The sequence below is a fragment of the Dipodomys spectabilis genome, unplaced genomic scaffold, assembly GCF_019054845.1.
Source record: "Dipodomys spectabilis isolate Male_0828 unplaced genomic scaffold, ASM1905484v1 ptg000053l, whole genome shotgun sequence".
In the NCBI taxonomy this organism is placed as follows: domain Eukaryota; kingdom Metazoa; phylum Chordata; class Mammalia; order Rodentia; family Heteromyidae; genus Dipodomys; species Dipodomys spectabilis.
Window position 1 is genome coordinate 3,723,892 of NW_024870730.1, and position 72,089 is coordinate 3,795,980.

At 38.5% G+C, this 72,089-nt stretch overlaps 2 protein-coding genes across 2 annotated transcripts; both read left to right on the forward strand.

The window, feature by feature from the left end:
• Positions 1-16,961: 16,961 nt before the first annotated feature.
• Mchr2 (melanin concentrating hormone receptor 2) lies at positions 16,962-34,175 on the forward strand. Its single transcript, XM_042679536.1, is given in 6 exon segments — positions 16,962-17,119; positions 23,657-23,866; positions 28,317-28,511; positions 31,066-31,185; positions 33,864-34,129; positions 34,132-34,175. Coding segments are annotated over 6 exon segments (993 nt in total).
• An 8,908-nt stretch (positions 34,176-43,083) lies between these two features.
• LOC122107782 (non-histone chromosomal protein HMG-17) lies at positions 43,084-44,264 on the forward strand. The gene has a single exon (XM_042679605.1). It carries the CDS (start codon positions 43,174-43,176, stop codon positions 43,444-43,446), a length of 273 nt encoding a protein of 90 aa, XP_042535539.1. The 5' UTR covers positions 43,084-43,173; the 3' UTR covers positions 43,447-44,264.
• Positions 44,265-72,089: the final 27,825 nt, after the last annotated feature.

Here is a 72,089-nt window from a genome sequence, read left to right on the forward strand (position 1 = left end):
TTTTTTTTTTTGCCTATTCTGGGGCTTGAACCCAAGGACTACTCACTGTCCCTGAGCTTTTTTGCTCAAGGCTAGCACTCTACTACTTGAGCCTCAGCTCCACTTCTGGCCCTTTTTGATGCTTAATTGGAGATAGGAGTCTCATGGACTTTCTTGCCTGGCTAGTTTATTTTTTAAATACATGCAAGTGAATGTGTATGTTTTGGAGCAGTACAATGTAAAAAAATTATGAAACTGTGTGAAATTGGCTTAAATCTTAGCTCTAAAATGTTTGTGAAATGTTTAGCAAATGGCAGTACAGATGAAAGGAATGTAATTGTAGAATTAATCCTAAAGCACATCTACATTAGGGTGACAAGGTATATGTTTTGAAATTTTTAATTCCACACATCAAAAATTGGAAGTAAAAAAGTGGGAGATGGGCTGGGAAGGTGGCTCAGTGGTAGAGCGCTTGCCTTGCATGCATGAGGCCCTGAGTTTGATTCCTCAGCACCACATAAGCAAGAAGAAAAAAGCCGGAAGTGGTGCTGTGGCTCAAGTGGTAGAGTGCTAGCCTTGAGCTGAAGAGCTGAGGGACAGCGCCCAGGCCCAGAGTTCTGGCCCCACGACCAAAAAAACAAAAAATGGGAGATAAATTCATTTATTTTCTTTTATGTAATCAATGTGAGCCAGAGAATATACTATTCAAGTTGACAGAACAAATACTTGAAAGATGAATATTAGGGATTGACATGCTAGTGCACACTGTAGTTCCTGCTACTCATGAGACAGTGATGTGGGATCTCTGTTCAAAGATAGTTCTGGCCAAAGCATTTCATTTTAATGCTGGACAAGAAAGAAGTACAAAATGTTCTAAAAACTAAAGGGCTGAGACATGGTTCAAGTAGTAAAGCTCTTGGCAAGCATGAGGCCCTGAGTTCAAACTATAAATATAGTTATGCATGCACACATGCATACATACACATACAGATGATAGATAGAATTATAAGGACATTAAAATATATATAGGTTATATTACTTTTTTAAAATGCTTATCCTGAGAGCAGGTAGAGAAAGATGAATTGATGTAAACCATTAGGCTTTAGTTAGGAGGTAATTTTGAAATAACTGTGAAAGATTGAGAAGGAATTTTTTTTTTGGTCAGTTGTAGGGCCTGAACTCTAGGCCTGGGCGCTGTCCCTGAACTCTTAAGCTCAAGGCTAGCACTCTACCGTTTGAGCCATAAGACCATTTCTGGCTTTTTTTGTTTATGTGGTGCTGAGGAATCAAACCCAGGGCCTCATGCATACAAGGCAAGCACTCTACCACTGAGTCACCTTCCCAGCCCAAGAAGGAAATTTTTTAAGGTAGGTGAGGAGGCTGCCATGGTTGTGGGAAGGGAGAAACTCTGAGCAGGAGAACCCCTCAGAGGGTTATCTAAAAAGAGCACAGAGACAAGTGGAGGCATGGAGATCAGAAGTCATGACATCAGCCACAGATTCGAGAGCTGGAAAAGAAAAATCTATTATCTCAGTCAACGAGTGTGTGGTAAAACTATGCCATGTGTTTGCAGTAGGTTCCAAAAAAAAACCCAATAGTCATGAAACATATACAGAAAAAAAGCAAACAGGAAGGAGATACTCCACACTGGAAATTACTGGCGGGTATTTCTGAAGTGACACATTTGTAAAAAGAAGACAAGTTCTGCATCCAAGGATTGAGAGAGACTTTTATCCTAAGAGAAAATGAGCTGAGGCATAGATGCAAAATGTTGGCAATAGTAATAACACTTATTTCCTGGTTATCAGGCACCAGGTAATTTTCTGCACCATCTCATTTCCTTGCAACCATCTTCTGTAATAGGTTACAGTTTTCCTATATACAGCTAGGAAAAGAAGATAGATTCAAGAAGTTGATGCATTTGTTCACATTCTACCTCATTCCCAAATCTAACCTACAGAGCACCAACCAGATCTGCACAGAGGATTTTCCCACATGTCAGGCTTCACTTGTAGAGAAACAGCCCTGTCACAGCAACTGCCCTGCAATGGGACATTTTTTTCCCATACATTCATCCTCTTCTTTGATCAGAAACCCTTACCCTAGCTTACTTAGCTTAACATAATTGTTTCCAAGTCTTTCCATTGCCTTACAAGTGGGCAATATCATTCTTTCTGATGGAAGCATAGAATTCCATTGTGTGTGTGTGTGTGTGTGTGTGTGTGTGTGTGTGTGTGTGTGTATTTTCTTAAGCCATTTGTACACTGAGAGGCATCTGGGTTGATTTCATATCTGGCTATCGAAAAAAATACTGCAGTGAACATAGTTGTACTGGTAGCTTTAGTGTGGGCTCGTTTGTGGTCAATTCAATAAACGCCCAGAAGTATAATTGCTGGGTGATAGGGGAGCTCTATATTTAGCCTTTTGAGGAACCTCCATACTGCTTTCCCCAGTGGTTGAACAAGTTACACTCTTACTAACGTGTAGTAACATTCCCTATGGGCCACATCCCTGCCAGCATGTATATATTGTTAGTTTTCTTGATAAAGGCCATTCAAACTGGAATGAGGTAGAATTTCAATACTGTTTTGATTTGCATTTCTTTTATGACCAAAGATGTTGAACATCTCTTTGTGTATCTATTAGCATTCTTACTTGTTCTGAGAAGTCTCTCTTTAAGTCTTTAGCCCATTTATTAATTAGATTGCTGTTTCTTTGAGGATTTGTTTTGAGGAGATTGAATTTTTTGTGCTCTTAAGTATATTTTAGATATGAGGCCCTTGTCTGATACACAGCTAGTCTTCGCCCATTCTTTGGGCTTTCTATATATCTTGCTAGCTATGTCATTTGCCATGCAGAAGCTCTTCAGTTTGTTGCAATCCCATTTATTCAGCAAAGTAAGCTAGACTCAAAGAACATAGGTTGTATGGTTTCCCTCATTTGAGTAATTGGCATGCGCCTATAAATCTATAAGTAAACACAATAGATGATAAAAGATTTAAAAAACTACAGTTGAACATGATAAATTAGAAAGGACTTTAAACATACACAGTGAGACCAAAGGAGGATATTCTTAGGAAAGGATCACAAAAGCTCAATAGCTATGTGCATATGATCATATACAGTAAAATGATGTGTATCAAAATGAACTACAAGAAATGAAGCAGGAGATTTTTTACTTTATTTTTATGGGGGCTTTCTTTTGTGCATTTTTTTTTTGTTTTTCCGCTTTTGTCAGTGTTCTTTATTTCTTTTTGTCTTGTGTGTGTTTATCTGATTTGGGGAGATGAAGGGGAAGCACAGAAATAGGACAAAGGGTGAACTAACTGAGCAATGATAATATGTTAAAAATGAACTATATAACTTGCAGGGCAGAGGGTTGGAAGGGGAAAAAAACTGGGAGAAAATGCAGGAAGAAGTAGCACTGTTCAAAAGGAAATGTACCCATTATCTGACCCGTGTAACTATAATTGCCCTGTACTTCATCTTTACCATAAAAATAAAGTATTTTTTAAAAAAGAAACTCTTAACCTATAGAGTTTTTGTGCTTGTCATGGGGCTTTAAGTCAGGGCCTGGGTACTATCCCTAAGCTTTTATGCTCAAGGCTAGCATCCTACCACTTTTTTGGTGTGTAATTGGAGAGATAAGAGTCTCATGGCCTTTCCTGACTGAGTTAGCTCTGAATAATTATCCTCAGATCTCAGCTTCCTGAATACCTACAGGTGTGAGCCACCAGTGCCAGGCACTAAAGGGAAATTTTTAATAGAAAAGCACTGGCCAATTTATCTCAAGTCTGTCAGATCATCTTTATCTTCAAAATAAAATGTTATGTGATGGTGTAATATGAATTGCTAAATTTTGGTTTGGACTACCACTGTAGTATTTTTTCAATTAAAAATAAAATTAAGTAGAAATAGTAAGTTAAAATAGCCAAGTTAAGAATTAATAGCTTAGAAAATCCCCACATACTTACTTTTTTTAAACTGTAGTAGATTTCTGATTGTCAAACTACAATATCTCATTTTATAAGCATTTGACCTATTTGAAGAAGTGCAAATTATCTAAGAGTTTTGCTGTCGTTAAATTCACAACCCTATTTTGACAGCCACTCAAATATGTAATCACTTTTTATCATGAGACCTGCACTGGAAATGAATACTAAAATTTCTGAGCAACCTGTCTAGGTTCATCCTGTCAGAATGGATGTATCTTTCTTTTGAAATTAGTTTTATGTAATCAGTTCCTGTCAGTGGGACACTGAATATTGACAGAATAAAGAACTCTTCCACATCCTCATTACTATTAAATACCTCAGCTTCAATTTCAAGGATGTCTAAGATTTGATTCAGCCCAAAAACTTGCAACATAAATGGCATTTTATATTAGAGACAGTGTTGACTCCTTAGAAAGGTTATATACAGAAAATACTCTCTCCCTCCCCTTCCCCATACTATTTAGAGTTTCAAGCCCATCCCTGTAAAGCTCTGGACAGCTTTTTCCTGCCTCCCTGGGAAGGTCAATGATGACCTGAATGCTATCGAGTTCCTTATCTTCCTAGGGCCCTGCTAAAGTGTTTGAAACTGGACCTGACCTGGGTATGAAGTAGCTCTAGTATTAGCCTTCCCTGCCCTGCCCTGCCTTGCCCATTAGATGCCCCAGGAAAAGATCATCCTGCGTAGTGAGTGGTTCCAGTTCAGTAGTGTTGACCTTCCTTTAGCCTCTTTCATGTTTCCCCACTGGAAAGTGTGGTGCTGAGAGAATTCCTGTACCTGGAATAAGCATAGTTTCAGTTAAATTAATCCCAACAAAGCAGCAGGGTTGGTTGAGTGAAACCTGTTAGTAGCCTTGTAGAATATTTCTCCTTTCATTAATATATAAGCTACAAAACAGAGTAATTAGGATATGGGTTGAAATGATCACATTAAGCCAAAAAATCTATAACAAACATGAACTATCATTTTATATGAGATTACTTAAATAATGCTAATAAAATTTCAGCAAGAAACAATGCTCTTCTCCAAATAAAAGCTTGTAGGTTAGCTGAACAAAATGCCATCGCAAAAAGATATATGGACATTCCTTTTAACTCTCTAGGCCAAGAAGGAACAAACATCTTCCAGATGTCTTCTTCTCTAACTCTATACTTCATGTAATTCGTAAAGTGTATGAGGCTGGGCGCTGGTGGCTCATGCCTGTTATCCTCACTACTGGGGAGGCAGAGATTTGAGGATCGTGGTTCAAACCCAATTCAGGCAGGAAAGTCCATGAGAAACCTATCTGCAGTTAACCACCAGAAAAAATGGAAGTGGAGCTGTGGCACAAAGTGGTAGAGTGCTTACCTTGAGCAAAAGAGTCCAGGGACAGCTCCCGGGCCCTGAGTTCAAGCCCCACAACCGAAAAAAGGGAGGGAGGGGTAGAGGGGGTGAGATCCATCAGGATTATATCGTATTAAAGATTATCACATAAGCAAACATGTAAATTATTGTATAAATTATCAAGGATATTTTGTCTTCTTTTTGTTTTTTGTTGTTGTTGTTTTTTTGGTGAGGCCAGTACTGGGGTTTGAACTTAGAACTTATTGCTTGCTAAGGAGGCATCCTACCATGTGAGCCATTCTACCAGCATTGTTTGGAGTTTAGTTTTTGGTTTTGGTTTTTTTGGTTGGTCATGGGCTTGAACTCTGGGCCTGAGCACTGGCCCTCAGTTCTTCAGCTCAAGGCTAGTGCTCTGCCACTTGAGCTACAGAGCCACTTCCAGTTTTCTGGTGGTTTATTGGAGATAAGAGTTTCATGGACTTTGCTGCCTGGGCTGGCTTTGAACCGCAATCCTCAGATCTCAGCCTCCTGAGTAGCTAGGCTTACAGATGTGAGCCACTGGCTAATTTTAGCATTTTAAAATACTGTCTTGCTTTGTGCCCAGGCCAACCTGCAATACAATCCTATTATTTGTGATTCCCTGTGGGCTATCGGAGGTGCACCACTGTGCCTTGCCCTTGTGTTTCCTCTGTACTGGTATGACAGGTGTGTGCCACTGTGTACAACCATTAGCTGAGATGAAGTCTCAAGAACTTTTGTGCCCAGGATGACCTCAAACTTTGATTCCCCTCATCTTCACCTCCAATGTTTCTTAGATATGAGCTTCAGAATGAAGTAGCTAGCAAGGACTTTTATCTATAAACAGTTTTCCAAGGCAGTTTGGTCCAAACAAAAATATGAGTCACACATGTAATATTAAATTTCCTAATATCTGCATTTTTAAAAAGCAAGTGAAATTAAACTTTAGAGTTTCAATATACCTTATAAATATAACTTTAAACAAAGGTATATTATATTAAAATGTTATTTCTCTAAGTAATCAATACAAATTATTTAGGATTTATTTTGTGTTTTGTTTTGCCAGTACAGGGGTCTGAATTCAGAGCCTATACATGCTCAGCTTTCTTGCTATAGCTGGTGCTCCATTTCTTGAACCATGCCTCCAGTCCAGCATTTTGCTGGCTATTTTCAGAATCTTCTTCCGGGGCTTATTTCAAACCATAATATCCTGGATCTCAGCCTCCTGAGTAGCTAGGATTATAGGCATGAGCCATTAGCATCCAGCTTGCTTTACAACTAGTCTTTAAAAAATTGGATATATTATATTAAGATAGTGTAGAAGAAATGAATTCATAAAAATTCATACTGCACTTGAGACTATACAAGCCAGATTTCAAGTAGTCAAAAATCACATGTAGCACTGCTGTGTTTGTAGGAAAATCTAGTACCACATGCAAATTGTGCTCTTTTTTGCCAGCTCTGGGGCTTAAACTCAGGGCCTGAGCTTCTTTTGCTCAAAGCTAGCACTCTACCACATGAGCCACAGAGCCACTTCCAACTTGTTTATGTGGTACTGTGGAGTAGTACCCAGGGCTTCATGCATGCTGGGCAAGCACTCTACCACCAAGCCACATTTCCAGCCCCAAATTGTGCTCTTTTATGAAGTGGCAGGATACAAAGATGCATAAAGTGTGGCCTCCACCTTTAATGAAGTCTTCTTCCAAGCTGGAGATCTTTGGGTGTCCAGGCTCCATACATCTTTCTACCAATCAGAGGTATTCTCAGTTCCCAGGCAACCTGGCTCTCCATCTGTCAGAAAATGGGTACAATGTGCTTAACTTTTAAAGGCAAGACACTTTACTACCAGAAAAATGGATTAATAAATATACAAATCTGTACCTGTCGAGTAAATGCCCCACATACACACTTAGAATATGTGACTTTGACAGTGGAACTCTGCTGCTTTTACTAGCTGAGACCTGGCTGCAGCATTTTCTTTCTCTTGTTTCCAATTCCAGGCCTCCACATCCCAATGGAAAGTACTTTCATGTTGTCTAAAACAAAGAAGGAAACCTGGATCCTATTTGTCTTTATACCAATACAGTTGTAAAATGCACGTCTTTTTAATACTTCACTGAGAAAAGGACTCAGGATAGCAAACATGTTGATAGGCTGTGGACGTAATGTGGAAGTAACCCCTACCTGAGACAGAATCACAACCCCCAGGAACAATGCTATCATGAAGTGCACATCCTAGCTGAGTGTGGGAGTTCACTCTTGTAATCCCAGCCCTCAGGAGGTAAAGCAGGAGGATCTGTAGCCGGAAGGCAACTGAGCTATGTGGTTAGACCCTGTCTCAAACAAAAACTGCAATTTCCTTTGAAATTTTTCTCCAGATACTTGCAAAAACTTCGGTAGAAATTGGATGAATTTTCCTAAGAATCTGAGGAGTCTTAGAAAAAAGAAGGCATAGAATATGAGTTGGAACTAGGAACCTGTTTTTAAATCTGCAAAGAACATCCCCTACCAGGGAATACAGTTCAAGATCAAAGGAGACTGAATGTGCTAAGTAAAATGCACCTATTGCTTAAGTAGAGTAAAATTAATTTTTATTCACAGGTTTGGACAGGGATTCACAAATGCATGGGATAACATCAAAATTTATTTTGGACTCGAATTGCTTACCAGATGTTAAGCATTTACTCACATCAAATCAAATTCACCAAAATATAACTTCGTTATAAAAGTGAAGTCGACATTAATAGGAAATCAACAGATCAAGTAAGTATTAACATTTTCATGCTGAGGAATGTGAATCACTGACAAAGAAAAGTCTGAGGCAAGGACCAACCACCAACAAGAATCCTAAGGATGCAAAACTCTTAAACGTAAGGCAAAAGAGGAATTTGAATAGTAGCAAGCCAGCAGCCCTAACTGTAAGACTTAGATCGCCCATGTGCAGGACATGAACAGAAGTGAGACACGGGGATTTAAAACACCTGAGTTCCACACGGTGCCCTGGCAGCCATGAAGTAGCGGGGGAATACTGTCAAAAGCCACAGCTGATGTTTCAGGAAAGTTGGCAGGCTTAGCTAGCTTGCAGCAGCAGCACCTGGGGTCACTTTTTTTGAACAAGAATGTAGGTAAGCCATGGTTTGAGGAACTGAGCTATGGGAACAGCTGTGGATATACAAAGAGCTGCAGTGGCCCTGCTGCCTCAAGCCATGAGTCATCACCTGTGACTTCATCTCCTTGGGCATGAATGCCATCTGGAAGTATCCCAAAGAAGTTCATCGCCAATGTCCACCAGATTATAGTTTTGTTTCGTTTTGTTTTGTTTTTTGTTGGTCATGGGGCTTGAACTCTGGGCCTCAGCTCTTCAGCTCAAGGCTAGCACTCTACCCCTTGAGCTACAGCTCCACTTCCAGTTTTCTGGTGGTTTTTATTGGAGATAAGAGTTTCACCAACTTTCCTACCCAGTCTGGCTTTGAGCAGTGATCCTCAGATCTCAGCCTCCTGAGTAGCTAGGATTACAAATGTGAGCCACCAGTGCCCGGCTTTATAGTTGGTTTTATATAAACTGAAAATATTCAGAAATTTTTTTGGGGGGGGGAGGGTCCGGTCGTGGGGCCTGAACTCTGGGCCTGGGCACTGTCCCTCAGCTCTTCAGCTCAAGGCTAGTGCTCTACCACTTGAGCCACAGCGCCACTTCCGGCTATTTTTTTCTTTTTGCTTATGTGGTGCTGAGGAATCGAACCCAGGGCCTTATGCATGCAAGGCAAGCGCACTACCACTGAGCTACCTTCCCAGCCCCCAGAAAAATTTTTTTAAAGATAAAAAAGATGTGTACAAAAATCCCAGTTTCCAACAACTTCAGAATCTGTGCTGTGGCATTATATAATCCTTGTCATTTGAAGTAACAGGCACAAATTATGCATCCAAAATGTAGGAGACAAGTGTGACTGCTGTTTGTTAGGCAATTAATCCAAAAATTATGCTATTTTGTGTTTTGAATATTCTTAGCTTTTTAAAGAAATTCATGATATATAGTCACGTCTTTTTTATTACCAAAAAAATTCCACTATTAAAATCTTACTGGTAACTTTATACTTTGCTTAAAGATCACCCATTCATCAGCCTAAGCTAGTAGTCTCCCAAACCCTATATCTGTAGTCACCTGTATGCATGCTATCCCCATCTGTGAGATCCAGTTCCTCTATCATTCCAGTAGAGAGAGACTTCATTGTAGTTATGTAGATGAAGAGTCCAAAGGAAGGAGGACACAGTGAACTGAACGTGACATTCATTTGTTTAGCATATATTAATTACAGTGTTTGGCCACTCATGGAACTAAGAGATGGATGAGCGGTGGAAATGAAGTGTGTGTGTGGCGGGGGGTGGCATGTTAAATGTACATGCTCAGACAACTGGGCCATCTTTGTGTATCATCATCATTGTTTCACAGTGCACCCACCATTAGGGTAGACTTCATTATTCTCTTTGATGAGTTTCTGTCACTTGGAGATAATTGGCATTAATTCTGGAAAGTTTCTCTTTCTAACAAAGAGGTGACCAGGCCCAGTGTTCCTGTATCTAGATATGGACCATTGTAGTCGCTGTTTAGATAATATCAGTAGGTGAAAGCATGATCTCTTTCTATTGGTTTCCTTGAAGGTGTGAAGCTCTTAGAACTACAAGTTGATCCTATGTGTCTGCTATAGGTTAGAGACTAGAAACTGGCAGTCTTAACCTCAGTTCTAGCTTGGTTCATAACTTTTATTCATACAACTCTTGCCTCTCCATTCCATCCCAGAACTTCAAACCAGTAAGCGGATTCCACTGCACAATGGTGATCATGATGGCAATTGTGACAGCAGACACTTAGGGGAACACATTAGTCTCAGTCCTTCCTCACTATCTTACCAAGTCATTGTAACTGCACTATGAAATAGGTTGTACTGTTGGGCGCCGGTGGCTCATGCCTGTAATCCTAGCTACTCAGGAGGCTGAGATCTGAGGATCGCGGTTCAAAGCCAGCCTGGCAAGAAAGTCCGTGAGATTCTTATCTCCAATAAACCACTAAAAAACCAGAAGTGGCGCTGTAGCTGAAGAGCGCAGGGACAGTGCCCAAGCCCAGAGTTCAAGCCCACGACCGACAAAAAAAAAGAAAGAAATAGGTAGTACTGCGATTATTACTGTTTTTCCATTAGATAAAATTGAGACTTGAAGAGACTACATAAGCAAAGTTCCAGATTACAAAGTTACAGATCACAATACATTTATATGAACCATTCACCTTTCTATGTCAGGATGTAACTCCTAGAGTTCTTCATAAGAATCTTGTTGATCTTATCCTTTTCTATAAACGTGATAATATTTGTTAAGTGAACGAATAACATGAGATCACTGAGATTTCCCAAATAGGAGCTCATAGAATGAAATAAGATAGATGAATCAGGGGAAAATAAAATCCTTCCATCAGGACATAATTCAGACAGCAGATCCTTACAATTCGAAGCCCTAGGTATGCTGGGAAGCAGGGGTGTTGACTGGGATGAGTGGTTGTTCTGTTTTAGACTTCGTGGCTGCCGAAATCTCTCCAATGACTTCTCTTTTCAGTTCATTAGTAGGAGTCTCCCTCTCAGTGATTTTTTTCCCCCTCTGATATATAGTTTGAAAATAGCAAAAATAAAAAATAAAAAAGGCTATCAGCCCAGTAACTTCATCTCGTCATGACAATGTTTACTTAGAGGGGAAAAAAGTTGAGAACAATTATTTTAGGCTTTTATTTTTAAATAACTAAAACTGTGAAAGTATTACTGCAATACAAGTAAAGGCATCATCTGTTAGTTCTTCTGATTTATTCTCCACATCACGCTCTGCTTTGTCATATTCATTTTCTTATCACTTTTCAGACTTCTCAACACATATTTCTCTTAAAAACTACTCTCATTTCCTTTAAACACATTCCTCCTTTTGCCGGTCCTAGACATCATGAATAAATTGTGTATGTATGAAGATGTCACTGTGTATAGAGGAACGATGTGAATCAGAATACATTAAACTGACACTGTCAGTCTTCTTTCAACACCAGCCTCACAAGCATAAATTTCCTTGTTTTGTTTCTTGAGGAAAAAAAAATGTTGTTACCCATAAAGCATTCTCAACTGTTTATGACCAGTTTTCTGAGGTCATAGTCCAAATAAGTGTCAGATTTAAGAAATGAGAAAGTTTCATACTTAGAAGAGTTTCAAGAGGGAACTCTTTCCTAAAGTAACCAGAGGGAGATGGGCTTAACCCCAGAGACACCACGTGAGCAGAGACTCAGAGGGAGCACAGGGCTTCTCTGCAAAGAATTCTTATGAAGTTAATCTTTTATATACTTGGGGTCAATTTTCCTAGATTGAATATCACCCTTCAATTTAATGAAAACTTACTGAATGGATGTCATGTAAAACTTCTTCAAAAATCATTTTCAAACTAAGCATTAATGATATCTAAATAGAATAATAATTTAAATATACTTTTAAAATAAGATTTTTTAAATGTTTTTTAAAGATTAATACTTAGAGCTAGGCACTGGTGGCTCATGCCTGTAATCTGAGCTACTTAGGAGGCTGAGATCTGAGGATCACAGTTTAAAGCCAACCAGAACTGGAAAATATATAAGACTCCTGTCTCTGGTTGAGCATACACACATACACGCACACACACACACACACACACACACACACACACACACACACACACACTAATATTTAACAACCACCCATGAACTAATATTTTGTTTCTTTATATTTAACTAATAAGTAGTTGCTTAAGAAAAAAAATCAGAAGCCAGTGGTTCTTGCCTTTTAGCTATTTAGAAAGCTGAGATCCAGAAAACTAAGGTTCAAAGCCAACCAGGGCATAGAAGTCCTCAAAAATCCATCTTCAAAATAACCAGCCAAACGATAGGTTGGAGTTATGGCCTAAGTGGCAAAAACACAAGTTTAGCAAACAGTAAAGTCCTAAATTCAAACCTCAGTACTGCTAAAAAGAAAAGACAAAGAGTGTTTGTTGAGCTTTATGTGTTGGTAGCCTTTGCTCTTGACAGCGATCATATGCCTGGAGGGAAGGCAGGCTACTTTCTGCCAACATTTATGGCATGAGATAAAGGATGGGAGGTTATTTTTTTTTGACATGGATTCACATTGATTGATGATTTGAAATCATCTAAGTGAACTGATAAAGCAAGAAACTTCTTATAAATATGACATGTCAAAAGGATTCACAAAACTTGTGAATCTATATACTTGTATATAGAATTACTGCCTATATGCCAATGTGCCTTAGCTTCAAATTCCAATACTTACAGGAAATATTAAAGATGAAGTAGGAAATATTAAAGATGAAGTATTTAGCCTCCAGGAAATACTATACAGGTGATTTAGTATTAAGTTTAGTTTGGGGATTTTTTTTTTAAGACAGAGAATTTCTGTGTCACTCGGGGTGATCTTGAACTTCCGAGCTAAAACCACCCTCCTGACTCAGTTTCTCAAATAGTTGGGACTGCAGGTGCATGACATGCCACTCACTGTGCTTGCCTTACTAAACACAGAGTTTTAACTACCACAAAGAAAAGCAGTGGGCCGGGTTCACACCTGTATTCCTAGCTACTCAGAAGGCTGAGAAACCAGAATCGCACTTCAAAGCCAACCTGAGCAGGAACATCCTTGAGACTCTTATCTCCAATTAACCACCAGAAAACCAGAAGTGGTACTGTGGCTCAAGTGGTAGCAGTACTGGCCTTGAGCTAAAGAGCTCAGGGATAGTGCCCAGGCCCAGAGTTGAAGCCCCACGACTGACAAAAAGAAAAAGAAAAATGAAAAACAGTGATTACTTAGAGTAATTAAGTTCTTCATCAAAGAGACATGAACCAAGGCTGTAGATTTACTTTCAGAGATTTTTCTGCACACAGAGCTTTTAATGGGCTTCCTTCTTTCCCATTTCTCCTTTCCCATTTCCTTCTTTCCCTTTCTCCTAGATGTTTCAGAGGATTGAGGCCTGGGAGACAAAGGAAGTAAGCAAAAGATATGCAGAGGTGGATGGGCTAAAGAAATTTGGGTTGACAGATTTCAGTAGTCCAGGTATTGCCTTCAAGAAGGGAGTCCCCTGACTTTTCAGTCTTATCTTTTATTAAACATTAAAAGGAATTCATGCACAGCCAAAGATGATAATCACAAGATTATACTTACAAATATTAGATAGGAAGCCATTAGTGTTGGAAGTGTACCTATTTAGTGTGCCTGTTGACTAAAATATTGAAAGCTATATTTCTAGAGAGTATATTTGGAGAAGAGATATTGAAATTCATAAATTATCTGGGTGACAATGGAAATCACTATGCATAATTCATTGGAGAAACATTTGCCTTTGTCTTAATTTAAATCATCATTTCCAAAAATGCATGTCATCGCAGGTTCCACAGAGTTATTCATTTGAATGTATAATTTTCTTTACAGACCTGTACAAATGAGTTAAAAGCAGCTATCATGGAAGTTAATCTTTGTCATGTATCTTAAGTTATTAAATTATTATGCTAGGTTTTCATATCCCCAAAAATTTCTCTTAAAATTGGTTTTTTACAATCTAAATAGCAAAATGAAAATTGAAATAATTAATATCATTGATTTCTATGAATAGCTGTGCTGATGCTTTTAAAGCAAAATGAGCTGGCACTGGTAGCTCATACCTGTAATTCTGGCTTCTTAGGAAACGGAGATCTGAGGGTCACAATTTGAAACCAGCCTGGGCAAAAAAGTCTGTGAGACTTTTATCTCCAAATAACCACTAAAAAGCCAGAAGTAAGGTGTGGTTCACGGGGTAGGACACCAGCCTTGAATGAAAAAGCTAAGTGAGAGCATAAGGCTCTGAGTTCAAGCTCCAGTACCAGAACACACACAAAACAAACAACAGCAGCAAAAATATGCACTGACAGGCTATAGCTGTATGTGAAATCCTTTGATAAGTTCAGCCACTCACTCATTTATCATTATTTTGCCTGAAAATGGCTCTATAGCTATGTTAGTAAATACTTTGGCATTAAATTTCAGCATAAAGACAAGACAAGTTAATGTTTATGTTGGCTGAATTTTTGTTTCAAATAATGGAATAGAAAAATAAAAGAGAACAGAGGCAGAGTAGAAAAATAAAGACTAACGTGTTAATAAAGAAAAGAGAGCAGGTTACTGGTAGCTCATGCCCATAAACCTAGCTGAGATTATAGAATCATGGTTCAAAGCTAGCCTGAGCAGGAAAGTCTATAAGACTCCTATTTCCAATTAGTTACCAGACAACCAGAAATGGTGCCGTGGCTCAAACGGTAGAGCACTAGCCTTAAGCAAAAGAACTCTGGGACAGTGATCAGGCCCTGGATTCAAGCTCCACGACTAACAAAAAAAGAAAGAGAAAAAGAAAAGAAAGAAAGGAAAATATAACAGAGAGTTGGTTATTGCCTTGAAAGCACATGTCTGATATGTTACACTGATTTTTTTTCTCCCAGTACTTTCACTGTTAACATTACATGCAAAGCCTTGCATAAAGCCTTTAGCCGTTGAACACCCCTAGAACATGGTTGTCTTACCAGGACCCCCTTGGAATCTTGTGACAATCACAGCTCACACTGTCTTGAGAAGTGGACAAAACTCTGTGACTATTATTATTGCTTCTTCTTTTTTGTTTTAATCATCTTTCTATGTATCCTTAAAATATATATTAGCCTTGTCTATACTTTTAACTTCTAAATAAATGAAATCATAGTATGTTACTTTTTGCTTTGTCCAATTATTAGCTTTTAAATCTCTCCATGTGTTGTGTTTACCTAGAATGGGGTTTTAAGGTATTTCATTCTGTGATTATGTCAGTCATCTACTGGTCCATTCCAATGTCATTGAATATTTTGACTCATTCTAGGCTTATCTAGAGCATCAATCATAGCATTTAGAGTAGTGTCTCATCCCATTCTGCACTGTATATATTCCAATATCCCTTGCTTAGGATTCCAAGATCTCAGAATATGATCTTTTATCTTTATTAAGAAAATATATTATTGGGATGGGAAGGTGGCTCAGTGGTAGAGTGCTTGCCTTGCATGCATGAGGCCCTGGGTTCGATTCCTCAGCACCACATAAGCAAAAAGAAAAAAAGCCGGAAGTGACGCTGTGGCTCAAGTGGTAGAGTGCTAGCCTTGAGCTGAAGAGCTGAGGGACAGCGCCCAGGCCCAGAGTTCAGGCCCCACGACCGGACCCAAAAAAAAAAAAAAAAAGATATTATTAAGTCAATCACTTTTTGCTTTTCACTTTTAAGTTGCTGTATATACACACTAAAACATCCTACATCTTTCTTTGTGTCTGTCTCTCCTGACACATACACATACACATCATCATCATCATCATCATTATCATCCAGTGGGAAGGTTAATCTATGTAACCCAATTTATGTACCCAAAGCCTGAGCATTCTAAGATGTCTTTTCTTTGGCTATACAAATACTGAAGTTCTGTTTGGTTTTGTTTATTAACTTAGGTTGATTGATAGGAAATTCTTCCTGCATACTTTTTTTAAAAAATAAATATATTTAAAAGGGCATTTTACCCAAAACTCTTTCATTGTAATCATTTCATTATCTACAAGTAATTGTACAAAAGAGTTTCAATTCCACATGTCAGTTTGTGGGCACAGTGTTTCTTGACCCATGTCCACCCTTTCATAATTTTCTCTCCAACCTCCACCAATTCCCTCAATTTCCCTCCCATCTCCTAGAGAATATGTCCACTTGTCATCCATTTTCATGATCACGACAAGCTCCTCAGAGGACCCCTCACCGGAATACAACCATGCACAAAGAGACTTTCTGGGCTCAATAAGCAAAAAAAAAAAAAAAAAATAGCAGATAATTCCTGCTGATTAAATAATACTTCCTGTTCTCTGGGCATTCAACCCATCTATCATTTTCCTCATAATATCTGCATACTTCTTTATACATGTTGCCTCCAAGGATCCCAGTATGCTTCACTTCCCACAGCTATCCTTTGCTGAGCTGACTCTCCTCCTTTAGACAACCTAAGAAATTATCCCCAGAAGTCTTATCCATTCCATTCCTAAACAATCACAGTTGGGCAGACCCCATGAACTTTAAAGCAAAAACTATGTTTACCAATATACATGTTGCTGATATGTTAGCCAGTACAAACAGACCTACAGGTCAATAACAACAAATGTAAGCTGTAAACCATGGGTAGCAATATGTGCTGGGTGAGTATTAGCTCTGCTCAAAAAGTATGAACTACAATATGTAAAGTATTTATTACAGTATGTATCAAGTGTGTAGAAAGTATATAGTATCGTATGTGAACTACTGTAAGGTGTGGTAAGATAGAAAGCCTATCATGGTATTTCTCATGCTGTTCCATATTTGCTGTTTGCCCTTTTCTTTTGCAATTTGTAGAATCATTACAAACAGGGACCAAACATACCTTTACTGCCATCCTGCGTGAAATCTTGGTGCAAAGGAGGCTCCAATGAATACAGTTTTAATTATGTGAAGAGAATCAATATTGAGGAGACTTGTGAAGCAAATCAAGTTCCTATTACTTCCCAGCTTTTAACGCTGGAAGTTCATGAACAATGAATACCTCTATCGAACTTTTCAACAAATCCTGGGATAATGACTTTGCTTATCAAACCCCCAGTATTGTGGACACAGTCATCCTTCCTTCCTTGATTGGGATTATCTGCTTCACCGGGCTGGTTGGCAACATCCTCATTGTATTCACTATAATAAGGTAAGAGTTTTCTTTTTCTTTTTTGTTTGATAATTGAAGAATAAGTTCTAAAGTCTCTAGGAGAATCAAACGAGGCCCCAGGATTTTGCTTCATAAATTCTGGCTTGTAAAATATTTGCTAAAAATAATCAAAAGAGGATTCTACAGATATTTTCATTATTATTGGGTGGGGTTGGAGTAGATTTTGTGTAGGGAAGAATGATGGAAGGGGTGACCCAGGTGGAGATGTGTTATACTCAAATTTTAGAATTGAAAGCCCTTTGTACAAGTAGTTGCAGATAATAAAAATAAAATAAAATAATACCTGAGTTGTAAATCTCAGAATGGTAAATGTAGACCAAAGTTTATTGCTGCTCAGTGAGTTTTTAAAGCAGTGATCCTCAATCTTAGCCACACTCTTTTAAGAATCATCTGAAGGGATGATATATGGTTTCATCTGAAAACCATTACCTCCATCTCTCAATATAAGATTCTCACTGGGGCTAAAACTTCAATGTAGTTGTTTTATTTCCCATTCAGTAAGAGTTATTCTAAGCTGACCTCTTTGGGCTGACGAAGGAAATCCTTTAGTCACTCACTTGGGTGAAATTCTAGCTGATCAGGTTGAAGATGCAGGAAGCACAGATATTGAACTGTTCCCCTCCAAGTAGCCTGTAACCATACAGACCACATCTACTCCCCAGGGCCTCTGCCTTTGTTCCATGTCCCCCTCCTAATTCAGAGCACTACCCCCTTTCTCCCAAAGACTGCAAAAATTAATTAATTAATGTGATACATAAGGAAAGAGTACCTTCTAGGAACTTGACAAAACAGACTTAGAATTTATATACCCACTCTCCATTGCTACGTAATACTATTTCTATCCTAGGTTGCTTTCTTTTTCATACTTTCTTAAATGTCACATGACTGACTGGCAGGGGGAAGGGTTGCTATTTTTTTATTTTATTGTCAAGGTGATGTACAAAGGGGTTACAGATACATTTCAGTATGTGTGCTGCCAAAGTAAACCAAGGTTACAGCTACATAAGTAAGGTAGTGAGTACGTTTCTTGTTGAACTTGTTACCCATCCCTCAGTTTTCTCCCACTTTCCCTCCCCCTACCCTATCCTCTGTTGTACAGATCATGTCCAGCATATTGTCTTGTGAGATCTCTGTTGCATTGGTTCACCCTTTGTCCTTGGTCCCACCATTTTGTTGGGGATGGTTACTTAGCAGATCCATTTATCTGTCCAGTACTTCTAGATCAGAGTCACCTCTTTCATTGCTCACCCCAAACCCATTTACCCCTTGCCCCCAAATGCATTTCATGCTTCTCACTTCCTTTATCACATATGTACATTGAGAATTCTGACCATATTCTTCCCCAGTTCCATCTTTCTCCTCATCTGCTTCCCCTACCAAGTATCTACCTATTCAAACTTGTTTTCGCTTCCTGATAATTATGTTGTTAAACTGTCTGGTAACAGTTCTAAAAGTTTACTCCTGGAGTTTCTTCACTCCTGCCTATGCTATGCATGAATGAAATTAATCATGTGTATATGCATATGAGCCTGTATGCGCTTGCAGAGGACATTCTGATTGTTTTCAGATTTAAGTTCTACTGGTTTTAATAAATGCCAGATGTTTGTTATGGTCTCTGATCGTACTTATCACTGTCCTTTTAAAGATGTTTACATATATTTATATGTCATGAAAGATGTACTGCCTAGTATTTGTTTTCCATATTATCTTAATACATAGCCGCAATAAACCTTTTTTGAAACATATTATACTAAAACACACCCTTGTGGATGCATTTAAAACATCCCAGAGTCAAGACGTGGCAGACCTGGCAAACAGACATAAATCCTGTGATTCTGAATTCGATGCTGTTCTGATGATAAACAAACAATTGAAATTATAAAGATGGCTGTCTTGGCTTTACTTTGTGGATAGAAGAATTTTCTCAAGACCCATTAAGAGCCCCAGCAGCCCTCAAAATAATGACATAGATTTACCACCACAGAGAAGGCTCCTCACTGGCTGCTTTGCCCAGGTAGCTTCTTACCAGACAGCTCTCTTTCAAAGTATTACTGTTGGTGTCTTTGCAGTTAGCTAGAATGGATCAATGGTATGAACATCAAGCACTTTAATTTTTTAAAGGACTAGAAGCAGTTCAACTCAGTAGATATTATTCAAATACATATTGCATGCCCAGCACTGTCCAAGGGGTTATGAAAGTGCCAAAGAAGAAATCACAACAACATCTGACTCCAAAAACCTTATAATCTAGGAGAAAGGGTCAGACTTACAAATATAGAATTAAAACAATAAGTAAGGCCTAGGGATGTATTTTAGTGGAAGAGCATTTGCCTTGCAAGGCCCTGGGTTTGATTCCCAATACCACACAAAAAAACGTGCAAAAATACTTTGGATGAGCAAGGTAGTACAACTTTATAATCTCAGTACTTGAGAGGCTGAGTTCAAGACACAGCTGGGCTGCTTAGGGAGACCCTATCTCAAACTTTAAAACTAGGCTAAAAAAAGATACTGCTTAAAGTATAACTTCCAAGAAAGAAAATCAAAGTAATCAAATACTCCCAGGAAGTGTCGAGAAGGCAATACTGCTGAGTGAACACAGAAATGTTTGTAGTTTACCTCTACTTGCCTGCTGCACTTGTCCACTTCTTCCATCTTTCTTTCCCTCTTGTAGCTGAAGGAAAAGCAGAGTATTGTATAGAGTTCAAGTTTCTTGACTATCTTGTGGATCTAATTGAAGCCACACTTGATGGTATCTGAGACTATGAGCTTGCAGGAAAGGATTGGAACTGTGGAAAGGATGCAGCCACTGCCTGGGATGTGAACAGCAGAGCAGAGAAATACCCATCCTGCTTTCTCCCTCCTGCTCTCAAGTTTCCCACCAGTGCTCCTATTGGCCAAACTAGTCAGCAGCCAATTGACAAAGGGACCTAGGAATAAAGATCTTAAAATGGGTGGAATGCATTTAGTTGATAGCCTGAATGTGAGATTGTATATTTGTCATATTTAATCCAAATACATATATATTTCTGACTATACAAGGTAATCAGAATAGAATAGAGTTGAATAGAAATTCTAGAAAGTGGTAAAAAAAAGATAAGATTTCTAAAATTCAGTCATATCAAGTATATCATCATGTGTTCACTTGACATACTAGTCTGTCATACTTTTTAAACAAATGCTTAAATAATTTTGGAGTCAGGCTAAATACAAATTCAATATTCTTTCTTAAAGAAACAGTATAAGCATTTTCATATGTGACTGTTCTTCCAAACTATGCTATTTAACAGCTGCATCATATAATGTTAGAACGCCATAATTTATTTTATCATTGCTCAGATTAGTGAACATTAACTATGGCTATTAACAATATGAAAAACATATTATTCAGTGTTTTCTTTCTAGTGTTTGGGTTATATGAGATAGAGATCTAATGAAGTTAGGCAATAGAAATCAGAAGATAGATTAAATCTGAAAATCAATAGAGGTTGGATGATTAGAAATTTTATCATTTCTACTTTATTATTTTTAATTTCTGGACTGTCACGTTCAATAAAGCAACAGTAAATGTAACATATTATATTGCTTCAGATTTTTCTTTGTGCTTTGAAAAACGATGTCTAGAACATTTTAACTCTTCTTGTGAAAAAATAGAATCTAGGCTGGGAATGTGGCTTAGTGGTAGACCACTTGTCTAACATCATGAAGCCCTGGGTTTGATTCCTCAGTACCACCTAAACAGAAAAGGCCAGAAGTGGTGCTATGGCTCAAGTGGTAGAGTGCTAGCCTTGAGCAATAGAGGCTCAGGGACAGTGCTCAGGCCCTGAATTCAAGACCCAGGACTGTTCAAAAATAACAACAACAACAATAATGATGATGATAATGATAATAATAATAGTATGTCACTATACAGCCTAACTGGCTTAAAACTGAGGACTCTTCTGCCTCAACCTCCCAAGTGCTGAGACTTCAGGCTGAATCATCATAACAGCTCTTTAATTCTTTTTGATTGCCAGTTAATGATCTGCACTGTCCTCAACCATAAAATTGCTATAACTTTGTCTAGAGGAAGAAAAGGCCCTGAGGAGTCCAATTCTTGCATTTAGGGCATAAGCAAACACAAGATTATACCCAACTTTATGTGCAAATGACATATTCATAGGCCAACGTTGATGAGTTTTATTAACATGAAGTCTACATGATTCCTTGTATCTCTCACTGTCCCTCCCCATTTCCATCGCCCTCCCCCAATGGCCTAGAGCAGGCAAAGAATTAAAGACCAAGTACAGTCTCTTGACTGCTCTTTGGTTGACATTATCCTTTCCTCAAGTCTCCTCTCCCTCTTTCCCATTATGATGAGAGTCCAACCTTCTCAGACAGAGAACCAGCCTGAGATACTGATGGCACCAACAATGAACAGAGTGCAGCTCCTGAGTAAAAACTCCATGGCAGTAATTCCCCATACAGTACATGTTGCCTAGACCTGGGCAAAGAAACCATGGCCTCTCACAGTCTGCGTTACATAATAACTTGACGACTTACATGTGAAGTCTAGAGGCAGTTCACAAATTTCAGCCAATGAATGATGGAGACATAGAATAGCTTCTAAGCACAGAATAATAGCTCTAAACTAAGCCAGAAATTGTGACATAATCTTAGACTTATTCTTCCATGTTTTCCAAATTCTTATTTGTTCTCAGTTCACATGCCTCCTCTACCAAGAAGCCTGCCTTGTGCATGTCTCTAGCTTTGTCTCATCAAATTGGAATGTAGTTGTTCACTTAAGTATGTCTAGACTACAAGTGTTTTCATGGCAGAGTTTGTAGATTCATTAGCTTTGCAACCCCAGAGCACGCTATTATACCTGATACATAACTGGACCTCAATGATGTCTTTTTCTAATTCGTGAACAGCATCTTCCAGATAGAGATACCAAATATTATTGAATGTGTTAGCTTCTTAAATGCTGGTTTTTAGCTTTAAATTTCTGCTTAAAAAAAAACAGTTTAGTAAAATGTTGTAATCCTAGCTATTCAGGAGGCTTAGATCTGAAGGTTGTAGTTCAAAGCCAGCCAGATCAGAAAAATCTGTAACACTTCCAATTAACCACCAAAAGCCAGACATGGAACTGTGGCTCCAGCAGTAGAGTAACAAACTTGAGTGAAAAAGCCAAGCAGAGCACAGGGCCCTCCGTACTGGAACACGTGTGTGCACGCGCGCACACACACACACACACACACACACACACAAAATCTTACAGCAGCAAAAAAACTTGGTAAGCCTGGGCTGTGTGGCATTCATTTCTCTGCCTTACCAGCAGGGGGCGTAAGGTGATTGTCAGTGCCATCAGTTCATTGCTTTCACATTCTTCTCCAGACCTCCTGGATTTCAAACTTTTTACTAGGGGTCTTGGCTATTGAATTAGATTTTGTTGGAATATTTATATTTATAATGAATTATAACAATGGCCTCAGCTCTGATGGGAAAAATGTATTGCACAATGGAAAGCATTTATTTTTTATTGTTTGGTTGTTTTGAGTGCTACAGATGAGTAGACTAAACTTTTTGCTGACGTGTTTTTACAGTTGGTATAATTCATGCCCAAATTTAATGGCTTGAAGCAATAAAAAACGTATTGTCACATACTTTGCAAGGGTCAGATTCCAGGAACAGCTTCAGTGGCTGGTCCTGTCTCAGGGTCTATCTCATAAAGCTGCAGTGGAGTTTTCCTGCAGGGTTACATCATCTAAAGTCTTGTGTGGAGTTTGAGAATCTAACCTCTCATTCCTGGAAAAGCAGGGCTGGTTGGTTGTTGTCAGGGACTTCAATTCCCTGTGGAATTCTTCAGAGTACTTGAGTATCTGGCACAACATGGTGGTCTCCATTAACAAGACCAGTATTCAAGGCTTCACTGTGCTTTTGTGTCCTAATTTCAAATGCTTCCCACTGTTGTTTCTACCATATTTTAATTTCTAGGAGCCATTTATTAAGTTCAACACTCAGAGTGAATTTGATTCTATTGAAAGAAATATCAAATAATTTATGTAAGCCCATAAATTTTTCAAACCACCACAGTTAGTTCTCATATAAATAATTCAACATGTTTAAGTAGGCAAGCCTAGAGCATCTGTGTCTGTTTTCCTTTTAACATAAATTCATTAAGGCAATTAAAATTTTGGAAAGATGTTTGGGGAAATATGTCAGTGGCGTATGCCTTTGATCTTAACTACTCAGTAGATTGAGAGGTGAAGATGGCTGTTCAAAGCCAGCCTGGGCAGGAAAGTCTCTGAGATTTGTAACTCCAAGAAACCAACAAAAAGCCAGAAGTGGGAATGGAGTCCAAGTGGTAGGGCTCAACCTTTGGCCAAAAACAAAAAACAAAAACAAAGGGTTAGAGCACAGGCCCTGAGTTCAGGCCCTAAGACCAACACACAAAATAATTTGTCAAGATGGCATATGTTGAAGAAGGTGTGTACTTCCAATGCTAATCTTTAATCTGGCTTCCTTCCTTTCTTGCAGGTCCAAGAGAAAAACAATCCCTGACATTTATATCTGCAACCTGGCTGTGGCTGATTTGGTCCACATCATCGGGATGCCTTTTCTTATTCACCAGTGGGCTCGAGGAGGAGAGTGGGTGTTCGGGAGCCCCCTCTGCACCATCATCACATCCCTGGATACCTGCAACCAGTTTGCCTGCAGCGCCATCATGACTGTGATGAGTGTGGATAGGTAAGTGAAAACACTAATGCAAGGCAGAGCCACCAAGGTCATTCCAATTAAGCCCTGATCGTGTTGGTATATAAGGGCAAAGTTCTTTTGTTTAACTAGAGGCCTGCTTCTTTAGGAGCATTTTTTTTTTGGCATTCACAGAGGCCCCTTTTTTAAATGTGAAATGTAAAACACTAAACTCTCTACTTTCTCAAACTTTCTTTTTGGTCTGAGTTATATTTACAGTTCACTGCAAGATAAAAGTTCACAAAATCATAAAGTATTAGAAACCAAAATGAATGAATGTTGTGAATGAATGAACAAATGACTGTCTTGAAGGAGGTGCTGAATTCCCCTTGGCTCATCAGGACTTCTTCCCAAGCGGACTCTTGGATGTAAGAAAGTAACAAAAGTGGGCTGGGAAGGTGGCTCAGTGGTAGAGCGCTTGCCTTGCATGCATGAGGCCCTGGGTTCGATTCCTCAGCACCACATAAGCAAAAAGAAAAAAGCTGGAAGTGGCGCTGTGGCTCAAGTGGTAGAGCACTAGCCTTGAGCTGAAGAGCTGAGGGACAGTGCCCAGGCCCAGAGTTCAGGCCCCACGACCGGACCCAAAAAAAGTAACAAAAGTTCTTCAGATGGATTAAACAAAGGAATGACAAAGTCATATAGATCATTCACTCTGACAAAATGACCAGTGATGGGGAAATTTCACACATTTTTCTCCCCTTCTGCTAATCTGTAAAAGAATTCTCAAAATATGAACTGTGCCATATTTTTTAATTAATGTACTGTGTAGGTATGGTTAGCTCAGTGAATGCCAGCCACTGCTGACTGTGTATTGAGGAAAAACTAAACAACAACAACAAGAAGAAATTTCTCAATACAAAAGAAAGAGCCCTGCAAAGATGAGATCCAACATAGACTTAACAATAGTAATCTCATTCTTGAAGATAATTCAAACCTATTGATAGCATGTACCATGAGGCAGCAATACTGATCTTATAAAAAGGTGGGGAGTGGGGGTATTTATCTTGCTGTAAACTTTTCACTAAAAATAAAATGAGTGACATATTCTTCCTTAGAACAGGCTAATTCCATAACTCCTACTGTTGGTGGGTAGGGATGTGTGTGTGTGTGTGTGTGTGTGTGTGTGTGTGTGTGTGTGTGTTTGTGTGTGTGTGTGCACGTGTGCATACTCTGTCCTATATACCGGATAGCATATTTTATATTCTTTTTTTGTTGCTGGGTTGTGCAGAGTATATATATAGCTAAAATTTCACTTTTCTGCTAAGACGGTCAAGACTTTTCCTTCTCTTGGCCCTTAATCTACAGGATCAGGCAGCAAGAGATAGTATTCCTGTCATTTCTTTTTTTTTTTTTTTTTTTGGGGGGGGGTCCAGTCATGGGGCCTGAACTCTGGGCCTGGGCGCTGTCCCTCAGCTCTTCAGCTCAAGGATAGCGCTCTACCACTTGAGCCACAGCGCCACTTCTGGCTTTTTTCTTTTTGCTTATGTGGTGCTGAGGAATCGAACCCAGGGCCTCGGGCATGCAAGGCAAGCGCTCTACCACTGAGCCACCTTCCCAGCCCTCCTGTCATTTCTTATCATTCTAACTCTAACAAATGTATAAGGTTCAACTAAATTGATCTTTTTGTGAGACAAATAGAGTTGTTTCTTTGTAAGACCATAACCCCATGGCAATGCCATCATTAGGCCTTATTATTTATGGATCATGCCTTTCAAGTCTTTCTGATGTCTTTTATGTACGTTTCTCTGATTAGTAATAACTACAAATATGTAAGAAAATATAATTGTGGATCTCTACCTTGATAGTAATATGAAATAATTGTAAACATCCAAAATATTTGCTTCCAGATAAAAACTACTCAGGGGCTACTTTTGTAAATAAATTCTCTTACACAGCAAAAGTCAATAAATAGAAGCCAGAATCCCCTATTCCTTCCTTTCTTCATGCATTCATCAAGCGAAGGGACTACATATTAGGAGGAAGAAGATGTGGCCTGAAAATGCAATCAATGACTTATTCTTCTTCCCTTCCACAGTGGTGTACACAAGCATTAATTGAGGTAACGTGTGAGAATCAGATTCATTTTCACACAGTGAGACACTGCAGGAAGGAAAAGCAGAGTTTTCCTGATTTGCATTGACAGTCATGGATCCTCTTGTGTGGGAGTATGTGGCTGAAGAAGGCTTCTTTGAGAGAGAAACAGTTATATAGGCACTTGAAGGAAGGGTAAGCGGAAGTGAATAGAGGAAGTTCTACCTGAGAGGCAGGTAGAACAGTGTGTTCTTGCCCCTGAAAGGGGGAATAACTTGAAGAACGTGAACGTCCTCCAAAGGCCTTGATGTTAAAGGCCTGGTTCCAAGGATGGTGTTATTGGAGGACAGTGGAACCTGGAACTTATAGCAGGTAGAAGCTAGTGGGATGCTTTTAAGTCACTGAGGACATGCCCTTGAAGGTGGTGTAGAACTTGGGTCCCTTCCTCTCCCCTCTCCCTTCAGGTCACAAGGTAAGCAGTTTTGCCTTGCCATGTGCTCCTGGCCATGCCCGGCAACAGCCCCGCCCCCCTCCAAGAAAAATGGGACCAATCAGCAGTCATGGAGCAAACCTTCAGAAACCATACGCCAAAACAAATGTCTTCTCATTCTACGTTGATTATTTTGTGGGTTTTTTTTTCTTTTTTCCAGTCCTGGGGCTTGAATTCAAGTCATAGGTGCTATCCCTGACATTTTAGGGTTTGTTGTTATTGGGGGGGGAGGGGTTTGTTTTGTTTTCTTGCTCTAGGATAGCACTCTACCACTTGAGCCCCGGGTCCATTCAGCTCTTTTACTGGTGAGAAGAATTTTTTTCCTGCTAGAGCTGATTTCAAACCATAATCCTCTTAGCCCCCTGATTACAAGCGTGAGCCACCGGCATCCAGCTTGGATAATTTTTATAGTAATAGAAAATTAACTGAATTCAAGAGAGAGTCTGACACAAGTTCTAGCCTGTGTGGCATGCAGGACCAGGTAGAGAAAGCCCTTATGAATCATGGTAAGGATTCTAAATTTTAACTGAAAAGCATGCAAAGCCATTGAAGGTTTTGGTTTGGGGTTTGTTTGTTCTTATAACCTTGAGAGATAGGTGATCAGGGACGATTCATTCACTAATAGCATGACTCCATCATTCTTTAATTCCAGTCAGAAGGGTGACTGAGCCACAGGGAAATCACTGTCTCTTCTATTTCCCCGGCAGAGAAGGGGCTCTGTCCATAGCTTAGGTGATGCACGCATGCACTCAAGCATGCGCTGTGCATAGAAGGAGGGGCTGAAACTCTCCCTGCATGCCACAGGATTCATTCAATGCGTGGGAAATTTCCTGACCATTGCACACAAAAAAAGACCAAGAAAACAGAGATTTTTTTTCTTTCGTTTTTTAAACAAGCCTTCATTAGTAGCTCTTCAAAAACTTTAGGAAAACAAGTGACCAACCAAACCAAACCACTTTTTTTACGTTTGTGCAATTCCTACTAATACTACCTTCAACTACTACACACCCTCATCCACACCCCAGCAAAATTACTCTCTCAGACAGCCTTCTTTCTGAATTGCAGCTCTCCTCTGCATTCTTCAGCTTTCAGTTAGCTATTTTATGATTTGCTGAAGGGCCAAATATATTTGAGATGTCACCATTTCAACTTTGAATAATGGATATTCTCTTTTTTTTCCTTCTGGCTCCATAAAGGGAAGAAAAAGCAAGAATGCTCCCCCTCCCCCATTGAAATTATCCCATTTCCTCTCTCCAGTCCCTCATCTCTAGGCCAAACTCCCTGAGGAATCTGTGTTGGCTATACCAGTCACACTGTTCATCTGCCCTGAGAGTTCTGTGACCTAAACTTCCAAGAGCCTGGGGACCATAATGTAAAACCAGAGTCCTGCTGAGGGACTCTCCTAGCAGCCCCTATCCCTTCCTCCTTCCTGCCTCTATGTCACTAAAAACTACTCAGAATTATACTCACTAGACGCTATGTAGAAAATGAACTATACAACTTGTGAGGGACAGGGCTCAGGAGGGAAAAAACTGGGAGAAAACCAGGGAAGAGATGACAGTTTAAAAGGAAATGTACTCAATTCCTGACTTATATAACCGTAACCCCTGTGTACATCATGTTTACAATTAAAATTAAAAAGAAAAATGAAGACGTTGGCAATGCAGAATTGTACCATGCTCAAGGTGCTTGGGAATCGGCAGCTGTTTCCATGAGTGGTTTACTCATCTTTGCAAGGTTAAGAGTTGTTTTCTCTGTGGGTATCAGCAAGCTCTTAAAAAATATAACTTTCTTTTGCCATGATAGAGGTGTGCTTCGGGGAGGATAATAATACTAATAATTTACTCTTGTCATGAACCTTTCATCCTTGGAGCTCAGTGCTTTTATTGATTGTTCGCAAACCCTTCTTAACTGGCTTTGCAGGTACTTGGCTCTCGTCCAGCCATTTCGACTGACAAGTTGGAGAACAAGGTACAAGACTATCCGCATCAATTTGGGCCTTTGGGCAGCTTCCTTTCTGCTAGCATTGCCTGTCTGGATCTACTCAAAAGTCATCAAATTTAAAGACGGCGTCGAGAGTTGTGCTTTTGATTTAACATCCCCTGATGATGTACTCTGGTAAGTTGTGAAAAAAACAAGAAAAATAGAGTTGAATTAAGTTGTGAAGTACTTCATCCTTCCTGTCAACACATGAGCAGCATGGAGAGGGTCCTTGGGGATCCTCTTCTCGCCAGTCTTCCTGCTTAGATTTTTATTTAACACAACCCAGGTGATGGTATGATTTGAAGGATAGAGCCACCTTGTGAAAAGATCTCAAATTTAATCATGCAACCTCAGTGTGCACAAAGATTTAACTATGGATGGAGAGACCCATGGCAGCCAGATTCGGCAGGGCTGCAGAGAGCAAGGAAGGAGAATAATTCCCAAGAAGAGGCGCAGTGATAACCAGACTTAAACTAGATCACTATGTAATTGTAGTTGCCTGAATTGTGATTTCCCCATAAAGTCCTAACCTACCAGCATACCTGTGAATGTGACCTTATTTGCAAAGAAGGTCCTTACAGACATAATCAAACTAGGTTGCAGACATACTAGATTAAGGTGGGCCCTGAGTCCTGCTGTCCTGAAGATGTATTTATGAGCCAAATAACACTAAAGATTGACAAGAATGACAAGAAATAGGGGTTGGGGGGAGCTATGAGTCTCCTTCAACTCCAAAAGGAACAGACTTCTGGCATCCAGAATAAATTTCTGGGTATTTTAAGCCATTCGATTTTGTGGTCATTTGTTATAAAATCTTTAGGAAATTAATGATACAGAAACTAGCACAGTAAGCCAGTCGTTGGTGGCTCATGCTTGTAATCCTAACTACTCAAGAGGCTGATATATGAGGATTGCAGTTCAAAGCCAGCCCAGGCAGGAAAGACTGTGAGACTCTTATCTTCAATAAACCACCAGAAAACCAGAAGCAGCTCTGTGGCTTAAAGTAGTAGAGCATTAGCCTTAAGCAAAAAGAGCCCAGGGATAGTACCCTGGCCCTGAGGTTCAAGCCCCATGATGAAAGAAAGGAAAGGAAAGGAAAGGAGAGAGAAGGAGGGAGAGAGGGAAGGAGGGAACTAGCACAATAATTCTTATATTCAAACTTAGTAAAGAAAAAAATAAGGGAATTTTTTTCTACTTGAAATTTGGAACATCATCAGAATCTATGGCTAACGTTTTTGAGCACTCCTCGGGCTAGGTACTTCTTATATGTATTGCTCAAGTCAGTCTGGCAGAGTGCTTTTCCCACTCTCTCACTTGACTAGTAAAAAGGCATTTATTAAGCTTGACATGAGTGCATGTCTCAGTTTGGGCTGCTGTAACCAAGTGCCACTGACCAGTTAATTCCTAAACAGCAGAAATTCATTTCTCACTCTTCTGAAGGCTGCAAGTCCTGTGATCAAGCTGCTTGATGTGGTCAGTTTCTAGAGAAGGCTCTTTTCTAGATTGTAAGCTGCCAAACCCTCCTTTTATCTTTACATGATGAGGGAGAAGAAAACAGGAAGCAAACTCTAGTGCCTCATTATTTCTCAAAGTCTTCACCCTGTAACACTATCTAACAGTGGAGAGTTTAGGATTTCAGCATGCAGATTTGATAGGAATGCATTTAGTCCAGAACAACACAACATGGATAGGATTGATTGTTAATTTGAACAGAAACCATCAGCCAACTGAAATGTAAAGTGATCATCAACAGGGCTCAGAGACTATCAAGGGCCCCAAGCTATCTAAAAGGAAAACGTATTTATATACTCAGCCTCAGCTCAAACTTTGGCCTGAGTCAAAGGAACAAATGATTAGCCATTTATATCAACAGCTGCTCTTCATCTATTTTTCATGGATTAGCAAAGGGCATTGTGAGAATGCAACCTCTGTCATTCCTCCTGGGCTCAAGTTGTTCAGATCAGTTGAGACTGATGCTACTAGCTGTGCGTAGCACCCCTCTGGTCCCAAGCGCCTCCTCTGCCACATCACTCATTGAAAATCTGGGCCTGGTTCCTTTCATCAAAGCCAGGACCCTTCTAGAAAAGATAATCCCTGACATCTGTGCAGGAAAGGGGTTGGCATACCTGAAAATTCTCTCTGAAAAGCACAAAGGAAAGACTAGCTGATTTAACAGTAGGCCCTCCCCCAGGTCTGCTAAGTAGTCATCTGGAGCCTTGGATATCAGCAAAGGCTCTGGAATCCAGCTACCGCTCTAGGCTCCAATGCCATCTGTGTCAGGTACAAGCTGGGTATATGTGCTGTCTCTTCTTTCACATAAGGACACAGGGGCATTGTGCTAATGGGGTTGCACAGATTCCATGGGCTAATTCAAAGTGCTTAGACAAGTATCTACTTTATAATATATGTTGTGTTACTAACATGAAAGGTAATGTTGATAATTATAAGTAGTCTCTGTTTTTCAGTCAAGGTAGTTGAGTGATCAGAGAAGGGTCAAGCATCATTGTCAATGGATAATGAAAAGTAGGATTTCGCTACAGAATGGCCTCCAAAGCTTTTCTTTTATTCTGTGCTCTGAACTCAAGACTCATAATTCATGAACAATAAATGCCTATAGCTATTGCAATGAATATAATAGTGTTGTCCTCTGTGTGTGTCTCTGTCTGTGCCTCTCTCTCTTATTTCACAGGTATACCCTTTATTTGACAATAACAACTTTCTTTTTGCCCTTACCCTTAATTTTGTTGTGTTATATTTTAATTTTATGTTATACTTGGGAGATGTATCAACAGAATAAGGATGCCCGATGGTAAGTGTATGCTTTATTTGCTTTTTTGTTAAAAGAACAATTAAGACATCACAAAATATCTAAACCAGAAATTTAAGCATCAATCACTTGAGAAAAAAAAAAAGGAGGGGGTGTAAAAAAAAAGTTTAAAAAAAGGTAAAAGTAAAAAAAAAAAGTAAAAATAAAAAATGTTTAAAAGGGGGGGCTATATTATATGTCTAAATAAGTCATGGTCTGAAAATAAGATATTCTAAAAGAGGCATTTGAGGATCTCTTGGTGATAAATGCTAAAATCATTGATGTAGTTGTTTTATAAAAATATAATCATAACTCAAAATTCTATGTAAAATATAGTTTAAGCCAGGTGCTGGGCAGCTTATGCCTATAATCCAAGCTGTTCAGGAGGCCAAGAATTGGAGGATCACATGGTTCAAGGCCAGCCTGGACAGAAAAGTTCACTAGACTCCATCTGCAATATAATCAGCAAAAAGCAGAGCTGGAGATTTGACTCAAGTAATAGAGCACCAGCCTAGGAAGCCTGAAGCCCTGAGTTCAAGTCTCAGTTCCACAAAAAAGAATAATTTATAGTTGGTATTGATAATGTTCATTCTTTGAGCTTTACATTTTGCAGAGTTCTATGCATTTGTTTATATCTGAGATGTGTCTGGCCTTTTAGTTTCTGTGTTCTAATTTTTTATTGGAGAAGAATGATTTCATTAGCATCTAATTAGAAGCAAAGGGTCTTATTCATAGTAGAGGAAGATTAATTAGGAATTAATAAAACTAGACTTATCTAATGAAAATATTTGGAAGGATCTTTAAAAATACATGGGTTTCAAATGCCATAAATAAATATAAATTATATTCAATTTGAAATTGTGCACACCAAGATATTCAAATGAATAATTTAATAATTATGTAAAATGTTAAACACAAATTGTTATTAAATTGAATGCTTTGAGTAGATTTTTGTGTTTCTTCCAGAAAGATAAGATCCCTGGTTTCCATGTACATTAAATGTAGCACTGGGGATTTATTTAAGTGTATATGAATAATTTAGCCCATTCATCCACATTTGTGGCAATTCCAGGAAACAAAAGTTTAAAGTCTATTGGTTTACAACTTTATTGACTTTCTTAAATTTTTAAGTAAAAAGATTACCTTTTTTAAAAGGTAATCTATTCAGAATGGGAAAGGAAAATAGCCAAAGTTATAGAAAAAAATATTTTCTAAATGCATCATTTGATCCTGAGTTGGTGGGAAGGATGAAATAGAATCATATGGAAATTGAGATAAAGGCAGATGGAAAGAATCTCTGAGCTCTCATAAAACCATAAGGCAAATCAAACAATTTTGCTCCTCATACTTTTCTCAGAAATTCTACCAGTGTCTTAGCGAACAAAGTTGACACTGTCCACTTAGGCCTCAAAAGTAAAAAGATAAAGAATGTCTGTGCCTACTCTGTCAAATTCAGAGTTACTGGTCTTAAAAGGATCTTCAACTCCCAGACTTTTAAACTATTATTTATAAGATTTTTATCTGTTTCCCAAGGAAATTGTTATTAAACTCTAAACATGACATGATTTTTTATGTTAGAATGATTTTCAAATTACAGAAAAGCAAAGTTAGCATAGAGAATCCTCATATGTTCTTCCCCTATTTCTCCATTATTCATATGTACATGCATCATTCACATATACAGTAAGTATATCATGATATATTTATTAAGAAATTAGCCATTATGTATTACTATTAACAGCTCCGCCTTTCACTATGCTTCACTGCTTTTTCCATTAAAGTCTTCTTCCTATTCCAAGATTCAGTGCAGAGTGACATGTTGTATTTAATGATCATGTTTCTTAGTCTCCTCTGGTCCGTGACAGTGCCTACCTCTTTCCATGTTTTGTGTGGCCTTGATAGTCCTAAGATAGAATTGGCTTCCTTCCATGTTTTCCTGATACGATTATCATGTTTGGCCTGTAGTTAGGTGTTTGAGGGTGGGAGACAACTTCTCATCACAAATACCAGCTATTACATGATGGTCATGTAACATTAGCCTTGATCACTTGGTTAAGTAGTGTGCCATGTTTCTTTACTGTAAAATTACTATTTACCTCTTTCTATATTCTTAGGAGTAAATATGGCCCAACCTCCTAAAGGGAATATTGGGGAAATTCATTTCTAGCTCCTGGAAAAGGGGGTGTCAACATATCTATAACAATGTTATTTTATGTAAGCAAATATTTACATTACTATGTGCTCAACTATACTTACATCCAAAGCTGAGTTCTATTTCAATACTATTCATCTTGTTTCTCAAAAATAACTCAACTTCAGAACTTTGAGATGTGTAGAACAGGAATGAAAAGCTGCCTTTTCCCGGTACTCTGAAGTTGGAATATAAAAGTGGACTTTTTTTTTCACTGCAAAGCCATTATGAACTGTTGTAAAAATAAATAAATAAATATACTGAGGAGAATGATGAAATGGGTGACACGGCTCCAGATGCCTTGTATTCATAAACTAATGGGTTGAATGGTTTCTCCTTTGGGTAACTGCCTAAAGAGAATAAAAATATGATTTGAAAAAATTTAATTAGAAATATATGCTTTCAAGCCATTACGAGCTGTTTAAAGTTCTAAGAAATCCATGCCCTGTAATTTCTGTGGTAGTTCATGCTGTGTCTCTCTCCTGGGTAGTTACAACCCCAGCCTTCCAAAGCAGAGAGTGATGAAGTTGACAAAGATGGTGCTGGTGCTGGTGGCAGTCTTCATCCTCAGTGCTGCGCCCTACCACGTGCTTCAGCTGGTGAACTTGCAGGTGCCGCAGCCCACTCTAGCCTTCTACGTGAGCTATTGCCTCTCCGTCTGTCTCAGCTATGCCAGCAGCAGTGCCAACCCTTTCCTCTATATCCTGTTGAGTGGAAATTTCCGGAAACGTCTGCCTCAAGTACAGAGAGTGAGTGAGAGGAAATCAACAACATGGAAAACTTCCTGAAGTCAAGCTTTTAGAACAGCATATGGAGTCCTAGTTCCTTACCCGAGGTTGGTCTATGATAGTGATAGCATTGCAAGGACCGGTGAAAACTCTGTGCTGTGTCTGTGGTAAGGCAGTGTCATTCTTCAAATGCAATGAGTTTGCTATGCTAAGACTTCAGCGAGATGAGAAGTGTACGTCTGTATCAAGTAGGAAAATTGGGAAGTGTAAGATACCTAACTAAGGTCTGTGGTTGTGTGTGTTTAAAACTGATCGCTGTTAGAAATGGTCATTAGGGACAGGGATGTTGGCTTAGTGGTAAGGTACTTGACTGGAATGTGTGAGGGCATGCTTTCGACTATGCTCTTCCTCCACACTGGGACCTCACTCTTACAGAGCCCTGAAGGCTCCTGGAAGGGGACCACCCCACAATGAGAGCTAAAATTTGGCCATTTATATCTATAGAAATACCCATTTCAAATACCCATTTCCTATGGCCCCATCTAATATCTTGACAAGTTTCATCTTTCAGAATAACTGTTACCCTCTATTTCACAATAAGATTGCAAGTAGCAACCACACAAGATAAATATTATTTCAGTGTTCTAAGGTTCAGAAATCCCAAGAAAAGGGTTAAAAGGTAGCACAGCTACCCAAGAGCTTGGCTGAACTCAGCTCTATCTGTTTGTCTTTTCTGGTGCACCACCAAATAGCCTGTACTTCAACTGGAGAGAGCCAGTGACTTAGTGTGTGTCTTGCTTTCTCCTACAGACCCAAAGAACTAAGGCCTGAAAAAAACAAGTGTGTTTCTACTTTATGTATATTATTTAAAATGTATCATTGTTCCAATGCCTACTAATTGTAGAAAATAGTCTTCCCATTTTAATAACTGTGCCTCACTTCAAGACAGTATGCATCATTCCTTTGGATTATAATTTATGCTTATTCAAGTTACAAAATGTTATTTGTTTTCAAACTCATGGATATTTATTATATCCTTGTTCTTCATTTGGCCTGTATAAAACATGCAGTCTGGAATGGAAAATGCTTTTAAAGCTTGTGTTCTCAACAAAGGCAAATATTACTTTTTTGGTGTGGATGAAATCTGTAAGCCCATCTTCTTTGTCTAAAAAGACAAACTTGTCCATGAATATCTGGAACTGATTTTTAATCAAGACTTTTTTTTAGATTAAAAAGACTCACAGCGGCCAGCTCTTTAAGTGCTCTGAGCTCCATTTTTATATCTCCGTTGTATTTGAACCAACCTAAACACAAGAATTTGAATTCCGTGTGTCTGGCTAAAGGCCGTTCAGAAACCATTTTGGAGTAAGCAATAGCTGAATGCTTTTCTGCGTGGGTGGTTACATAAGCAAATGGGCAAACTACACACTGACATGGATCACATCTGTGGATCTGAACTCCACAGCTAGAGAGCTGCACACAGAGGCCAAGTGCTCCTCTATCTTTGTGGAAAGCTGGGTTGTGACTTTGATATGAGGGACTCATTTTTCTAAGGTGCAACAGTCTGGATTCAGTAAATATCCCTGATATCCAAAGACCCAACAAAACAGGTCAGCCACACATGTTGTCATTTAGTAACTGTTTAATTCCATTGCCTTTTTTAATACAGAAAATATCATCTTCAAAGCCAACAGACATTTTTCTAATAGCATTTCTAATAGTTTTCAACTAATGCCAAATCTAAATTGGTGAATGACTTATTCTAATTTATATTTATTAAAAGTTGCAAAGGAGCTTTAGCACTTAACCAAAGTCAAAAATAAAAAAGTGACATTTAAATTCAATGTTGTGCCTTTTATAGCTTTACATAGCTTTCTATGCATAAGTCTATTTAGTGTAATCTTACAGAGGTAGTTTGTACATCATATTTATACATGTACTCTCATGTAAAATTAATAATGATCCCTTGTAATTACACACTTAATACTTGAGTTTTGGGTTATGTAAAAATAATTGTATCTCTCCTCTATGCTTGTCCAACTATAGTTGTTTCATTTAAACTCTGTTCATTAATAACAACCAATGAGTAAAAATTGCTTTATATTGATGTACTCCTGGCTTGCAACTTCTACTTGCAAGATTTCCTTACGAAAACGCTTAATATGTTTGCAGTACAGTTTCTGTTGAGTAACTTCTAATGATTTCAGAATCAGTAAAATATATCCATACATGAACAATGGCTTGAAAAGCACTCATCCTACCATATTCCTAGAACTCTAACCCTTGTATTGTTTTTACAGTCCCAGAAATTACTGCTTTTCATGGTTAATAATGTCAAAAGGTCACATCACTTTGGATCTAAAGATACTTTAGAGAATATTAAATGTTGCAGATGAAATTCTTATAAAAGCTGGCCAGTATATGTCCACATCACCAAATGAGGAATGAACTTGAGACTCACACATGAAAAGAATTTCAAGAATCACACAAGGAGAGGTCCACAAAGTAGAAATATTTATTTTAGTATAACAGGACAAAGCATGGAGAAACTGGGTAGAGGAGAAGAAATATTTCCTACTCCCCTTAACAAAAAAGATTGTTTTTTGTCAGGTTCTGGTGGTTCATGCCTATAATCTTGGCTACTCAGGAAGCTGAAATCTGAGAATTACAGTTTGAAGCCAGCCTGGGCAGAAACATCCATGAAACCTCTTACTGCCCATTAATAAGCAAAAAAAAAAGTTAGAAGTGGAGATTTGGCTCAAGTGGTAGAGCTCTAACCTTGAGCAAAAAAAAAGGCAAGCAAGAGCACAGAAGCCTGAATTCAAGCCCTATAAAGAAAGAGAGAAAAAGCGGGGGGGGGGGGGGGGGGGGGAGGGGGGAGGAAGGGGAGAGAAGCTGAGAAGTTGAGAGGGAAAAGGAAGAGAGTAGAGTAGGGAAGAAAAGAAAGAAAAGAAAAATTAGAAATGATGGTTTTATCTGTGGTCTTTATACTTTCTGAGCTGGGGGAATACATGTTTCATGTTGTCTAACCACCTATAATCATCAGATAGCAGTTCTGAGTGGCTAAAGATAGGTACTGTTAATTATTCTAAAACATGCCCCTGTACTTATCATGAGCACAGTGACTTTTAGGACTTCTCTTTGCCAGGCCATACGTTCTGACTTTGTCTCTGTACCATTAGTGGAAGAGTAAGCAGGAGACAGGAGTAGATAAACCCTTTTTGACTCCTTATTCTTGTCATTTTACATCTACAGCAGAAGAGAGAGCTGCTATGGCTTTTCAGTTTTTACTTCCTGGTTCTAATGTCTGAGTCTGGTCCTTTTAGTAATTACTAATTTTAATTTCTCTGTCTACTTACATTTCCTGCCTCTCACATTCACAGAGTGAAGGAACAATTAAAGTCCAACCCTGAGTCATTTTTACTCAACCACAGGCCCTTCCCTTGCAAACAACCATAAGAGAAGAAAATTATAATTAACACTTAATTCCTGTAATGAATTCTTGAGTGTTTAGTGAGTGAATCAAGTCTGCATAGTCAATTAAAAAATAACCTACTCTTTAAAATTTACTTGGATTTCTTATCAGAATGACCATATATTAATGACCCTATATTTCTGTTTCCTTCATGAGTTCTATGGAATCAGCCCAAAACAAAACAGAAAACCTACATTTTTTTCCTTAGTACTCAATTCTTTTTGTCAGCATCTCTTTATACCTAGAATCTCCTTCATTCCACAGAGAGACCTCTGTCCCATCTAAATTTGAAAAAAGCACTACCACTTTGATTCCTTTATGACTGCATCCTAGCAGGGAGAGTATTAAATTATTTGATTTGCCAGCCAACATTAGCTTAGATATAGCTATAGCCCTTTAACAAGATTGTGCTGATTGGTATCTTGATTTCTGATGTTTGTAGATTCACCATTAATATATACTTACAGAATGTTCTACATCTAATGCACTGTGCTGGGCTCCACTGAGAATAATAATAATAATAACAATAATAGTAATGATTTACTTAAGACATTTTTCCTATCAAAAGCAAAACTACAAATTTAAGGTTCTAATTACTTTTATTGGTGTACTAGACTATAAAATTGGATCAGTGTTTTCTGAGCTGAGCAGAGAAGCTTATCTTTATAAATAGAAATGAGCTGAAAGAAGCAAAAAAAAAAAAAAAAAAAACATACAAAAACTAGTCATTTCAGCCACATACCTGTGCTCATACCTGTAATCCTAGCTGCTCAGGAGGCTGAGATCTGAGGATCACAGTTGGAAGCCAGTCTGGGCAGAAAAGTCATGGTGAGACTCTCATTTCCAATAAAGTACTCAAAAAAAAGTCATGGTGAGACTCTTACTTCCAATAAAGTACTCAAAAAAAAAAAAAAAAAAGCCTGAAATGGCACTGCGGCCCAAGTGGTAGAGCACTATCTTTGATCACAAAGAAGCTTAGGGACAGCACCCAGGCCCTGAGTTCAAGCCCTAAGACAGGCAAAAAAAAAAAAAAAAAAAGTCATTTCAAAGCCACTTTCCTTATGAAGACAAAGGGAGATTTAACTTAAACTGTCTCATTTCAAAGTTCAGTTTGATTACATGGCACTCCACACTGGTTTGACCAGGACTGCTAGGCCCAGCTTAGAAAACCAGTGTAGTATAGTTTCCCCAAAATCTTGTTGAACATCTCATCACAAGAACTGAAAATCCAGTGCCTTCTGCATTTACAGTGTATCAGTTTGACATGCTTAGTACACCACTTAGTTTTAATGGTACCAATAGTACTTAGTTTTAATGGTACCAAGGAGTTGAACCCAGGGCTTCATGCATGCTAGGCAGGCATTCTACCACTAAGCCACATTCCCAGCCTGAAAGGATTCTTCCCCAAGTAATTTTATCACCACTTACATAGGTCTAAACCCAAACACAGTAATTAATCCTAAGTGTCTAAAATTAATTAAGCATTTATTTATTTTCAGGTGAAATATTGAGTAAAATGTGAATAATTTTGAAATAAATGTATTCCTGTTACAGGTTGGTGGTAGCAGAGATGAACATCTCCTGTTCTTGGTATCCCCAGCAAAGAATTGAATAGAGACACAAACACAAAAGTGCCAGGTGCCAGTGGCTCACGCCTGCAATACTACCTACTCAGGAGGCTGAGATCTGAAACTTGTAGTTCAAAGCCAGACCCAGCAGAAAAGTCTGTCAGACTCTTATCCCCAGTTAATAACCAAAAAGCTGAAAGTGGATCTGTGGCTTAAGTGGCAGAGTACAGTCCATAAGCAAAACAATTCAAGGACAGTCCCATGTCCTGAGGTCAAGTCCCAAGACCAGCACAGACACACACAGACAGTGAGAGAGAGAGAGATAGACAGACAGACAGACAGACAGACAGACAGACAGAGACAGAGACAGAGAGGAGTTCAATAAAAAGGGAAAGTACACAGTTAAGGGAAACTACTAGCTTTAGCTAGGTGTCTAAAGACCAAATACCAAGCCAAAATACTGTTTTCTGGGGAGAGGGAGGGAGGGAGGAATGCATAATAGTGACAGCTGATCTTAGAGAAATGAGGGATGATGACTGGGAAGATTTTTGTAAGGGATCTGTACATGTAAAAAGTTGCCATCCCCTAGTTTTAAGTGTGAGATGCAATGTCTATGTATAAGGCCTTAAATCAGTGGCACAATGGTCAGGCATGTGCTTTGACTGTACAGGTGCCTCAGTTGGGTTACAACTGGCCTGAAGTTTTTCTACCAATAAGGAAAAGTCTTAACCACAAACAGCATTAATTATCCCAGGGGCAGTGGCCATCAGAGGTACTAGAGAGGAGATAGAACTCAAGCATATTTCCCAGGGTATGACTAGAGAGAGAGATGATTGGTCACTACATTCTTTTCTTTAGCTAACCTGCCTCACTGGAGGCAAAGCCATCAGAACTTGCTGCCTTAGCAGAAAGGAAAGAAAGAAGAAAGGGAGGGAGGGAGGGAGAAAGGAAGGGAGGGAGGGAGGGAGGGAGAGAGGGAGGGAGGGAGGGAGGGAAGGAGGGAGAAAGGAAGGAAGGAAGGAAGGAAGGAAGGAAGGACAAACAACATTGCATTCTAAAAGCTCTGCACACAGAGATGAGAGGTTACCTCAGGCTTCATCTCACCATTATTTGGTTATGTAATTCTGTAATACTGCTTCAAAGGGACACTATTCTGTCAGAAACCTATTTCAAAGTATAAAGTACCCCCTAATCAAAAGTAAAAAGGATTTTCTAAGATATTCCATTATTTTTACTGAATTTGTAATTTGTTCCTGTAACATATTAAAGTTAAATTTTCCTAATTTACAAAATTGAGTATATTCACTACTTCTCTAAAAACATTCAGGACAAATATGTACATTTCTCCAATAGATAACACTTGTCATTTTTAATTATAGATACCTAAAATTTCATGTGTACTTTAATGCCCAAACCATTTATTTACAGATATAAAGAATTTGTGTCTCAGTTTTCAATGTGGCACAGAAAACTCAAATTCATGGTATGTCAGTAGACTTAGGTTAAGTGTCAATCTGGTCAACTGCTAGCTGTCAGATGTTGTTAAAAACCACTAATCAAAACACTTAACCTTATAGGTTAGGAAACTGGGTCTCAAAGATGGTAAACTGATGCTCTGCGATCACACCATTTCTTCCTGCAAAATGAGGGCAGAATTGACTCACAGGCATTCCCCATTTCTACTCCATCATTCCCTGTCAGACAGCCTGGGAGAAAGGGGCTGTGGATTCCATGCTAAGAACTTTGATTTGAGATGTGCTCAACTTTTTGTTGTCGTTGTTTGGTTGCTTTTGTTGCTGTTTGTGTTTTACAGCAATGCAGTAAAGCTTTTTAAGGATGTCAGGATCATAATGAGACCTATTCTGGTGTAAGTAGTTGGCACTAAGAGTGCGATCTAAAGAAGAGGAAGTTGAAAAAGGAGACATGAAGTTATCACAATGGTCTAAGTGGAAGGAAGTAACATTTCATAGACAGGAGTCCTTGGGTTTCATCCTCTGCACCATAAAAAATCATCATCATCTCAAGCCCAGAGTTCAAGCCCCACAACTACCAAAAATCATCATCTTCTTCTTCTTCTTCTTCTTCTTCTTCTTCTTCTTCTTCTTCTTCTTCTTCTTCTTCTTCTTCTTCTTCTTCTTCTTCTTCTTCTTCTTCTTCTTCTTCTTCTTCTTCTTCTTCTTCTTCTTCTTCTGCTTCTGCTTCTGCTTCTGCTTCTGCTTCTGCTTCTGCTTCTTCATCATCATCATCTTCTTCTTCATCATCATCATCATCTTAGCCACTATGTCAGTACTTCTCAATCTTCAGAGGGCAGGTATGTTACTTGGGGATATTGTTAGAATGCCAATTCTTATTTCATAGGTCTCCAGTATGATCTGAAATTCTGCATGTCTCACAAGTGTCCAGGTGATATCAGTGTTGCTGGTGCACAGACCATACAAAAGCAGCAGGCAACGTGTCCAATGGAAATAAAGGAAGGGAACATCTTCCAAAGTAAAAAGTGATTGTGCAGGATGAGGAAGAGGAGAGGAAAAGAAATGATTTTGAGATCTCTTGTCAATGGTAAAACTATCGATTGAGAAGGGAAACCAGGAGGAGATCTGTGGTCATCTGTACTTATTAAATGGAGTTTCTATCCATTGGTCGTGTATCAATCTTAAAAAGAAAAACAAGCAATTATCAAAATCAAGCTACCAGTGGGAGTTAACAGCATGCCTATTTACATGTGTAACTCTCTTGTTCATTAGCAACATAGCAACATTAGCAGCAATAATTTCCTTGGTTTTATAAGATCATTACCAACTCTCTATAGCTTTGAATCATTACTTAAAATCAGGTTCAATTTTGAAATGGAAAAATAAAATGTATATTCCAAGGATTAATTATTGCACAAAGGTATTGGACAGGGAAAGCCAAACCCTATAGTCAGTCAACCTGTGTATACATCTCTAAATTGCTGCTTACAGCCTGAAAGGCATTCAACAAGTTCTTCAACTGCTCCAGCCCTCAGTTGCCCATCTATAACATGAGGGTGGTAATATCATCCACTTTGTGCTATTGGCTTCATGAACAATACTTAATTAGTAAATACTCAGTTCTCTTAGCAGCAGCATCCCTGACATCATCTACATTATCACCATCATTATCATTTAAAAATACCTAATTGAAGCCAAGAACTGAAGGATCACACCTGTAATCCTAGCTAAGGAGTCTGAGATCTGGTTTAAAGCCAACCTGAGCAAGCAAATCCGTGAGATTCTTATCTCCAATTAATCACCCAAAAGCTGAAGGTGGAGCTGTGGCTCGAGTGGTAGAGTGCTAGCCGTAACCAAAAAGCTCAGGAAGAGCACCTAGACTCTGAGTTCAAAGCTCAAGACCAGCACACCCATACACACATACACACACACCCTAACTGAATAACCCAACCATAGTATATTGCAAATCCTATTGAGAAGTACAGTCTGTCTTCATGTCTTGATCTAGGCTGTATTGTAAACTTCCTTTGGCCAAAAGACAATGGCAGAAATGACACTGAATGGCCTTCAAAGCCAATCCCTCTAGAGGCCTTGCAGCTTCTGCTTTGTCATCTTGGAAACCCAGAAGGGATACATCAAAAGAAAGCCAAAAAAAAGCCAGTCTGGTGGTCTAGAGACACAAGGCCACCTGGATGAAGCCTCATGATGGCAGCAACACCAGCTGCCACACATGTGGCCCAGAAGACTGTCCAGCATTGGCAACCATGCAGGTGAGCCAGGTATATGCTATAGCAGCCATCCAACTCATCCACAGAATTGTGAGAAATAGTAAGGTAGTGCTGCTTTAAGATCTAAGTTGTTGTTATTTTAAGCTCCTTTGAGATGATTGATTCTACAACCAGAGATAACTGAAATGAATAATATGAATAATGGTTCTTGGTGATTACAATAAAACTTGAAACCTGAGCAGTGTGAAGAAGAGGCGAGAACGACCCCCGGACCGACCAAAGCCGCGCGTCGCTGCATCCTCGCCCAGCGCCTCCGTCCCGCCGCCGCCATGCCCAAGAGAAAGGCCGAAGGTGATGCTAAAGGAGATAAAGCAAAGGTGAAGGACGAGCCACAGAGAAGATCCGCCAGGTTGTCTGCTAAACCTGCTCCTCCAAAGCCAGAGCCCAAGCCTAAAAAAGCCCCTGCAAAGAAGGGAGAGAAGGTACCCAAAGGGAAGAAGGGGAAAGCTGATGCTGGCAAGGATGGGAATAACCCTGCAGAAAATGGAGATGCCAAAACAGACCAGGCACAGAAAGCTGAAGGTGCTGGAGATGCCAAGTGAAGTGTGTGCATTTTTGATAGCTGTGTACTTCTGGTGACTGTACAGTTTGAAATACTATTTTTTATCAAGTTTTATAAAAATGCAAAATTTTGTTTTACTTTTTTTTAAAGCTATGTTGTTAGCACACAGAACACTTGTTTTGGGGAAAGGAGCATCTGTCACTAATAGAATGTCTCCAAAGCTGGATAGATACAGGGAAAACACCTTTCCCTGCTAGTTTTGAGAGACTTCTTGTTGGCTCCCAGGAGGAGGAATTCCCTCATGTTGACACACAGCCATCTTGGCACAAACACCTTGTGATGTGGGAAAACTCAAAATAACTTTTATCCTTCTCCTCCTCCATCATCAGCATAGACTTAACTCCCTTAAAACCAGAGGCCAGTCGGGACCTTAACCCTCCCTGCCCCCACCAATTGGTTTTTCCAATGTGCCAGGCAATCTGGACCTGACAGTGACATCATTGAGATGGTGTTCCTTAAAAGAGCAGTAGTTTCCTTTTCTAAATCGTGGATTTTCAGATTGATAATTCTGCCATTTTCACTTCCTGAAAGTCAGGGTCGGCTTGTGAAAAGTTGTTAAACAACATGTTTAATGTGAAATGTCAACCCTCACTCTAAACTTTCCCTATTCAGAGCTTCAAATGAAGACGTCATTGGGTTTTATAATGGCTTTCTGATTTTGATAGTCCATCCAAAAAGGGAGTTTGAAAGTTGTTGTATACTGTTTAAAAACAAAAAAAAAGATTGTCTGCCCATGTCCTGCCTGAAATACCATGATTGTTTATGAAAAGTATCTTTAATAAAGCTGGATACAGTTTGGCTTGGAAAAAAAAAAAAAAAAAAAAACTTGAAACCTCCTCAGATATTGCAGTTGGTATGGATTTTGACTCATCCTTACATTTATTCGAGCTGTAAGTACTTGTTCATTACCTACCATAGTAGAGAATCTTGGTAGAACAAACTATGATCGGTGAACTATATTCTTGAGTTGACAGTTTATAGTCTAGTTATCAATAAGATCATTGACACATAAACAAATCCATGATTATCCATTATAGTAGCTGTGTAGAGGAGCTCACCTTAGCCACAGTGGAAATTCTTTCATCCGTGTTTAAACACAGAACTGTGAAATAAAGTCTTCCAGTGATGGTACATATTCTAAAAGAAGTGACTACTGCAGTGAATCAAAACTGTTTAAAGCACAAGGAAGCAGTTGCTCTGTCGCTTTTCTATTTTAAAAGGGTAGATATAAATAAACTGCCTACAGAGATGGAGAAAACAGATGGATTTGAAAATTCAAGCTCTCACTGAATATAATTAACTGAAAAAGGAGAGAAACAGTAACACCTGAGATCACTGGGGACCAGGACACAGACAAGGGGCTAACTTATTTTTAACACCACAGTTGTCACCGAAGTAAGCAAAATTTAAACTTGAGGTAAAATCTCTGAAGAGGTGAGAGAGCAAATGAAGAGAGAGAGAGGCTATAAGGGAATAATTAACATTTTGATCTACTTGCCAGGCTTAGAAGCTATTTGCTGCTTATTAGCAGAGTTTGGGTTTCCTCGGTCATTCCAGATGAGAATGTCTTGTGAAAGCACATTAGGCACAGTTTACTGTTTGGTTCTGCAGGCAGGTAGGCCTGAAAAGACAAATGTACAAAGCACTTCTTCAGCAGGAATGGAGATGTATCTTCCCCCACAGAATGCTTGTTTGTCTATCCATACAAAACACTCTGGGATAATTGAGCCTTCAAATAAGGGACACTTTTGGAGTTGATGAAAGTCATGGCCCAGGCCACTGGGATAGAAACTTAAGTCACGCTGCTGTACAAAGCCTTTCACAATCAGACATTCAGTGACAATTTCCCTCAATTTACCCCGCAGCTTGGTCAGTCCTACACTTAGGTTATATGGTCACAAATCCAGGATTTTTAGGTACAATTCCTGCTACCTAGATACCAAACTCCTCCTACTCATTAGACCCAATCTTAGCTTCCTAAGCAAGCTAAGTTAGCCATCCCCTGGTTAAATAATTAGCCTGGCTCCCTCTATTATATTCAGTAATATCATCTGTACATTTTATTTTAGGCTCCACAAAATCAAACCATATCTGACTCATCTCAGTAATGGTGATTCTTAAGTATCTATCGCATAGTAGGTTTTCAGGAAAGACAACTGATGGAATGAATAAGGGAACTTTTTAATATATATTTTTATTGTAAAGATACTGTACAGAGGGGTTACAGTTACATGCGTAAAGTAATGAGTATATTTCCTGTGGAGGATTGTTACCCCCTCCTTTGTTTTTCCCCTACCATCCCTTCCCTTCCCACCTCCCCAACTCCTTCCTCCCTATCCCCTGAAGTTGTAAAGTTCATTTTCAACATAGTGTCTTGTGGATCTCATTGTTGCAATGAGTCAACCTGTATCCTTATTTCAGCATTTTTTTATTTCCCTTCCCCTCCCCAAATTACAACGGACAAGGGTCTCATATCTAAAATGTACTTAGAACTCAAAAAATTAAATCCCTCAACAGCAAATCCTCAAAGAAACAACAGTTAATAAGTGGGCTAACGACTTAAAGAGAGACTTCTCTAAGAGGAAATAATAATATCCAATAGACATATGAAGAAATGCTCAACTTCTCTGGTCATAAAAGAAATGCTAATCAAAACAACATTGAGATTCCACCTACCCCAGTTAGAATGGCCACTATCAAGAAAGCTAATAACAACAGATGCTGGAGGGGATGTGGCCAAAAGGGAACCCTACTGCATTGTTGGTAGGAGTTTAAACTTGTTCAGCCATTCTGGAAAGCAGTATAGCAGTTCCTCAAAATACTCCAGCAATCTCACTTTTGGGCATTTGCCCAAATGATCACAAACAAGACCATACTAAAGCTACCATCTACTATGTTTATTGCAGCATTATTAACCAGAGCTAAGATATGGAATCAACCCAGATGCCCCTCAATAGATGAATGAATCAAGAAAATGTGGTATAGGTGCTGGGAAGGTGGATTAGGGGTAGAGTGCATGAGGCCCTGGGTTTGATTCCTCAGCATCACATAAGCAGAAAAAGCTGGAAGTGGTATTGTAGCTCAAGTGGTTGAGCGCTGGCCTTGAGCAGAAAAGCTGAGGGACAGTGCCCAAGCTCAGAATTCAGGCCCCATGACTGACCAAAACAAACAAAAAAGAAAAAAGAGAGAAAAAGTGGTGTATATATATATATACAAAAAAATTCATACATATGAATATATATGAATTTTATACCTCCATCAGAAAGAATAACACTGCCCATTTGCTAGGAAATGGAAAGACTTGGAAAAAAATATATTAAGTGAAGTAAGCCAGGCCCAAAGAAACATAGGTCCCATGGTTTCCCTTATTTGCAATAACTAGTATATGTCTAGGACAAGCTGAAAAGGTCAAAAGCTATGTACATATGACCAGATAAGATGATGCTAAGTGAAATGAACCCCAAGATAGGGACACAAGAGGTTTTATCTTTGTTGCTGCTGTTTTTAATGTACTTATAATGTACTATGTGATTTTTTTGTTTCTTTTATGTGTTCTTCCCCCATGGTATTACTCCTGTTTTCACTGTAATTGATTCCAGTGCCCTACATCATGAACAAGGGAATTTTAATGGGTGAAAAAGAAGGAAGACAACTCCAAGAGATATTAGAGTGGTGTGTGTGTGTGTCTGTGTGTGTGTGTGTGTGTGTGTGTGTGTGTGTGTGTGGTGTCTGTTTCTGTGTGTGTGTGTTATGTCTACACTTATATGTATATCCCTATTCACAGTTATATATAACTATGTATGGAAAGTTATATATATGTCAATATTAATAAACAGAAAGATTTCTCATTATCCCATCTTCTTTCCACTCTTCATTCTGAATACAATAATAAAACTCTTGCCTATCACTTCTGTATTAAACTCTGTATAGGCATGTTTCCTATATTTGAAGTTTTAGCTAAAGTAAAAGTAATCTATGCTCCATAATATTTAATGTAAAAAATTCGATTTAAAATTTTAATGTGATTTCAAATGCCTCACTGTCAATCTAAAGGAAAGATATTTAATAACGCATCCAAGTGCTTTACTCGAAGAGGCATTTCCATTATCCCTTTACAAAGCCTGAAGTATACCTCGTACATTTTTAGGCTTGAAAGTTCAAAGAATAGTATTTCCAAAATTATATAATCAGATTGAATATCCAGTGGAAAATATTCATTTCTGCCTTCTTTTTCAATGAAACACATCCTATAAATATTTTCAAGCTAAATAACAGTTCTAAAGAGAGCTAGTTCCACTCAGTGTCTTTTCTACATGAATAAATCATGGGTTATTACAATTTGATGGACATTTGAAAAAAATAACTATGTACTTATTCCTTTAGTAAAAATGTGTTTTTAAGAAGTAGCGGTCTCTTTTTGTCCCTAAATTTACAGAAATTAAGAAAACTCTCACTATGGCAAATTTAGAAAACAAATAATTCTCTTTAAAAGAAAATAAAACTCATTTCTCAATTCAACAACCAAAGAGAATCATTACCCCTTTGCTATGCTAACATTTATTATAACAGTAATGAAAAGAGAAATGTTAGAAACACAAAAGCCAAAAAAAAAAAAGAATAACAAGTCAGGCTCTATTGGTAGATGGAGGGCAGCGGGAAAGGGAGTCCAATGAAGAGGATGAATGAGAGTGAACAGAGTCTAAGTTCTTTATATGCATTTATGAAATAAATCAGTGAAACCTGCAGAAATTTATTTTAAGAAATAGGTGGGTGACATGGTATAACTCCTGTTGTCACTGTATTTGATTCTGTTGGCCTGCATCTTGTATATACATTTTTCTAATTTGGGGAGGGGAAGGAAAATAACTGCATGCTGAAATAAGGATGCAGGTTGACCCATTGTAACAATGAAATACACAAGACGAAAATGAACTTTACAACTTTGGGGGGGGAGGGAAGGAGGAGTTGGAGAGGTGGGGAAGGAAATAAAGGAGGGAGTAACAATGCTCCATAGGAAATGTACTCATTACTTTGCTCATGTAACTGTAACTCCTCTGTACAGTATCTTTACAATAAAAAGTATTAAAAAAAAAAAAAAGAAATAGGAAGGTGATGAGAAAGAGAGACAATGTGGATGAATTTGGAGTACATTGCATATGAAAGAATCATAATGAAACTCTACCTGGTACAATTAATACATGCTCAAACTAATCTCTTTTAAAGCACAAAATTAAAAGTGAAAATAAATTATGCTTTTCATACTTTTTCCTGTAGGCATATATATTACTTTAATAAAAATATTTTTTGATATATATATAATAGAATTTACATTATTTCCAGTTTTATGGGGTTATAACTAGTATTGCAATGAATACTTTGTATGTCAGTGTTTCTCTGAAGTTTTGATTACTTCTTAGAAACAGGTTCATAAAAGAGGAATAAATCTTGGCATGTTGCCAAGATACCTTCCAGAAAACCTGCTACCATGGAACCACCTTCCTGCAGTAGATAACATCAAATGTGTCTCATCTCCTCAATAACATGGACATTATTATTTTTATCTCTGCTAATGCAACATATCACATTCACATTTTACTTTTTAATCATTCTGTGCATTTCTCTGATTTCCAAGTGAAACTAGGTATTCTTGTGGGCTGAGGGGGGGTGGGGGCGGGGAGAGAAAGAGAGAGACACAGGGCCTGGTCTGTTTCCCTGAGCTTTTTTGCTCAGACTAGCACCCTACCTTGTGAGCCATAGCTCCACTTCCAGCTTTTTTGGTGCTTAATTAAAGATAAAAGTCTATAAAGTTTCCTGCCTGGGCTGCCTTCAAACCACTATCCTAAGATCTCAGCCTCCAGAGTTGCTAGGATTAAGGCACAAGCCACTGATGCCTAGCATGAAACTATGTATTCTTATATAGTAAATTAGACATTTAAAGCTCTTTAAAGTCCCTAAACTCTTTGTACCTAACAAGCATCTCATAACTGCCACAAGGAAAATGGTTTTTTCACATATCTTGTTTTTAAATGTCTTTATCATTGATTTAAAAAATTCATTTATAGTACAGGAATTTACACTATATAAATTTGAGTTGTAATTAATTTTCTTAAATTTCTCATTTTCTTCTTAATTGTATTCTTTGAATAGTCTTTCATTTTATATTATTAATTTACTTTATTATTATTATAGAGTTGATGTACAGAGGTATTACAGTTACATGGGTCAGGTAATTGAGTACATTTCCTTTCATACCGTGTCTTCTGTTCCCTCACTTTCTCTCAGTTTCTCCCTCCTGTCTCCACCCAGGAATTGTGTGGTTCACTTTCATCAGTGTCCAGTGAGCTCCACTGCTGCACTTTTCCACCCTTTTCCCTCAAGTTCTATACTCTCCCCCCAACCCTTCCAATGATGTATACTTGAATACACTATACACAAGGTAAAGACAGAGCCATCAAAAAACAAGAGAGAAAGAAGAAAGAAAGAAAGAGAGAGAGAGAGGGAGGGAGGGAGGGAGGGAGGGAGGAAGGAAGGAAGGAAGGAAGGAAGGAAGGAAGGAAGGAAGGAAGGAAGGAAGGAAGGAAGGAAGGAAGGAAGGGAGGGAGGAAGGAAGGGAGGGAGGAAGGGAAAATGAGAGAGAAAGAAAGAAAGGAAGGAAGAAAGAAAGAAAGAATGAGAGAATGAGAGAGAGAAAGAAGAAAGAAAGAAAGAAAGAAAGAAAGAAAAGAAAGAAAGAAAGAGAAAGAAGAAAGAAGAAAGAAAGAAAAAGGTATCTTGTTTCCATATCTTGGAGTTCATTTCATTATGTATCTTTTTATATAAATACGAAGAAGCATTTAGGCATTGCACTTTTCTGTTTCTCTTCTAAGAGAATCCATTTTTGGTCTCACTGTGTGTGAGTATCTAGAATCATGTATAATTTATGGTATCCCAGTGAATTTTAGGTCTTATTGCTGCACTATTCACAATAGCCAAGATGTGGAAACAGCCCAGATGCCCCACAATAGACAAGTAGAACAAAAAAATACAATACTTATACACAATGGAATCTTATACAACCATTAGAATAAAATGGTCTTTCATTTTTATGTACTCAGATTCATTAAGGTTTTCTTCTCCTCTATGATGCTTTATGAACTCCTTTTCCCTTCTCACATGATACGTTTAGTGGAAACAACTCACAGTTATTGTTGAGTCGAGTGGGAGATATTTATTACTTCTGCCAATGTGTTTAATTTGCAGGGATTCAATGCCCAGATGAAATAACTTGAGGACTAATTGTTAAGTTCTGGCATTTAAGAAGTGAGAATTAGCCAGGTGCTGATGGTTCACACCTGTAATCCTGCTACTCAGGAGGCTGAGATCCCAGGATCGCAGTTCAAAGCCTTTAAAACCACCCAGGCAGGAAAAGTCCATGAGACTCCTATCTCCAATTAAACACCAGAAAACCGGAAGTGGAGCTGGGGCTCAAGTGGTAGAGCGCTCACCTTGAACTGAAGATGCACAGGGACAGTGCCCAGGCCCAGAGTTCAAGCTCCGTGACCAAAATCAACAACAACAACAAAAAGTGACAATTTGACATGCTGAGAAGATCTATTTTTCCTTAGGATTCTAAGTCAAGGGTGAAAATGTTGAGCCTATAAAATTCCATGTGCAGTTTTCTGTGTGGAGTGTCAGAGCATGTGTGACCACCCCCAAATTTCCTCAAAGAATTTTCATGTCTGCTGCCATCTGGATTTCCCATTCTTGAAACATTACCAACTTTACCAGCTTTCCTACAAATGTAGGTTTTTACAGAAAAGAAGAAAATATGAGGAAGAATAGTGACAAATTCCAGTACAAGAAGTCATTACCATGCTAAGCCCAGACTTCACTTAGAACATTAGCTGCCCTCCTTACACAGGTGCTAGACCATGTGACTTCATTAAAAACTCCATAGAGGGCTGGGAAGGTGGTTCAGTGGTAGAGCACTTGCCTTGCATGCCTGAGGCCCTGGGTTCGATTCCTCAGCACTACATAAGCAAAAAAAAAAAAAAAGCTGGAAGTGGCGCTGTGGCTCAAGTGGTAGAGCGCTAGCCTTGAGCTGAAGAGCTGAGGGACAGCGTCCAGGCCCAGAGTGCAGGCCCTATGACCGGACCAAAAAATAAAAAAACTCCATAGATCCAAAGCCTGGTGTCTTCATTCAGCCAAACACTTCCCTGGCAACTGCCAGGCTCTAGATTCAATCTCCAATATCAAAAAAGAAAGAAACAGGGAAGAAGGGAGAGAAGGAGGGAGGCAATTTTCAAAACCTAAGGCCTGAAAAAAATCTTTTCATATAAAATTTCTGAATTGGATAAAAATTGTCAAGCCTTCTGATCCTCTGTCACTCTCCCCCCGCCCCCAGTGTCTCCAATAAGCAGTCACCAAGTCTGTAATCAACCATTCCTAGAGACAGGTAATTCTTCACTTCTTCAGATAATTCATTGCAGAAATTCTCCCTCCTGTGTTTATTATGTGATCTGAATTTTCCATTTATCTTACCAAAACAATGGGGCCCCCAAGTAATCAGACACACCTGCAAAAAATGAAATCTGCTGAAATAACTTTTCAGACTTTTTAAATGAATGAGCTGAGATGTAATCAAAACAGCATGCCAGTGCTCTGTAGACTCATGCTGAAAGGTTTATGAAACTCTGAAGTTTTGAATACAGAGCATTTGAAAACTGAAAGCAGAACTTGCTATCAAATTCATGTAGTAAAATATGAACAATGATTCTTAGCCCTCATAATGTGGAGAGATGGAGATAGTAGTCAATTTCTGAGTAGGTGGGCATTAAAACATAAGGTCAGACTATTTCCACAAAATTGTCCAGTCATTTTGACAAAGCTAAGAAACTGGGTAAAGATAGTCTTTACTTCGATTTGAGGAAATGTCCCAATGCCAACAAGGGGCAAATGTCTGAAAGCTCTCTGGGATTTTTTTCATTCTAGATGGTGACTGAGAAACTAGACTGTCTTCTAGGCCCTGTGGGATATTGGTAAGAACCAGAACTCAGTGCAAGCATCTCCTAGCACAAATATAAAGAGATGCAAAATCTCATGTGAAATAACTTGTTTCTTTCAATGATTACTTAATAATTTCTCTATTATTTGTCCAAATTAGCATGTAATCGGGTATGATAATCACTGTATTATTTTCTCCATTACTCACAGCAATAAAAGAGAAAAGTCTAATCAGAAACCCCACTATTTCTCCCATCGGGTGCTCCAATAGGTGCAGCTTGTGAAAGACTTTCAGTAGCATTCCCTAATTACTAATGAACTGGAGTTTCACAGTTTTTCTGAGTCTTGTGCACTGATTTCATGTTGTAAATAACTGTTACATAAGATTTTAGCATAGTGATTTTTAAATGCTTACCTGTTTATTTAGGTTTTGTACCAATCGTGGCTTTTTTTTTTTTTTAAGTAATAAGTCACAACCAGAAAACCATGAAATCCATTCATGGCTCTCAACCAGCTGCTTGCCTTCTTTTTTCTTCTTTGCTTAATGGAGTAAGACAGAGTCCTGCTCATATATTTTTGTGCAAATGCATAGCTAGTGTGAAATAAAAATATATTTCTCAGTCTAGATCAACACCAAATACATTTGAAAGAAATACCTCTAGAGACACATTAGTGTGATGATGGATGATAGCTAATTGATAAAGATAGATGGTTGAGAGATTACAGATAAATAGATAAGTAGGTAGATAGATAGATGGCAAGATAGATTCTAATTATATCACCAATATTCTAAAATAAAAAGGTATTCTTAAAAGTCTTTTACACAAGATGCTATCAAAGAAATTTTTAATGACTTCATTAATCTTCTCAAATCTCCCGTGTAAGGAATTGGACTTGTACTAAATGATGCTGTCAACTTTTACCTTAAGGGAATTGATTTCTACAAAGAAAAGTAGCTGCCAATTTTTATTTGCCAAGGCAAAGGTTTTGGAGGAACATAGAATGAGATTTCCAAGTTGTGACTAAAGATGAACTGTCAGTGATGATTTATTTCTCATGAAAGCAACTTAGATCAGGCCCAAGCACAGACACAGGAAGCAAAAAATACACTCTATGCCTTTTTAACTTTAGTCTCTCTTGATCCAAGTCCAGACCTACTGCATTATGAATTACTTATTCAAAATTCACCAATAAAACCAGAGCACTGGCTGGGAATGTGGCTCAGTGGTAGAGTGCTTGTGTAGCATGCATGAAGCCCTCGGTTGAATTCCTCAGTACCACATAAACAGAAAAAGCCAGAAGTGGCACTATGAAAATGAAGCTCAGTGACAGTGCCTAAGCCCTGAGTTCAGCAAAAAAAAAAAAAAAGAGCACTACCTAATATCCTCCGATAACCTTGGTTGTCCTGCCTCTTTGGCTTTGATGAAGATACCAAATGCTTGCCTAATCCCCACGTGAGAATCCAAACTCTTTGGTCAAACAGCAAGGGTTACCATCATTCAACCTCTGGAAATAGCCAAGCCCCTTCAAATCCTATTGTGTGTCTATCCACACCTAGTAAACAGCTTTCTGCTGAGTCCTGCACTTTCCTTCCTGTCTCTGTTTACATTACATTGTGTAGCTCACCAATAAATCTCAGTGTATCACTACCATGCATTTAAGTATCTGTAGGGTAAATTATAAATACCTCTGGAAGGGTGTGAGATTCCTGCAGTATAGTAAAAGCTATCTACAACTTGATCAAAATGAAATCAGAATCTTCCCTCCATTCATGTAAACACTGACAATTCTTAGAGTTATGGGGGCCTTGGGGACATTTGAGAGCAACTGACTTATGATGCTATACTGAGGGAATAGAATTAAAGGTTCACATCCCTTTCCTATGATTCCCTCAATTAAAATATACCCTCAGATCTATAACTAACCCCACTGAATATACAAAGAAGAGCCTTTTAGAAGTTGTGAGAGTATGACCATTCCTCCTTTCTTTTCTTTTGCTAATTATCTTTAAATAGCTGTACAAAGGAGTTGCCATTTAACAAAGAAGTTTATGAATATAATGCATCTTGATCAGTGTCACCCCTTTTAACATTCTCACCCCCCTTCTACTCAACTCATCTCTTTTTCTTCATTTCTTTACTTTTTAATTGCTTAATAATGATAAATCTGAAATCCTATTTCTCTACCAACCTAGATCTCTACAGTCATTATCAGAACTTTGGAGCTATGAGAAAGAAGGAGAAAGCTATTAGAAAGAAGGGGAAGTAATGACTGTGAAAAGATAAGGTTGTACTTTAAAGAATTGATGAGAGGTAACCCGTGAGTGAGGGCAGAAAGAAAATATTTACCAGTCATCAGAATTTTCAGCCAATCCTTTAGTTTTGGGTAAACATCTCGGGAATAAAAACAATGAAGTTCTGGTGGTTATTAGTCACACAAAATAATCATTTGCAAACCAACTTTCAATAATTTAGTTACAATAAAAAAAAATTTTCAAAAGTTGAACTCAATAAAAATTTGGTCTAATCCTGCCTCCGTACTGGGTTAACAAATTTAGACCCAAAGGACCTCATGTGCTTCCTGTGCTGACAAGATAGAATATTACTGTTTTTATCAACACAACCAATTTTGCAAATTATTAAGGGAAGGCTTCAACATTCTTGGCTCAATCATTTCTGTAAATATTTTGTCACAATCATTACTGGTTTGATTTTCTTCAACTTACATGCAAAAACCAAACCAAACTAAACCATCACCTTCCAGCTCATATGAGAACACTCTATCAACCATCTTAACATATAACTCACCTGATGTCTTTGGCAGATCAGGTGAGATATTTTGCCTTCTGTTGATCCCTCTAGCAATAGCAGCAGAAATTTTGCTGCCAATTTTAGCAGCTTCAGTCGGAATTCAGCAGCATAATTCCAATAACAGAGGCAAAAGTGGCAGAAGCAGGAGTGGCCTTTGACCTTTAGGTAACTTGCTCCTCTGTCATTCCAACAAATTTTCAAAACCTCTTCCCTTCCATAAGCTCCTTGTCTGCTTAAGACACCTAACATGATTTCTTTTCTTTTCTTTGTTTACACTGGACTCTTATGAATGCAAACAGTGTTGATCCTCATTGTTCATCTTTCTTTGCTTGCTTATAATTTATTATGTTAAGAATTAAATATTTAGTTCAAATCTAGAAAATAAACATATAGTTCAAATGTATAGAATTCATATGAGATTGATAGGATTATGGATAGTCACATTTTCTGTCTTCTTCCCTGATTACAGATCATTTTCCAACTTTTTCTCCAAGAACAGTTTGACATCTAAAAATAGAAGTATTCACACCTTCCATTAGAATAGAATAAAATAGAATGACTAGAAACAAGTCAATGAATTATTATTAATGGTGACTTTGTTTTTTCAGAGTGAGAGAGACAGACAGAGAGAGAGAGAGAGAGAGAGATAATAAGGATTCCTTCGATGTGGTTACTTAGAACACAATTAGGATCCTAAACATTTGTTCCCCATGGCACAGTTGTTCTGATGGAAGACAGAGAAAAGAGAACAGAAGAATGCCGACACTGAACTTTTGGTGCTAAGCATCTTCTACTCCTGTGAATTAGAAATATTTTTCCCCAGAGATCAATGCGTTAAGTTTTCCAAACACCTCCAAAAAATATCCTACGGCTTATATAACCTACTTCTTAACCACCATAATAAGAAACAACCACTTTTATAAGAAACTCTACCCAAATAAAATATTACTAGTTTTACAAGTCTCCAATGATATTTTGTGGCTCATGCTGCCAATTTAGACCCAAGAGGATTCAATTGATTGGTCTGAAAATTGACTAGAGTCTCTTTTGATCTTCTTATGATAGGATAACCACTTAACAAAGTAAAACCTCTCTTTTCACCAATCTAGAATCTTCTAAACAACTACAAAGGGACCAGCTGGCAGAAAGAGGCAAGAGTGTTGAAGATTAATTCTGCTGAATCAATTTAGAACACTAGCTTGAAAGTGTGGCAAAAGCAGGACATGTAAGAGAACATTAATTGAAATATGATATTAAATTATCTCAGAAACACATGTGAATCCAGAAACTAAACAAAGCCAAAATTTGTCTAAATGTGTTCGAAATTTGGCATGAAACCAATAACTTGGTAAATACAAAACCAAAAACAACTTTTTTGTTTATTGAAATGACCATACTATATATTCCAAAGCAATCTCTTGTCAGATTTAGTTTAAAGGAACTAACAACTAACAACCCAAAAGAAGATTAGGCAGAAATAGTGGTAAGTCTGGTAAGCATGAGGCCACCTAGTTCAAACTCCAGTACTGCCAAAAAGAGGAGGCAACTGAAATGGATGTCTAGGCAAACTGAGATTTGTATAAATAATAGAATATTCTTCACCCTAAGAAAAATACAATCTGGGATACAATGCTACAGTATATGTAAATCAAGACCATTTTGCTAAGTATAAACTATTCATCAAAAGGCAAATATTACTTGATCCCACTTATATGAGGTATTTAGTGTATTCAAAATCCTAGAGAGGAGAGCAGTGGTTGCCTAAAGCTAGAAGACAAACATTGATAATTGTTTCATGGACTTCAAGTTTCAGGGTTAGAAGATGAAATAGTTGAAATAGGTATGAATGTGGAAAGTCGTAATCATTACTACTACTTTAATGATTACACTATTTTATGAATTTATTTGAGACAATTTATTTAAATGGTAATTGAGCAATTAAAAATTGATCAGAATTTATGAGAATAATGGAAACTATGGTCCTAAACCACTGAAAAAGTCAATGTTGATCAGTGGATATCTGTGTTTATGTACTGTATTTATGAAATCTACAGTGGGTTTCCAAAAATTTTAAGTTTTTCTTGATTCTTACTATCTTTATTTGATTATTCATTCGTTCAGTCATAAGCTTATTTTATTGTTCTGCAGTAGAGTGGCATGTGACTAACTTCACAACTGTTTCACCTTTGATATGCCACATTGTAGCAGGAGACATTTTAAATCTTTGTCTTAACACTTGCGTGACATTTCAATAAGGCACGGAGAAAACCATCCATTTATATGAATGAAATTCATTTTGCCGTCAAAAGTTGGCAGATCAAGTGATCTATTGCAATGACCTTTTAAAAATGAACAGAAAAAATTAGATAACTTCTGAAATCTTTGATCAGAACAGAAAGTGGTAAATAGATCTTGTGACAACCAAGGCATTCCATAGCAACAGATCTATCAGCAGAAACCTCTAATAACCTCTTTCCAAGAATTTATTTCTGGTAGGAACAGAATTCATCTTAAAAGCAGTTCCATTCATCAAGCTCCAAACATCTCCCACCAGCTCCTATGATTGGGGAAATCTCAATAAAACCACTCACTCACATGCAGTAGTCACTGTATCTCAAATCACTTTCCTCAACTATCTTGAGCCAGGCATGACATCCACAGCTCAACTTTTCAAGATGTCTTTGCTGACTTCACTGGCACCTAATAACACTCATCTAAGATTGCTATCAATTGCCCCTCACTCTTTTCCAATTAGATACTGTTACTTGATTAGAGAGCACTAGGCTATGCATTTTATTTCAGTATCCCAAATTTTCTTAATTATAACTCTCATCTAGGTAATAGATAAATAGTAGGTAGATGATAGATAGATAGGTAGGTAGATAGATAGATGGATACATACATACATATGTACGTGTGTATATATAGATATTTGTATCTATATAGAGATATTTATATAAATAAATATAGAGAGGGAGAGAGAAAAAGAGAGATTCAGAAGATAGACTCAGAAGACCTTTCTCAGAAGGTAATTCTGGTTTAGAAGTTTAGGGAAAGTATTTGGAATTCTTTCTTTTAACCAAATTTCATATGCTGCATATGATCACATGCTTGATTGGACATCATCTTAGTTCTGAAATTTCAAACTCTCAGGCTATGGGCAATAGTCCACAGATGTTTTTCTAAGCCCAGTACTTGGAGGTGACCCACACATACAAGTTCCCTCTCAGCCTACCTCTGCTAGTATTATTTCCTTGAGTCTCACCTGTTTAAGTCATTTGCTTGTCACTGGAAGGCATCTGAGTTTGTAAACTCTGCTTTAGTTAGTATCTATATATTTGTGTTGTCCACTTTGCACAAACTTTTAATTTCTTAAAAATAAATAGGAATGCCAGTCACTGGTGGCTTATACCTGTAATCCTAGCTACTCTGGAGGCAGAGATCTGAGGATCACAGTTCAAAGCCAGCCCAGGCTAGAAAGTACATGAGACTCTTATCTCCAATTAATAATCAGGAAACCAGAAGTGGCACTGTAGCTCAATTGGTAGAGCACTTGCCTTGAGCTGAAGAGCTCAGGGACAGTGCTCAGGCCCAGAGTTCAAACCCCACAACCAACAAATAACTAAATAAGAAGTTGAAAGCAAGATGCATCTGAGTGGCACTACCTTAGGGACACACCATATTCTTGCCGGGCACTGGTGGCTTATGCCTGTAATCCTAGCTCTGCAGGAGGCTGAGATCTGAGGATCAGAGTTCAAAGCTAGCCCGGGCAGGAAGGTCTGGGAGACTCTTATCTCCAATAAACCACCAGAAAACTGGAAGTGGTGCTGTGGCTCATGTGGTAGAGCGCTTGCCTTGAGCTGAAGAGCTGAGGGACAGCGCCCAGGCCCAGAGTTCAAGCCCCACAACCGACAAAAAAAAAAAAATCTATTCTTATTCTTACACCAGAACCCTGCAGAATTCCTAAACATGTTAAAAGCTGGTAACACAGAAGGTTTGATTCCATCAACATCCCATAGACACATATACAAGCTCACTTTTTCTTCAGCCACTTAGTCTTTTAGTAGCAAAAATTTCATACTTTTAATAACCATCCTTGTAACACGAAATATACTAAAATATAAATACATAACAGTTATTTAAATCATTTAGGATTTAATATTTAAAAGGTAAAAGTGTTACTGGAATATCAGCATAGAGTCTTGAATCCAAGGAGAGAAGAATTCAGGCAGGATACAAAAATGTAGCGAAAGTAATAGGAAAGGTTATTAAGAAAGGAACGCACTTTCAATAAGCTAAAAACATGTCGTCACTAGCGTAAGCATGTCAATAATATTTACCCTAGCACAAGATTTTATTGAAGTGTAAGAAGCATGGAGTGTTAAGCCCCTCCGCAGGACCAGCTCACAGGGCAGAGCCACTGTCTCAAAGACTGGGAGAGATTTATTGAATTATATTAGACCTCTAGGGCATGTTTTGACAGCCTGGTTAGGTAAGTTAAAGAGCAGCTATGAATACAGATGGCACGAGGAAGCTAAAGGAAAGCTGTTGACTAATGTAGGATATTGGACTGGAAAAGAGAAAGCAAGCTAGGGATAAGCAACATGCATCGTCACAGGACCATGACTGCCTTCTGAAACCCTCATTGCTTCATCCCTATCACAGGTCAGGGAGCTTAGCGAGTCCTGGTGAAGATAAAGTCTTGGCAAGTGTTTGGAAAGATGTCTGACCTCTATGGAGAAGCAGGCTTTTTGCTACAAGTCATGGAACTAGACAAAGACAAAGACAAGCAATATTAGCAAGTAGTGTTCAAAGTTTGAGCAATTTCTGATTGATCAAAACATTTCTATATTTCTCCTACTCCCCCTTATCCTCCCCCTTGATTTGCTGCTTGGGTGTGAGGCAAATAAATCAGACTCAGGAGGCTGTGCTTCATAGATGATGTTGGTCAGGGTCTGTCAATGCTGTTTATTGTTTAGGCTACTTGGCCACCATAGAAGAGACTTAAGAAAGGAATTCTTCAGCCCAGGTTCTGGACCAGTGTCAAACTGGGCTCAGCTTACAAAAGGCGGTTTTATGTAGCAGCCATTATTTAATTACCAATAGCTTGTTTCTTTCCCCCACCCTACCCTCAAAGATACAGATCTTATTTTCTCCAACAAGAGATCCAGTATTGCACATACAAGCCCAGTTTTTCTATTACCCCAGCATCAATTAATCATGAATGTGGTTTTAACTGAATCTGTAGTTCCCACCAGAGCTTATGTCCAATGTATGGAACTATTTCCTCTAACCTATAGGGGTGTAATTCTCAGTTTCCGAAAAGGATTGCTAGCCTACAGGAAGAATTAGAGGATAATTAATTCTTATTTTGTAATTGTTAATTTGTAAGAATCTGGAGACTCTTTGCCAACCTTATAGTTTTTATTTTTGTTTTTTGTTTTTTGTCGGTCGTGGGGCTTGAACTCTGGGCCTGGGCACTGTCTCTCAGCTCTTCAGCTCAAAGCTTGCGCTCTACCACTTAAGACACTGCACCACTTCTGAGTGGTTATTGGAGATCAGTCTCATAGACTTTCCTGCCCCAGCTTGCTTTGAACTGTGACTCTCAGACCTCAGCCTCCTGAGTAGCTAGGATAACAGGCGTGAGCTACCAGCACCTGGCTCCAATCTTATAGTTTTACTTTCCATGGGTCTAATAAACAAATATACATTTCTCAATGTTTTTATTTGGTCAAATAATTTTTCTTCAAAAATGGCTATCATCCTCTTGTTTCTATCATTGTAAAATAAAAGCTATTTAACCTACACACACACACACACACACAGAATGAAGCATATTTCTTTGGGGGGGCTGGTTTTTGGGGCTTTTTATTGTAAAAATAGTGTACAGAGAGGTTACAGTTACATGAGTAAGGTAATGAGTACATTTCCTATGGAGCATTGTTGCCTCCTCCTTTGTTTTTCCCCTACCATCCCTCCTCTTCCCACCTCCCCCGCTCCCCCCTCCCCACCCCAAATTGTAAAGTTCATTTTCAACATAGTGTCTTGTACATCTCATTGTTACAATGGGTCAACTTGTATCCTTGTTTCCACATTTTGTTATTTCCCTTCCCCTCCCCAAATTAGAAAAATGTATATATAATATGCAGGACACCAGAATCAAATACAGTGAAAATAGGGGTTATACTGTGGGGAAAGAACATACAAAAGAAACAAAAAGAAATCACATAGTACCTTTTAGATACGTTAAAAAACAATAACAAGAAAGAAAAAACAAGTTGTGTCCCTATCTAGAGGTTCATTTCATTTAACATCATCTTTATATGGTCATATGTACATAGCTTTTGACCTTTTCTGCTTGTCCTCAGCTTAAACTAATTATTGCAAATAAGGGAAACCATGGTGAAGTATATTTCTTTAAACTAAATAAATTTAGCCTTATGAGAAAACCAATATTATCATTATTTTCCAAGTTCTACTAACAGCCAATAAAAAACAGTGCTTTTCTCTGCCTTTGAGAATCCACTGTGTCTCAACAAAAGCTTCCGAATACACAAAAAAATTCAAGATCCAAACAATTAGCCATATGAGAAAGCAGGAGTAATAACATGCATTTTTACACAGACATGTTATTTACAAAGCCTAGATTGATACCCAACATTTGCAAAGCAGCTTTTCTTCCACAGTGGATTTCCCAGAAAACAAGAGTTTTTTAAAAAAAAATTACATATGTATGCCAATACAAATTAGAATAAAAGCCAAAGGCAAATTTTAATTCTAGGCATCAAAATGAACAGCGTTCACAAAATTTATGAGGCACTGTTGGAAATAAATTTTTTTCATTGCAAAGGCAACATTTTTCAGTGGGTGGAAGCAGGTTTGGGCTAACAGAATTTTCAATAAATTAAAATACAGAAGCTGAATGCCAAGAGAGGAAGAATGCCAGAAAGTCCCTTTCAGAGTCATGTTCTGAGAGCCTGCACAAATTGATGTTAATTTATCTTGATGAATATTGTCTCCTCTAGACCACCTCCCTCTCCCTTCTGCTCATCGATCTTCTTGTAAAAGAAATTAATATTTGGAAAATAACTAATCACCACCATATTATCAACGCTGTGTCCTCAGGTTATCAATGGCCTTTACAAAAAGAAGTAGTAACTTCTCCCCATATACCCCTTTTTCTTTCTGGGTTCTAGTAACAGGCTCTCCACCCAGATCCTCCAGGCTTTCTTTTTCTTTTTTTTTTTTTTTTTTTGGGGGGGGGGTCCGGTCGTGGGGCCTGAACTCTGGGCCTGGGCACTGTCCCTCAGCTCTTCAGCTCAAGACTAGCCCTCTACCACTTGAGCCACAGTGCCACTTCTGGCTTTTTTCCTTTTTGCTTATGTGGTGCTGAGGAATCGAACCCAGGGCCTCATGCATGCAAGGCAAGCGCTCTACCACTGAGCCACCTTCCCAGCGCCCCCCTCCAGGCTTTCTAAGGTTACAATTTCACCCCTATTAGCCTGTATCTCTCTGTACCATCCCATGATGCTCCTCTCCACCCACTCATGACTAAATGTTGAGTTCTTTCTGAAGCAAACTATCCTAGAATTATTCACATTTGTATGCTTTCATCTTTCTAATAGGTTTTGATAGAAGTTAGGTTTTGATAGTAGATAGGTTTTGATCAGAAGTTCCTGAATAAATAGTTTCCCCTGATATGAGGAACCCAGAAAGAGAGGAATTCACAGAGAAAAGCTCACTTGGGAATCTTTTGTTTCAAAGAGGAAAACGAAGTTACCACTAAGGGAACCAACTATAACACAGAGCTGGCCATGGTAGATGGATAGTGTTAAACCCAGACCCAAACTCCTGGGGGCCCCCTACATCAGGTCTGGCTACTGGCTTTCTATATTCCAAATAAAGAGACAAAGTGAAGTACAGCGAGAGCAACGTCATTATGCGGCACAGGCATGCCATGAAGACACTTCATCCTGTCTTCAGACCTATTCCAGGGTTCAGACATGAGCTGTAGGTTAAAGTACCAAAGAACTGGGGCAGAGAAAAAATGTTATACATAGTTATTAGTTATACATAATTATTAGTTCTTGTTTTGTGAAGGACTCTGGAGAAGTTATGATCAAGAAAATGGCTTAGGCAAAGTCATGCAAAATGGAAGCTTTTAGTTAATTGATGTTCTATAGGACACATGTTACAGTAGTCCAGCTCCTATCCTGGCCACAACTCACCAAAATGTATGATGATAATACTTACACGAATGTAACAAAGATGATAGTAGCTATTTGAAGGTTGGAAACGGGATTTACATTCTTGTAAATCTTACCAGCCCACCTTAAAGTACAGAGCAGATCTAGTGGCAGATTGTGGCCATTTCTTTTTTTTTTTTTTTTTTTATTGTGAAAATACTGTATGGGCAAGGTAATGAGTACATTTCTTATCAAGCATGGTTACCTCCTCCTTTGTTTCCCCTTCCCATCCCTTCCCATCTCCCACCAGATTGTGGCCATTTCAACATCAACCACCAGCCACCACCAGTTAGCACCTCCCAACAAGCACAGCAGTCAAGCACCCAACCCAGTGGCGTAGACTCTGCTCAGACTTTGGATGGAAGGGATTATTATTCCTTAGCTGCTGAAACTCTGGACAGCTGAAACCCTTCTATTTACAGTCCTCTGCAAAAATTTTCTAGGCAGTCATCATTACTGAAAGATTGCTAGACTAGATAGAGAATGTTCAATGTTCTCTGTGATGGCTCTATGAATTGATTTTTTTCAGTCTGAGTGGATGGAATTTAATGACTATACTGAAGTTACCTTAAAACACACATTTTCCAGTTGTTTGCTGAGCTGTATGACAGGAACCTGGGCTTTTATTACTAAGAGAAGTTTCACAAGAACAAAGTGACTCATTTATGGAATGACATCAGTCTATTTCATTTTTTATTTTTAAAAAAGCATTTCAAATTTTAATCCAGATAACATCTGCACCTGCCTGTAACCAAATATCTCTAAAAACATCCTAGGGTTTGTTTTTGTAATGATAAGCATTGCTTGAGTGGTAACACATGTTAAATTTTCGTTCCTGTTACGTTATATGTCATCAAATGATATGAAACAGAGTCTTTAATTTGCATATCTCATTTAATAATTCATACATAATTTAACTTCAAACCCATAACCATGTCAATACTCACTATGAGCCAAGGAGCAGGCAAAGTATATTTTTTTGGTGTGCACGCATTCAAATGTATGAATTGCTTCTTTATTATCATAAGAATACTTTGATGTCAGTACTTTCTTATTGTTCATTTATTTATACTTTTGGCCAATATTTATAGGCCACCTGTTCTATGTAAGGCTCTGAGGTAAGAGCTAGCTAATGAGGAAAACCAAAGCATACACAATCCCTATATATACGGAGTTGATGGCCTAGTGAAGAAAACCCAGAGGATTAAATATCATCCAATTAGATGGATAATTGTGATGAGTGACAGGAAGAAACACTGTATCTTGCTGAAAACAAAGATATGGGTCTGAAAAAATGTAATTCTGAGATGCTGACTCTTTCGGTGAATGATTGGGCATTCACCACATTGGCTGGTCTTCCTCAAAGAAGTCCACTCCTCGCTGATCTCTCTGGAAGGACCTTCCCCACTCCTCCCTCCTCTAGTTCCATTAGATTTTGCTTTAGCCACACTTCAATCCAAGTGGTCAGTTTATCAGCCTTATTTCTGCAACATGATTGAGTTGGAAAGAGAGTCGACTAACTCACAGAATAAATCTAGCACCAGAACAATAATGTAAATCACACTCATTTGGAGTTGATGTTAAACAAAGCTTGTACACTAAATTCTAAGAGCACACCCTATTTACCTGTGTAGAGCGTAGTCACATCATGGCTCACACTACAATAGTCTGTGGAAGGAAGGAAGGAAGGAAAAAAAGAAGGAAGGAAGGAAGGAAGGGAGGGAGGGAGGGAGGGAGGGGAAGGAACAGAGGGAAGGGAGGAAAAAGAAAGAAGGAAGAAGATGAAAAAATTATAAATATACCAGTATTCCCACAATTTATAGACAGATACAAAAAAATAGGATTTTTACTGGAATCTAAGGTTCATGTTGCTCATCATTCTAAGGGACAGAAATTGGGGTAAGGAAGCATGTTTTCAAGCCTACCACTGAGGAAAATAGGAGGTTTTCCATCTCAAATCTCTATCTAGGGGGTGGGGAGTTAAGACCTTTATGAGACACAGCTAGTTACAATGGGTAAGGAAGAAGAGGGAATGGGAAGAAGGGGAGGGAAAGGAAAAGAGTGGTCTGGAATAATAAGGAAGGACAAAGGAAGGAGAACTTGTCTCTTGTCTGAGGAGGAAACGTTGATGAGCAGGAGTGATCATTGGAATATAAAACTGGTTAAATTGTTTCTTACAATCCTTACTGATTTGGACCCATATGGTGAGTTGGTTAAGTCATTCAACAAAAGTTGGAACTGTAAAGACTGCTGGGAGAAGGTTTCTCATAAAAAAAATAATAATAATAGATGCTTGATGTAGCAGTGGTGGAAACTAACGTATGGGTTCCTTGAAGATGATCTCCCAGGCACACCCCCCCACCCCACCCCACCCCCCACACACACTGCATTCTTTTCTCTTGCCCCATAGGAAGTCAGGCATCACACTGGGTCTCCCCTGGACTCTACCCTTGGATTTATCACAAACTTGGATCTGAAGCCCAGGACAGCTTGAAGTGGCCTTGCGGGACCCTGCTAGGCAGTGATATGTGGGCCTCAATATCTTTGTAACTAGTGTTCAAGGAAAATGGAATAAGCAGCCTCATGTTTGTCAATGTTCCAAACATTTTTCAAACATAAAAGTCACCCTTTTCATTTTTAAGCTTTTCCAGATGACTTCCATCTCTCATTTAAGATGGATCCCTAAGTTACAAACTCTTCTTTAAAGCAAGTTGCCTGGTCTGGCCATGCCCGTGGATCGATGAATTACTCTGCGCATATAGCATGTGTGTTTTTAGGTACCACTTGCTATAAAGAACCCTACCCCAAACCGGTGATTGCTAAGTCATGACTGCCAGAGCATCAGATTTATCTCATTAGAGCAGGATAATACAAGTCAAGACAAATCCTACCAGTACTTTCTCTGACTAATCCAACTTCCTACTTGTTAATGTGACTGTCCCCTGTGTATAAACTTGGGAATAATAACCAGAAACCCCTTAGCAGGACCTTAAAGACTTAACGATTAAGACATTAACTAATTAGTGAGAGTTTCTATCACTTTTCTGGTTTCATAGAATTTGTTGGTTAGCTGCCTAGTGGGAATAGCAGAGTATTTATCATCTAATTACTGTGACCCACATCCCTTTGAAACTATAGGTTATAAATCTGTGTCAGGTTGTGAAGCCTTGGCCATCTGTTCTCATCACTTGTGAAAAAAATAATTTTAAATGTAATTACAAGATTGCTACCTTAATGAATGGTTCAGTATAAAAAATAACCATGGTTCATACATTTTTCTTCTAAGAAAATATGACTTGAAGTGTGATTAACAACTTTGTAACTTTTATAGTTTCCTTGTGTTTGTTTGAATGTGTATCTTGAACCAGGTTTTGAATTTGTAGATGTAGAAAAACAAGACTTAATTAGAATATTAGTTAAAAATAACAAAAACAAAAACTCTACCAAAAACTCCCAGGCTACTCAGATTATTGATTCAATAAAGCTTGTAACACAGCAAGCCACCACAAGGCCCTTCATCAATCTTCTAGGGTCTCCAAGAGGAGAACAGGATCTCTTTTTCCTTCCCTAAGGAGGTCTCCTGTAGTTTCTCCCCAAAGAACCACCCAGAAATGTTCATCTAAGGAGAGTTCCTGCCAGGAACAGAATACCAGGCAGGCTGTGAAGTTTCACCTTAGCTTAGAAGGAAAGTGCCATAATGGGTTATCACTTTCTTCCTTGGTAATGGCAATCTGACAAATAGAATTTGACAAGTATAGGTTCTGCCTGGTCTGTCATTTCTGATCTTTGTCTAGAATAGCTTCTCTGTCCTTTGATGACTTTACTACCAGAGGTGTCACATTCTTTTTCTGTTTCCAAAATTGCCTATGAAAGAAGTCTGTCACCTCTGAAATCCTTACTCTTGAAATACAGAAAAGCAAACTTCCCATTAGTTACTATCAGCTTTAAAAGGGAGATCAAAACTTAGTAACATCTCCTGGTTTGGTGAAATGCTGTAAAAAGCTAAGGGACTCTATCAGTTGTGTGAAGAAAAGAAAGAAGGAAAATATGGGCGATACCCAATATTTATCTCACCTAATACTCATAACAATAGTGAGAGATTATCCTGGGTATACATATGAAGAAAACAAGCTGAGGTATTGAGTATATCTTTTAAGATCATAAAGCTGAAATGGGAGCACAAATCTGTCAGCACCAAATTGTAGACGGCTGAATAAGTTACGTGTAATACTTAGGATTTTATCAGTCTACAGCAAGTGTGAGCTAGTTTATACTGGGTCTCGTTGTGGTACAATCTTAGTGTACTCCCATTAATTCTCCACACCTACTAAATGCTTTGGATCTTTTCACTTTCTTATTTTCATTCTTCACCTGGCTAATTCCTATGGGCCTATTATGACTCAGTATGCACAGCTCTTTCTCCAGAATGTCTCTGAGAATTAATTGGTGACAAGAGCTGCATAATACGATGGGTGCTACATATGGCTATCATCTGTCTCACTTGAAAGCGATGCTTTATGAATACCAAGAGAGGGAAGATGTCATTCTTCTAATTGTAACTCTCATGTAGAACAATATTCAAATCACCTTTTTATCAGGAGAATTTTGGCAAAAGAAATGCAACCAGTCTGATAGAACTTCAAATTCACTAATAACTTTATTTACCAAAACTACTGGGTATATTGTTTCTAACTGATAAGATGTTCCTATTAGGCCCAGTGATCTGGGAAATGGTCTCATCCACTTAACATATTACCCACCTTGATAAACAAAGCAATTCCTTATTACATCTCTGGGAAAAAAATGCTTAGTCTCAGTCCTACCTATTTTCTGGTGTCTTGGTGCATCAATGGATACTCCATTGGTATCCAGTGATGGTACTCATGGGTGTAAATTTGTGCACTTTTTCTTCCTTGACATGGACAGACCAGGTAAAGCAGTACTGCTGATTCAATATATGGATCACATTTCCAGCTTCAATAAACTTGCTACCTTAACATCTGCCCTATATTTGCTACAGGAGATTTAGTCCCTAAGCCCTAAAACCCTGGATCCTGTAGATCAGTGATGGCCACTAGCTTCCAGTGCACCAAATACAGAGGTTGTAAGTTCCTGTCAAGTTAAAAGGTAGACAGGCATAGACAGTAGATGGGCAAGCTTATTTCTATTGACCTCCAGGCTCTGGTTCATTTTGAAATGGCAGGCACAAAGTGGCTGATGCAACGTCATCTCCTTTTATTCCTCTCCATGGTCCCTTGTTTCCTGGACTGGCTGGAGTCCCAGGGGTCTCGGTGCTTATTGCTGGGATAGATTGTCCCAGTTGGCATTCACAGGCTTTGAACTCAAGGCCTGTGCACTGTCCCTGAGCACTACTGCCAGTAATGGAGTTCAAAGAAAGATTTAATTAATGCATCATGGGCCACAGGAAAGGTAGCAAAAGAGGAAGATAATGTAGGTAGGAAATTGAAAGTGATCATTTTTTAAATGTTTGCAAAAAGAGTATTCTTTTTTATATTGGCTTATAACCTTTTATCTAAACTCAGGGATATTTTTTGTTTCCTCTGTGGAAACAACATCTGTATTCCATGCTGAGTATTATATGTCAACAAGATAAAAAGCTTGTATATCAATTAAATGAAAAAAAAACTTTTTAAAAAATATTCTATTAAAAAAATGTTCATGGGGAAGGTGGCTCAGTGGTAGAGCGCTTGCCTTGCATGCATGAGGCCATGGGTTCGATTCCTCAGCACCACATAAACAAACAGAAAAAAAAGCCGGAAGTGGCACTGTGGCTCAAGTGGTAGAGTGCTAGCCTTGAGCTGAAGAGCTGAGGGACAGTGCCTAGGCCCAGAGTTCAGGCCCCACGACTGGACCCAAATAAATAAATAAATAAAAAATAAAAATAAAAAAATGTTCATGGCCTGAGGATTATAGTTCAAAGCCAGCCCAGGCAGAAAAGTTCTCATGAGACTCTTATCTCCAGTTAACAACTCAAAAACCAAAAGTGGCACTGTGGCTCAAAGGGTAGAGCACTAGCCTCAAACATAAAGAGGCTCAGGGACAGCACCCATGCCCTGAGTTCAAGACCCACAACTGACAAAAAAAAAAAAAAGAAAAGAAGATCATACTAGTGTTATGTTGTTCATTAATAAAGAAATATAAGAAATATGATTCAGATAGAATAATGCAAATTTTGAGCCTATTAATAAGTAAAGCCTAGCAAACGCCCCTAAATTTGATGTATGCTAGCCTCCGAAAATAATACAAATAAAAGGAGGTAACAATGCTCTATAGGAAATAGACTCATTACCTTGCTCATGTAACTGTAACCCCTCTGTACAGTATCTTTACAATAAAAATATATTTTAAAAAGAAAATAATACAAATAGCACTGGGTACATGTATGGAAAAATGATCGTGAAAGCCTCTTGTTCTATAAATGCATGCTAATTCAGAAACAAAAAAATTTTGAAAAATAATAGCATGAGCATTTTCCTTACTTGGCAGGTGAGTCATTGGGATGGATAGTTACGGAGTTGGTCTCAAGAGCTAGTATGTGGAGACCGTATTTTAGAAGCTTCTTGGTCTCTGACAATCTAGGATGTTCTTAACTCCTCTCAAATATATTTCAATCTGCACTGAGAGCTTTATCACACATTTCATTTTCACGTTTTTTCTTGTTGTTGTTGAGAATTGCCTAGAAAATAGATCTGCCAGACCATAGGTGTGAAAACATAAGAAATGTGAGAAAAGTGGATTTTCATATTAAATTTAAGCAGCAACGGTTTTTCTCCTCATTGAATGAGTGTGAGTACAGAAACATGCCCCCTCCCCCGCACACATGGCACACCCTCTAGATCCTCTGTGCTAGTCTTATTCTAACTTGAAGTGTGAGGAAAAATAATAGGCTTTCCAATTTTTTTAAGGCACAGTAAGAAGTTAGTTTGAATCTATATAGTATGAAATGCCGCCAAGAAATGTTGCAAAACATAAGCCAAGAACATGATGAAAGACTGTGTTTCTATTGCTTCTCCTTCCCAAATTCTCTGCTGTGTTCTCCTAAAACATGCCTTAGAAATAAGTAATAACTAGCTACAGAAATTCTGGAATGAAAGCTCCCACTCAGGGCTGGTGAATGGCCAGCCCATGGTCCATGTGAAACCTGAGAAATTATTTGGTACATAATAGAACAGACACGCATGTTTCCACCTGTGGCCCTCAACATGTACTGATAATATCCTAAGCCCTACAATTGATATTATGATTACCCAAGTGATCCTTGGCAGAAAAAAACACTTTTCTCATCCCGGCAAGTATGCAAGTGCTGGATTGGACTCTCTTTGAGGCCACTTCAGCTAGAACAACTTCAGGTTAAATAATATTACCTTTTTAGGATTCGTTTCTAAAAACAACATAGGGAATTTTATCAACACCAAGTTCAGGCAAATGTACAGACACTGGGAGAAAAGAAACCTCACTTTTCCTGACTTTTTCTGGAGGAGGTGCACTAATCACTCATTGCACCATGCACTTAGCGAAATATGAGCTTCCGGAAAGTGGGGTACAAAGAAAATGAAAATGCTCTACATAATGAAAGAAATGCTGGCATTCTCAGGTTACATTTGTTTCCAGGGAGGGAAAGAGAGATTCTAAAGAAAAGGGATGAAATGGGAGGGGCAAACAAAATAGCAACATGTGTGTTGGGGTGGCAGGGTATTGTAGAGAAAGACTTCCAGCAGAAAATGAGTGAGCAAAAGTCATCCTATTCAATCCTCATTTCCAAAAGTCATTACACTGTGCCTGCTGTGCTGTACACGTTCTGTGGTGTAACAGTCTCTGACCCAAAATCACCAGAAGGGTCAGCTCCCAGCACAGCCTCAACTAGACCATGCTTTCAAGTTTAAGGAATTGATGGTGCACAGGCCAGACGCAGCGTTTCTTAATGTGTTAGAAGAGCCAGCTCTAGAATTTCATAATGCGATAATTTCATTGAGCTGAAGAGAAAACAAGAAGAGCAATAGTTGCTCCAACAATGTGTGGTCTGGCCTTCCACTGGAGCTTCTACAATGATGAAAACCATGAGGTGTCTTTCCTGCCCTAGCAGCTGCTAGTTTTCTTGACAAAAACTTTTTGGAGATCTGCATAGATTCAAAATGCAAAATCTATCATCTGATACCACACAAATTGCTTTCTTCCAGCCACTTCCTTTCCATCCAGCCTTCCAACACATTCTAAAGAGTGCAGGTCACCTGCATCCCCAGAAAGATAGACTCCACAAGACAAAGTCTCACAATGGGATACAGTTCCAAGGTCGACTTCTCCTTTCAAAGTAGAACAACAATGAGAGCAAAGCAGCTCCTGCATTTACACATAGATACACAGATACCGATGGATACTGAGAAATAACGGAATCACAGAATACAAACTTCTTTTCCTAAACTCAACATACACAGCCACATTGTAAAAGCAAACATCACTTTTTCAGTCTTCATTTGCTCTAGCTGCTATGTCTTCCCCCACCCTTCCTCAACTTCAAGAGCGCTTACCATTTCTCAAAAAATAAATGAATCATATCATTTCCTTTC

What these genes read in the sequence shown, in the direction of transcription:
- LOC122107782 (XM_042679605.1), top strand. Translation starts at nt 43,174, where the DNA reads ATGCCCAAGAGAAAGGCCGAAGGTGATGCTAAAGGAGATAAAGCAAAG.